Here is a 72089-nt window from a genome sequence, read left to right on the forward strand (position 1 = left end):
TCTGCCAGTGTGAACGTACCCTAAAAACACTACACTAACACATATAATAAAGGGTAAAACACTACATATACACCCCCTTACACTACAAAACGGAGCCTCCAGCTGTTGCAAAACAACAACTCCCAGCATTTCCGGACAGCCACTGACTGTCTAGGCATGCTGGGAGTTTAGCAACAGCTGGAGGCACCCTGTTTGGGAATCACTGGTGTAGAATACCCCTATGTCCACCCCTATGCAATCCCTAATTGTAGTCCTCAAATGGCGCTCTCTCACTTCGGAGCCCTGTTGTATTTCAAGGAAACAGTTTAGGGCCACATATGGGGTATTTCCGTACTCGGGAGAAATTGCACTACAAATTTTGGGGGCTTTTTCTCGTACACCAGCCTGTTAGTATAAAATGTAAAAAAAAATGTTACACTAACATGCTAGTGTTGCCTCATACTTTTTATTTTCACAAGTGTTAAAAGGAAAAAAAGACCCCCAAAATTTGTAAGGCAATTTCTCCTGAGTACGGAAATACCCCATATGTGGGCGTAAAATGCTCTGCGGGCGCATGTCTGGCCCAGGCCTGAGTATTAAATCATATATGTGTATTATAATTGTACTGTGTGTACTGTATTATCCAGGACATGGGTGAGGGGTCATTCAGACGGGGTGTCCCTGTTTGTGTATTGCAGTTTATTGGGGGGCCTGGCTGGTTGTTTATTTGAAGTTAGGAGTTTCTTTGAAGCGGCAGGATGGGAGATAACAGATGACCCTTGGTGGGACCAGAGGGGAGGGGGGGAATGGAGTCCCTCCAAAAAGGAGATAGATATATTTAAAAACAATGCTAGACTAGAAGTTGGTTGTTAAGATCTGCGCCCCAAGCTGACAAGACCATCCTAAGAACAGCTGGAGACCCACTCTCATGGACTGCTGTACTATTACGCTGTAAGAACTTCATTTTTACTTTTCTGAACTTGATTGCTAAACTCATATATTCTTATACCTGTATGTCATTTGTTAATTTTTATGCATAGCACTGTGATACCTTTTATCAGATTAAATGTTCAATTAATCAGCTCTGGTCTTTGATCTCTAAATATATGAGCTTACCTTTCTGAAGGCAGCTCGGATAAAACACGTTTATCTGAGGGTTAATTTGGTGACTTGCTGGGACTAGTAGTGGATAACCCAGAGGTCTGGCGGCTTTAACCCTTGCACCATCACACTCTCTCTAGCGTCTTGGCTGACCGATAGGGTGTGATCGTGACAACTGGTGGCCCGTACGGGGACATATTTAGAGATTTTTAGTGCTTGCTGGATTTTACCTGTAAGGAAATCTTAGCACTAAAAAGAAATTGCATACATATTCTTGTGTGTAAATTCCAAAGACAGAGCTCAGTGCTGGTTTAAAAGACATACAAAAAGAGTGCAAGACAGTTCTGTCCTCCCCATCTCCTGTTTTACCTCCTCTGTCTCATCTCGGAAATATGGAGGCATATCGCAAGCAGTCCAAGCCTGCACTGGAGCTAATGTGCCAAGGAAAGAACATCCCTACTGCAGGAAAGAACAAGTAACAACTTATTGCTGATCTGGTGGAGTATGATGCCCGTGCAGAAGAGCTGAGTGACATGAGACAAAGTCCTATAGCTGGAACTGCCATCCAAGGACTGATATCTCCTGGGGAACACAGCAGCATTACTAACCATCAGGACAGTACTCCACATGAGGCCTTGGACTCTTTTATGCGGACTCACATACAACACCTTGGGAACGTGGATGCCAGTATGAAACTCCAACTGCTTCTCCAGTACCAAACTGCAGAGAGAGAGGCGGCAGAAAGAGAGGCCCAGCGGAGGCATGAACTGGAGGTTCTGAGGCTGAGAGGGGATGCTTCATCCACACGGAGTGATGTGCAGGATCAAGGAGACCACAAACCCTGCTTGGAACATTTCCCCATGTTGAAGAAAGATGGTGATCTGGATGTGTTCCTGAGGGGATTTGAAAAGGTTTGCCGGCAGTTCCATCTACCTAAGGAACAGTGGGGACAATATCTAACCCCAGGGTTGCGAAGGAAAGCTCTGGATGTGTTTGCTTTGCTTCCCTCTGAAAGTGACCAGGACTATGAGGCAATAAAATCTGCCCTGCTAAAAAGTTTTAATCTGACTCCAGAGGCTTATCGGAAAAGATTTAGGACTTTGCAACAAAGCGCCACAGAAAGCTGCACTGAACATGCAGGTCAGCTAAGGACTGCATTCAGGCAATGGACTGGGGGCCTACAAGTCACTACCTATGAGGCCCTGGAGGACTTGATGGTCCTGGATCAGTTTCTCCAAACACGGAGCTTTGAAGCCAGAGTGTGGATATTGGACCGCAAGCCTAAGACAGCAACGGAAGCAGTAGAACTTGGAGATGACTTCGCCAACAACCGGGCACCGACAGCAAAGCGTGGATCTGCACAAGCCGGAGCAAGTTCAAAAGCAACAGGAGCCACATTGGGTAAGGGGGACACCTGCCGATGTTACAGATGCAACAATGTTGGGCACCTGAGTGCCACTTGCCCCAACAAAAAGGATTCTCCACCAGTAGCATGAGGACACACAGCCGTTCTTCTGGTGTCCGGAGCGGTGGAGAAAAGAGCGGATAACCTGCAGAGTGTAACTGTGGGTGACCGGGTGACAGTGGGTTTGCGAGATACGGGAGCCTCTTTACCTTGGTGCGGCCTGAAGTGGTGGATACAGAGGACATCATCCCTGGAAGAACCATGGCTTTAAAAGGAATTGGAGGTGTGCAGCCTGATGTGCCCATGGCCCGTGTGTACCTGGATTGGGGTACAGGCAAAGGTTTGCGGGAGGTGGGGGTCTCTGAGAACATCCCTGTTAATGTTCTACTGGGGAATGATTTGGGTCGGATGCTCTGTCATTATGCTCCAGAGGACACTACCTGCACACCGGAAGGGCTAGGAGAGAGCCCTGTTCATTCTGAGGTACTGTGCAAGACTTTGGGAGACACTGCGAAATGTGGTAACTGGGAGGGGTGCAGGGGATTGATAATTGTTTACCTGTGACTGAACCAGTAATGTTTTCCAAAAGTGGAATGGGGTGTATTGTAAAATGTGGTGACAATGCATTGCCAATGCCAAAACCTAGTGGAGATGGGCTAGGGGGAGGGGTTGGTGTGCCCCATGTGACATTTAAGGATGAGGGATCAGCAGTGAGCTTTATGTCCCAATCCTGTGAGCCTAAGAAGGATGAGGGATCAGCAGTGAGCTTTATGTCCCAATCCTGTGAGCCTAAGAAGGATGAGGGATCTGCAGTGAGCGATATGTCCCAATCCTGTGAGCCTAAGGAGGAGGAGGGAAATGAGCATTTCCGGGGAGCTCTGCTCAGTGACTCTTCCCTTGAAGGGCTGAGACAACGTGCTGAACATACAGGTGTTGACACAGATGGGCATCGGGTATATTGGGAAAATGATATCTTGTACTGGGAGTCCCTTCCAAAGGCATGCTAGGGGCCCAGGAGAGAGGAAGGCAGTACAGGAAAGAGCCGCTGATGTTGGCACACAATTTCTACTGGCCGGGTATGGGTACTGCTGTTGCCAATTATTGTAGATCTTGTCGTGTCTGCCAGAGGGTGGGTAAGTCTGGGGATATTACTCGTGTTCCCCTAGTTCCCCTACCAGTCATATCGGTACCCTTGAAACAAATAAAAACATTTGTAGAATCGGAGGGCAAACCCCGAGGGGACCCCGAGATTTAGTTAGGGGAGAATGGGAAGGGGGGCCACCTTCCCCTGAGACTTCTGTGGTGGAGTATGTTCTGAGATTCAGGGATAGAATGCTGACATTGACTGGGCTGGTACATGACAACCTCACAGCAGCACAGTCCAGGCAGATGTACTGGTACGATCGCGTCAGGGAGAAATAGAGGAGTAATGGAGACAGATCTATCAGCCTGGAAAGGCAAGATCTCCCTGTCCCCATCTAAAGGGGGAGGTGTCAGGCCCAGGCCTGAGTATTAAATCATATATGTGTATTATAATTGTACTGTGTGGACTGTATTACCCAGGACATGGGTGAGGGGTCATTCAGACGGTGTGTCCCTGTTTGTGTATTGCAGTTTATTAGGGGGCCTGGCTGGCTGTTTGTTTGAAGTCAGGAGTTTCTTTGAAGCGGCAGGATGGGAGATAACAGATGCCCCTTGGTGGGACCAGAGGGGAGGGGGGAATGGAGTCCCTCCAAAAAGGAGATAGATATATTTAAAAACAATGCTAGAATAGAAGTTGGTTGTTAAGATCTGTGCCCCAAGCTGACAAGACCATCGTAAGAACAGCTGGAGACCCACTCTCATGGACTACTATACTATTACGCTGTAAGAACTTAATTTTTACTTTTCTGAACTTGATTGCTAAACTCTTATATATATTCTTATACCTGTATGTCATTTGTTAATTTTTATGCATAGCACTGTGATACCTTTTATCAGATTAAATGTTAAATTAATCAGCTCTGGTCTTTGATCTCTAAATATATAAGCTTACCTTTCTGAAGGCAGCTCGGGTGAAACACGTTTATCTGAGGGTTAATTTGGTGACTTGCTGGGACTAGTAGTGGATAACCCAGAGGTCTGGCGGCTTTAACCCTTGCACCATCACACTCTCTAGCGTCTTGGCTGGACCGATAGGGTGTGATCGTAACAGCACACAAAAAGGCTCAGGAGTGAGAGCGCACTATGTACATTTGAGGCGTAAATTGGTGATTTGCACAGGAGTGGCTGATTTTACAGCGGTTCTGACATAAACGCAAAAAAAGGAATAACCACATGTGACCCCATTTTGGAAACTTCACCCCTCACGGAACGTAACAAGGGGTATAGTGAGCCTTAACACCCCACAGGTGTTTAATGAAAATTCTTCAAAGTTGGATGGGAAAAAAAAAATGCTGGTGTTACCCTAAATTTTTCATTTTCACAAGGGAATATAGGAAAAAAAAGCCCCCCAAAATTTGTAACCCCATTTCTTCTGAGTAAGAACATACCCCATATGTGGATGTAAAGCGGAGCAGAAGAGAAGGAGCACCATTGGGATTTTGAAGAGAAAATTTGTCTGGAATTGAAGGCCATGTGTGTTTACAAAGCCCCCATAGTGCCAGAACAATGCCCCCTCCCCACATGTGACCCCATTTTGGAAACTACACCCCTCATGTAATGTAATAAGGGGTACAGTGAGCATTTAGGCCCCACAGGTGTCTGACAGATTTTTGGAACAGTGGTCCGTGAAAATGAAAAATGTAATTTTTCATTTGCACAGCCCACTGTTCCAAAGATCTGTCAAACACCAGTGGGGTGTAAATACTCACTGCACTCCTTATTAAATTCTGTGAGGTGTGTAGTTTCCAAAATGGGGTCACATGTGGGGAGGTCCACTCTTCTGGCACCACGGGAGGCTTTGTAAACGCACATGGCCCCCGACTTCTATTCCAACCAAATTCTGTCTCCAAAAGCTCAATGGCCTCCTCTTCTGAGCATTGTAGTTTGCCCGCAGAGCACTTGACGTCCACACATTAGGTATTTCCATACTCAGAAGAAATGGGGTTACAAATTTTGGGGGTCATTTTCTCCTATTACCCCTTGTAAAAATGTAAAATTTGGGGGAAAACCAGCATTTTAGTGACATTTTTTTTTTCATTTACACATCCAACTTTAACAAAAAGTCATCAAACACCCGTGAGGTGTTAAGGCTCACTGTACCCCTTGTTGCGTTCCTTGAGGGGTGTAGTTTCCAAAATAGCATGCCATGTGTTTTTTTTTTTTTTTTGCTGTTCTGGCAGCATAGGGGCTTCCTAAATGCGACATGCCCTCCAAAAACCATTTCAGCAAAATTCGCTTTTCAAAAGCCAAATGTGAATCCTTCTCTTCTGAGCATTGTAGTGCGCCAGCAGAGCACTTGACGTCCACAAATGGGGTATTTCCATGATCATAAGAGATGGGGTTACAAATTTTGGGGGGCATTTTGTCCTATTAACCCTTGTAAAAATTTTACATTTGATTTTTTTTTTCCACTAAAATGCTGGTTTTTCCTCATTTACACATCCAACTTTAACGAAAAGTCGTCAAACACCTGTGGGGTGTTAAGGCTCACTGGACCCCTTGTTACGTGCCTTTAGGGGTGTAGTTTCCAAAATAGTATGCCATGTTTTTTTTTTTTTTTTTTTTTTTTTTTGCTGTTCTGGCACCATAGGGGTTTCCTAAATGTGACATGCCCCCCAAAAACCATTTCAGAAAAACTCCACTCTCCAAAATCCCACTGTCGCTCCTTCCCTTCTGAGCCCTCTACTGCACCCACCGAACACTTGACATACACATATGAGGTATTTCCTTACGCAAGAGAAATTGGGTTACACATTTTAGATTTAAGATTTAGAATTTTCTCCTTCAATTTGCTGCTATTCCTGTGAAAACCTAAAGGGTTAACAAACCTTTTGAATGTCATTTTGAATACTTTGAGGGGTGCAGTTTTTATAATGGGGTCATTTATGGGGTATTTCTAATATGAAGGCCCTTCCAATCCACTTCAAACCTGAACTGGTCCCTGAAAAATTTTGATTTTGAAATTTTGTGAAAAATATGAAAATTGCTGCTATACTTTGAAGCCCTCTGATGTCTTCCAAAAGTAAAAACTTGTCAACTTTATGATGAAAATATAAAGTAGACATATTGTATATTTGAATCAATATATAATTTATTTGGAATATCCATTTTCCTTATTAGCAGAGAGCTTCACATTTTGGAATTTTTCACCAAGAAATTATGCAAGTATCGACAAAATTTACCACGAACATAAAGTAGAATATGTCACGAAAAAACAATCTCGGAATCAGAATGAAAGGTAAAAGCATCCCAGGGTTATTAATACATGAAGTGACAGTGGTCAGATGTGCAAAAAATGGCCGTGTCCTACACTGAAAATTAGCTGGGTCCTTAAGGGGCTGATAGCACTAAGGGGGGTTAAATTAGAAAATGAGGGAACTAATAGGCCCATTCCATAGAATTGTATTGAGGGGGCATTACTGTGACGTCATGAGCCTCAGCCCCACATCACCAGTCATCCGGACCGGATGTCTGGGGTGCAGCAGTCGAGATCGCGGGGGTCCCCAGCAGCTGGACCCCCCCAATGAGACATCTTATCCCCTATACTTTGGATAGGGGATACGATTTCTAGGGGCGGAGTACTGGTCCTGCAGGACTCCTGCTAATGGGAACTGCGTTCCTGCTGTGGCAAAAGTGCAGGAACTCCGTTCCCATGAGTTCCTGCAGGACTTGAGCCCTGCCCCTTACCCCCCTCCCTTCAGCTTGTAACCCCCTTACCCAGCATTTTCCAACGTGAGTGCCTCCAGCTGTTGCAAACATACAACTACCAACCTGCCCAGAAAGCCTTTGGCTATCCAGGTTTCCTAGGAGTTGTAGTTTTGCAACAGCTGGGGCCCCTGGGATGGGAAACACTGTCCTCCTGTTTTCCAAACAGTGTCTCCAGCTGTTGCAAAACTACAACTCCTAGCTGGGTGTTGTGGTTTTGCAACAGCTGGAGATACACTCTTTGGTAAACACTGAGATAAGGGATAACAAGCTGACATGGTACACAAAAAAAATTAAATACATTTCCTTTTTCCGATTCCTAAACAACAGGGGGCGCAGGCTCCTCTAAGAGAACACTGCAGCAGCTTGATTATCTCTCCTGTACTTGGTGCGATGCAGGAGTTCGCACGCTAGGTGGCGCCTGAGCACAATCTTGTAATAACACTCTTCCTTCAATTTGTACCACATCGCGCTCCGTAGCTGCCAGACCAGCAGAAATGGCGACTTCCCGTGATGTCCACGTAGAAATCTGTCATCAGGAAATAGTGAAATATGATCTGGAGATCAAAGCGCTGATCCAGGTACATTAAGGGGTTTAGTCTCCCGGGTGTCAGCTGTCACTCTGAGCTCTTCATATGATCCTATACAGCAGTGTTTTCCAACCTGTGTGCCTCCAGCTGTTGCCAAACTACAACTCCCAGCATGCCCGGACAGCCTTTGGCTGTCCGGGCATGCTGGGAGTTGTAGTTTGGCAACAGCTGGAGGCACACTGGTTGGAAAACGCTACTGTATAGCCTCCTGGCCATAGGATTCAATCCCTGTAAATGAATGGACGTTGTCATTAGAGTGTATTGTCCCCCAGTGATCTTTACTTACTATAAGTGATCAGGGGTCTGTGCTTTCAGATTGCTGGACATTTTCTCCCGCCATCTCTTAGTTATCTTGGGTGACAACCAAAAACACTGTCATTATGCTTGTCACCCATCTATTCTGGACTCCTGAAAGGCAGATCCCAGTTATATATCTATGGCTGATCGGGTGTGCCCACTGTGGATAAGGTGGATGAAGGAACCGCTAACAACTAGCTACAGGACAGTGTTTCTCAACCGGGGTGCCTCCAGCTGTTGCAAAAACTACAAATGTCAGCCTTTGGCTGTCTGCGCAAATGCTGGGAGTTGTAGTTTTGTAGAAACAGCTGGAGGCATCCCTGGTTGGGAAACAGTGCTCCAGAACATTGGGAGATGTCCGTGTAATGCTTCATATCTCCTGTAGGGATGCTGTGGGGGAAATGAGCAGCTATAGGGAGCCACAGCTGCTCTTACATTGAGGGTCTATTCACACGTACAGTATTCTGTGCAGGTTTTAAAATATGCGCAAAATACTGTACGTGTGAATACACCACGAAGGGGTTCACCTACTCTCACTGCCGCCATTGAGGAGAAAGTCAGGTGGAGATTTAGCAACCACTGAAAGTCTACTTCACACACCAAAAAATGTTTTTTATTTAGTTTTTTTACATGAGCACCGTGTTGATTTCTGCTTCAAAAACCACGTAGATTTACAAACAATGGGGGAGATTTATCAAACTGTGTGAGAGAGAAAAGTGGAGGGATTTTCCCACAGCAGCCAATCACAGCTCAGCTAAGGAGCTCTGGTAAAGTGAAAGCTGAGCTGTGATTGGTTGCTGTGGGGAAATCACTCCACTTTTTCTCTCACACAATTTGATAAATCTCCCCCAATATATTTAATATTAATATAGTTTTTCTCTCCCAAAAGAAGTGATATGTCACTTCTTCTACGTGGTTCTTAAGCTCTTAAAGGAGTACTATGGCGCTTTTATTTATTTCTTTTTATTAACCCTCTGTTCCCGGGCTGCAAAGTGATACATAACAAACTTTAACTCACCTGCCTACGTTCCCCCGTTGCTCCGATATCGGTGTCCCGTTCTCCGGTCCCTGTCTTCTTCCGGTGAGTCATGCTGCTCTCAGTGTATCACCGGCCGCAGCAATGTTTCGCTGTTGCTGGTGACTCACCGACCCACAGGAAGTGGAAGAAGACAGGGACTGGAGAACAGGACACCAATATCGGAGCAATGGGCGAACGTAGGTCGATGAGGTAACGTTTGTTTTGTTTCTGCAGCCCGGAAACGGAGGGATAATAAAAAGAAAAAAATCGCCGTAGTACTCCTTTAATGGAATCAGAGGGAGCTGAAATGAAAACTGCACCAGAAAACCACATGGGGTTACTTTACACTGCACATTCCGTGCGAAATTAACCTCAATTCTGGGCGGGCGCGGATACGCTGACTGAATTCAGCAAAGACATTTCTCACTGAATATCCATAGTGTGCATGGCCCTTACTGTGGGAAACGAGGTGGCAGTACCCTGCCGGTGTCGTCTTATCATTGTGGAGGGACACCCCTGGTCACATGACATAATCACGTACACCAGGACCCTGCAGCCTGCTCACTGTATACAACAGAACATTGCATTGTTACAGGTGAAGGGAATGGGAAAACATTTCAGGATGCGGTGCAGTTCAAAATGGAGGTAAGACCAGGAGGGGAGAAGTGCGAGCGCGTCATAGCTCAGTGAACTGCCTGTAATCTATGGGAACGGAAGTCACGGAAAGCAAAAATATCTGTAGCTTATTTGTCTGCTAAGTGAACATATCCTAACAGTAGTTTCCACGGACGATTTCTCTCTGTAAGAAAAAGGTGTACCTATCTTAGGGTGCATGCACACCACGTTTTTGCAATACAGTTCCTGTATCAGGTTTTTGATAAAAAACAGATTCCTCAAAACCTGACTAAACTGTATGAAAACGTTTTTACAAATTTTAACCCGTATACGGTTTGAAAAGTGATGTCCGGTTGCATCCGATTTTTAAGAAGAAAAAAAAACTTATATGTTTTTAACTTTTCACTCCATTATGAATAAAGTTCCACTTGTTTGATTGAAATTCCAAGAAAAAACTGTGCAAAGTCAAAAACCGTATGGTGAAAACCGTATGGAACCGTACGCACATATAGGTCTGTATGGTTCCCATTGACTCCCATGTTTAATAAAAAAAAAAACGTGTACGTTTCAATAAGGTTTTTCACCCGGACCAAAAACAGTGGTAGGCTAAGGTTTTGGGTACGAGAAAAAAAAACTGACAAAATTGTACAGGATGCAAAACGGACACAACCTGATGCATCTTTTGGCATACGGATTTCAATGGAGAGTCAATGCATATGGTTTTCAATACAGTTCCGTACGGTTTTCAAATTGAAAATGTATACGGGAACTGTATTGCAAAAACGTGGTGTGAACCCGGCCTTACAAAAAGAATGTAGATTAGACACGGGGGTGGGCATCAGGAATCCCGGTAAGACTTTACCTTTTATCTCCAGCATTGTACATTGTGTTATGACAGCGCATCTCTACTTACACTTCAGTTGTAGTTCGATTGAGATTCTGACCCTTCTGATTCTATTGATAGGATATTCGGGAATGTCCAGGTCCGATCAGTACACTGAATGATCTCAATGCACAAGTGAAGGACAAGTTCCGCCTGCTGAGGTTAAGAATTCAGGTAAGATGCCAATGGGTTATAGATTAATATATATATATATATATATATATATATATATATACATATATATATATATATATATATATATATATTTTTTTTTTTAAAATCTAATCGAACCCCAAACTGAGCTGGGGAATAGTAGTATGATTTGTATCTGTCAGGACTGGGACACCCCGGTGATAAGCTGAACCACCCAATCATGATTTACTGTCTGGTTGTTAGGGATACATAAGTGAGGAAGCAGCAGCATTGACGTCAGCCTACTCCTGGAGTGCTGCCCGTGCATAAAGCCTGCCATCCGTATGTTTACATGAACAGTCTCTGCTGCGTATTTTATGCTGCTGATTTTCTTCCTTTTGACTTGAATGGGTAGAAAAATGAGCAGCAGAAAATATGTAGCAGAGACTGTTCATGTGATTGTACCCTAACACAAAGTAGTTAAAGAAGTGCTCTGCCCCTAGACATGTTATCCCCTATCCGAAGGATAGGGGATAAGATGTCTGATCGCTGGGGTTCCACCGCTGAGGACCCCCGCGATCTCCCTGTTGCACGCAGCATTCGTTTAGAGCATTGGGTTCACTGCTCGAGGCTCATGACCTCACGGCCACACCCCCTCAATGCAAGTCTATGGGAGGGGGTGTGACGCCCATCATGCCCCCTCCCATAGACTTGCATTGAGGGGGCTTGACTGTGATGTCACAAGCCTCTGCCCCGCATCGCCAGTCATCCGGCATGGAGCGAAGTTCGCTCCGTGCACCGGATGTCTCGGGTGCCGCAGCTGAGATCACGGGGTCCCCAGACCTCCGCGATCAGACATCTTATCCCCTATCCTTTAAACGGATAGCCTAAATATTCTCCATGTCCCCCAACCCTCTACTTGCTGAATATATAGCGGTATATCCAATATTTTTGATAAACGACTATTTAATTGTATTCTTTAGTTATCTTTAGATTTATTTCTCGGTTTGTATATTTCCTTTCAGGATCTGGAGCAGATGGCAAAGGAACAGGATAAGGAGTCTGACAAGCAAGCATTGTTAAAGGAGATGGACTGTCACAAGAAGCAGATGCTCAGGTGTGTTTGCTTAGGTTTAAGTGGTGGTAAGGAGTATCTGCTTCACTCCAGAGGTTCTTTATAGTCAATTGACTAGTGACTAGCGGTAACAAAATGGGCAATAACTGTGCTGGGTACAGCTGCTACCCCTTTTTGCCAGTCGGACGTACTGCTGTGGCCCTGATGCCGATATTTGGATACAATATGTACAGAATGTAGTGTGGCCTCCACTGCATCTCTGCAGAAGCTGTTCCCCAGCTTTCCCATAATGGTGAATTTCAAAATTACGAGACTGACTTGTAACTCATTAAAGGGATTGTCCAGGAAAATAGAACAAATGCTTTCTTCCAGAAACAACACCACACCTGTCTTTAGACTTTGGGTTTCTATTCCAGCATAGAAAAAAGAACAGGAGAAGGCGCTATCTGGTGCTGTTACCTATATGCAAATAAAAGATGTATGATGGGGATAGGTAAAGGTGCTCACGCTGCATACACAACACTCTTATAGACATAGGTATCTTTATCCAAGAGCTGGGAGCCGCTGTCTTCTAATACCAGGTCTGTGTGGGTTGGTTTTGAACTCTAAGATGCAGAGCTGGGAACTCGGCAGAACTCCTTAAGTCAGGGGTTCTCATCCAGGGGTAAGCCAAGGGTTATGTGGGGGTACGGCAATTTGCTGACAAATACCGGCCATGCATTGGGCAGTATTTGTCAGCACAGAGCGGGGATTGGATGCCGTAGTCGCCGCGGCAGCTCACTATATTGTACTGCATCCGTGGCCACTTTACGTGAGCTGCAGTGGCTGCCAGGCCTGAGGTGTGATGTCCCTGATGTTGCGTGGAGGTGCCGGCACAGAGCAGAAGGACGTCACCCGTCAGTGCGGCCCTCTGACTTCAGCTGAACGGGATAGACACAGGCCTGGTAAGCATGTTAAACTAAGTGTAACACTGCAGTGTGGGAGGGTGTTATTGTATGTATCTCATAATGACAAAAGGGGATTAAGATGGAGAGGGAATAATGGCAGAAGGGGATTAAGATGGGGGGTAATGACCAAAGGGGATTAAGATGGAGGGGGGAATAATGGCAGAAGGGGATTAAGATGGAGGGGGGGGATAATGGCAGAGGGGATCAGAGGGAGGGGGGGAATAATGACACAAGGGGATTAATACGGAGGGGGGGTAATCATTATCTGATTATGGCAAAAGGGGATCAGAGGGAGGGGGGGGGATAATGGCAAAAGGGGATCGGAGGGGGGAATAATGGCACAAGGGGATTAAGATGGAGGAGGGTAATCATTATCTGATTATGGCAAAAGGGGATCAGAGGGAGGGGGGGATAATGGCAAAAGGGGATTAATATGGAGGGGGGGGGGGTAATCATTATCCGATTATGGCAAAAGAGGATCAGAGGTGGGGCGGGGGGGGGGGGGGGAATTAGTGGCACAAGGGGTTTAAGTATCACATTAGATAGGTAAGCACACACCATTATGAAATTAAGTACTTTTGTGACTTATTTTGGCTGCGAGTACCCCGCGTGCGTAAATTCCGAGCGAGGGGTACACGCGGACATACGTTCAACCTTTGGGGGTAAAGTTGCGAAAAAGGTTTAGAACGATTGTCTTAAGGAATCGGCTATGGCAATGCAGCACTCACTAGCAGGTCAATGATCACGTAGGCAGTCATGATTTAAAGGGGTATTCCAGGCAAAACCTTTTTTTATATATATCAACTGACTCCGGAAAGTTAAACAGATTTGTAAATTACTTCTATTAAAAAATCTTAATCCTTCCAATAGTTATTAGCTTATGAAGTTTTCTGTCTAACTGCTCAATGATGATGTCACGTCCCGGGAGCTGTGCATGATGGGAGAATATCCCCATAGCAACTGCACAGCTCCCGGAACGTGAGTCATCAGAGAGCAGTTAGACAGAAAACAACAACTCAACTTCAGAAGCTAATAACTATTGGAAGGATTAAGATTTTTTAATAGAAGTAATTTACAAATCTAATATACAAGGAGAAGGTGAAAAAAGTCGGCAGACTCACCAAGGCTTCTTTTTTCAGGGTTGCTTCTTTATTAAATACTCACATACAAAACTTTGTGCGAAGGGGGGAGAGAGGATCACATGGAGGGGGGTATTCACTGTCTGGCGACAGAATCTGTTTCACTCGGTAGTCGAGCTTCCTCTGGCCATGATTTTTAGGAACACTGTGCTGCTTCTTATACAGGTGGGTAACCAGGTTCAATCACTTAGAACCTCCCATCTGTCTTGACGTCAGACTTCAAGGCATTGGCTTTATATCCAGCCCTATAACGCCTTTACTATGTCAACGTCATAAGAATCCAGCGTATAATAACATAAATAGAGGGAATGGGGAAAAAAAGTGCATTAAAAACTAAATACATTAAAAACAAGGTGCATAATCTATCTTATCATTCAGGCCTATGGGGCCTGTTGCTGATGTACGGATTATCCAGTGAGTTTCTCGCTGCAACAGTAAGCGATCTGTGTCTATCCCTGGTCTGGGTTTAACTCTCTCAATGCCGGAGAAAGTTAATACTTCAGGCTTCCCTTCGTGAACTTCCACCATATGGGATATAAAACGAGGAGCTCCCTTTAGTGTGCGAAGCGAATACATATGTTCCCTTATTCTCGCACAGAGCTGACGGATCGTTTTTCCAATATAGTGGTAGCCACAGGGGCAGAACATAACATAAACCACATATTTTGTTCGACAAGTTATTAGATCTGTGACAGTGTGTGTTATGGATCCCATGCGCATCGTTTTCAACTCAGCATTATATTTACAAAAGTTACATGTTCTACAAGCGTAATTCCCCTTTGGTGTCAATTGTTCTAGCCACTGTGTCTCTTTTTTAAGGGGCATTCTTCTACTTTTTTGCAGTATATCTCCTAACGATTTATTCTTTCTATATGAGATAAGCGGTTTTCGACTAGCTACTTCTTTCAGATCTGGGTCTCCTTCTATTATATGCCAGTTTCGTCTGACTGCCTGTTCTATAACTTGATTAAGTGGTGAATTTTGAAAAGTGAATGCAAAACGTTTATTAGTGGGTACTGATTCTTTTTCTTTTTTGGTGCTCAGAAGGGTTTTTCTCTGGCACTTATCTGCTCGTTTGCGACCTTCTTTTATTAGGGTCCTCGGATAGGACCGTTCCAACAGGCGTTTTTCTAGATCATCTGCCTGTTCCCCATAAATCTCATCCGATTCGTTGTTTCTTCGTAATCTTACAAATTGTCCGTAAGGGACACCCCTCTTCACTGAGTCTGGGTGAGAACTACCATAGTGGAGAAGGGTGTTCCTCGAAATAGGTTTCCTATAGCCTTCGCTGGTGAGCCTCTCTCCCTGAACCCTAAGTTTTAGGTCTAGGAACTCTAATGATGTTCCCCCATATTGCGAGGTGAAGGACATATTTACTGAATTAGTTGTATTTAGATATGTGACAAAATCGTAAAATTGTGCCTCTGAACCTGACCATGCTATAAGGATGTCATCCACATAACGCATGTATAATTTGATACAAGCGATATATGGATTCTTAGAAGAATAGACGATCTGGCTTTCCAAAACGGCCAAAAATATGTTTGCGTACGTGCAGGACACCGGGGTACCCATCGGGGTCCCGGTGTCCTGCCTGTACCACTGATCAGCAAACTTGAACGTGCTGTTCGATAGAAGGAAGGAAAGGGCTTCCTCTATGAACAGAATAAATTCGTTAGATTTGTTCGACCATCTTAAGAAGTCTTTTATAGCTCCTATGCCCGATTCTGACGGAATACGGGTATATAAGCTAACAACATCAATGGAGCATAAGCTCCAACCCGGTTCCCAAGTCATTGTTTGAATATTCTGTAAAAGATGGAGAGTGTCCTTAATGTAAGCTGGTATAGATGGAAGAAGTGGGGATAGTAACCATTCTAGATAGTGGGACAAGTATTCAGTTACAGACCCCACTCCCGAGACTATCGGACGTCCCGGGGGTGGGGTCTGCTCTTTATGTACTTTTGGGAGATGGTACCATGTTGCTGGTTTAGGTGACTCAGGTACTAATCGTTCTGCATTCTTTTTTGATAGCATCCCTTGCTCTACAAATTTGTGTAAAAGTGTAGTAAGACCTTTTAAAATTTTTGGTGTTGGGTCTGTTTTAAGGGGGGTGTAAGTAGACCTATCACTTAATTGCCTTTCGGCTTCTAGTGTATACATGGTCTTATACATTAATAAATTAAGGGAGCTCCTCGTTTTATATCCCATATGGTGGAAGTTCACGAAGGGAAGCCTGAAGTATTAACTTTCTCCGGCATTGAGAGAGTTAAACCCAGACCAGGGATAGACACAGATCGCTTACTGTTGCAGCGAGAAACTCACTGGATAATCCGTACATCAGCAACAGGCCCCATAGGCCTGAATGATAAGATAGATTATGCACCTTGTTTTTAATGTATTTAGTTTTTAATGCACTTTTTTTCCCCATTCCCTCTATTTATGTTATTATACGCTGGATTCTTATGACGTTGACATAGTAAAGGCGTTATAGGGCTGGATATAAAGCCAATGCCTTGAAGTCTGACGTCAAGACAGATGGGAGGTTCTAAGTGATTGAACCTGGTTACCCACCTGTATAAGAAGCAGCACAGTGTTCCTAAAAATCATGGCCAGAGGAAGCTCGACTACCGAGTGAAACAGATTCTGTCGCCAGACAGTGAATACCCCCCTCCATGTGATCCTCTCTCCCCCCTTCGCACAAAGTTTTGTATGTGAGTATTTAATAAAGAAGCAACCCTGAAAAAAGAAGCCTTGGTGAGTCTGCCGACTTTTTTCACCTTCTCCTTGTATATTGTATTTGACTCGTCTCACAAGTCAGAGCACTACCTTAGCTTCGGGGACTACTCCTATCCATCCTAGATCCAGGTCCTTTTCGGTGGTCAGCAGCAGTGCCGGACATTGATATCTCTGTTTTTCTGCCTAATTTACAAATCTGTTTAACTTTCCGGAGCCAGTTGATATATATATATAAAAAAAAAGTTTTGGCCTGGAATACCCCTTTAAAGAACAATTTTTTTTATCGTTATGGACGTCACGTTTCTAGAGGAAAATCCTCTCTTCATCAGGTCCTAATTACATTTACACTGTGCAAACACATATATCCAGGCAAATGTTGCACTGTATATATAAATATGCCTTTGTAAGAGTGTCTGCACTGTGTAATTGCCATAGCCGATGGAACTGAACTGCAATGCCACATGCAAACTGTTGATAAGAGTGGCACTGTTTCAGGAAGAAAGCAAATATGCTTCTCTAATCCTGGCTAACTGATACAAAAATCCCATTTCTACCAAAAAATTTTAAATCCCCACACCAAAACAAATGAAAATACGTATATAGGACAAAAAAATCTTGCATTGATGGGGCGCGGCCTGACCTCATGAGGGGGTGTGGCCGATCCCCGCAGCATGCGCACAGCGTTCGAACTAAATGCTCCAAACACAGCCGGAACACCTGCCAGTGGAGTACCCCTTTAAGGAAGACAATCCATTAAATATTATGCACATACATATGTAATATATGTATAAAATGTATAGACAAAAGACAAAGGGGGGCATTTATCGACCCTGAGGTTGGTACACTGTTTGTCTACACAGTTTTACAGATTTAAAACTGGTGTATGTGCGACAAATTTATCAACAAGTCACACGAACTTAAACCACAGGTGAAAAATCCCTTTAGTACACCACTTTGGGTAATGTGGTGTGAGGAGAGTCTGCTGAGCATTCCAAGGGAGCTGTAGAGAAGAGTTTATGCTACTAATCAGTGGTATCATTATATTATACTCCAAACTATAATGGCAAAGCTTTTTCCTCAAAGTAATAGTTCAGGACATCCCTCTACCCCAAGTGCTGCAGATGCTATGTTACTTTCCCCTATCTCAAAAGTACTCCTTTAAAGGGGTACTGAAAATTACTTATATTTAACAATCTTAATCCTTCCAGTACTTATCAGCTGCTGTATACTACAGAGGAAGTTATTTTCTTTTTGAATTTCTTTTCTGTCTGACCACAGTGTTCTCTGCTGACACCTCTGTCCATATCAAGAACTGTCCAGAACAGCAGCAAATCCCAATAGTAAGCCTATCCTTCTCTGGACAGTTCCTGACATAGACAGAGGTGTCAACAGAGAGCACTGTGGTCAGACAGAAAGGAAATTCAAAAAGAAAAGAACTTCCTGTGGAGCATATAGCAGCTGATAAGTACTGGAAGGATTAAGATTTTTTAATAGAAGTATTTTACAAATCTGTTTAAATTTCTGGCACCAGTTGATACCCCTTTAAGCTGCACCAGCTGCATTAACAAAATGATGTGTTAGGGCAGGGTCACACGTAGCATAAATGCAGCGTATTTGACTCTGCATATTTCAATGCTAGCAAAGTCTATTGGTCTTTATGGGACTTCCATAGACTTTTCTAGCATGGAAGTATGCAGCGTCAAATATGCAGCATATATGCTACGTGTGACCCTATCCTAAGGGTACGTTCCCACCTGGCGTATACGCAGCGTATTTCACACTGCGCAAAATTTACAGCAGCAGCGAGAAATATGCTACGTATTCATTGCTCACTATACACACAGGGCTTTCCGACGGCAGCCCTATGTGTGTAGTGCGTTTTGGAGGCGGAGCCGCGCGTCACAGTCACTGCGGCACGCGGCCTTGCCTCCAAAACTCACTACACACATAGGGCTGCCGCCGGAAAGCCATGTGTGTATAGTGAGCAATGAATACGTAGCATATTTCCCGCTGCTGCAGTAAATTTTGAGCAGCGTGAAATACGCTGTATATACACCAGGTGGGAACGCACCCTTAATGTATATTTGGGCAAAGTGTGTGTTACAACATGTTACCCGGAATCTTAAATATTGAGAAGAGAATGGTAATAGGTTCCTCATTTAAAGGGAATGTGTCACCTTTTTTAATTTAAATTGTAATATAACATAAATTAAGATAATTTGTGAATTACATATATGTGTAAAGTATTTTTAATTGTATACATTTATCAAGTTTGAACTGCCATTACTTAGAGCATCTGTGATGACGTCACTTAACGAAACCTTCACAGATGCTCTACGGCAGTCCCTGGACATATGAAAGTCCAGACGCAGCGCGTCTGATAGGAAAACATTACAGACTAAAATCCTGTGTTCTGCGCATGTCTGTCATGCGCAGAACACAGCAGGTGTCTGACACAAAAGGGAGCAGCGCTTCCGGAACTCCTGGCACTCTCCCTCGGCTGCTCCTGTGGTCACTGGGTTGTCACCTCCCTGCGGCTTCCAGCTGTCAGCCACGGGTATGGACAGCCCGGGGACTACCATCCCACCATGTCTTTCTTCCCTCCTTCACACCTCCTGTAGCTTACACTTTTGCTGTTCAGATTCCTCCTGCGTCTCTGTGTATTCTGCAGCACAGGCAATAGGAATTCAGCCGGCTGCCCATGTAATGAGCGGCTCGCAGCGTGACATCATCAGCGGGGGCCCACTGTCGTTACACTGGCAGACTGCTGGATCACTTATTGCCTGTCCTGCAGAATACACAGGGACGCAGGGGGGATCTGGACAGTGAAAGTGTAAGCTCTGGGAGGTGAGAGAGGTGTGAAGGGGGGGGGGGGGGAGGTGGCTGCAGTGTTTCTAACTGCAAAAATTACAACTTTCAGAATGCCTAGGCAGCAAAAGGCTGTCTGGGCATGCTGGGAGTTGTAGTTTTGCAACATCCTGGTTGGGAAACACTGCTTCCCCCCTCCATACCAATGTTTCCCAACCAGAATGTTGCAAAACTACGACTCCCAGCATGCCTAGACAGTGATGTTCCAAAACTACAAATCCCAGCATGCTCAGACAGCCTTTAGCTGTCTGGGCATGCTGGAATTTGTAGTTTTGCAACATCCTGGTTGCAAAGCACTGGTATGAAGGTGCAACACTGCATGAAGCAGTGTTTTCCAACCAGGAAGTTGCAAAACTACAACTCCCAGCAAGCCCAGACATTTTTTAGCTGTCTGGGCATGCTGAGACTTGTAGTTTTGCAACATCCTGGCTTGGAAACACTTCTTTACACAGTGTCACCCCTCTATGCCAGTGTTTCCCAAACCAAGTGTCTCCAGATGTTGCAAAACTACAACTCCCAGCATGTCAAGACAGCTAAATGCTGTCTGGGCATGCTGGTATTTGTAGTTTTGCAACATTCTGGTTGGGAAACACTGCTTTACACAGTGGAGCCCCTCCATGCCAGTGTTTCCCAACCAGGGTGCCTCTGGATGTTCCAAAACTACAACTCCCAGCATGCCCAGACAGCTTTAGTTGTCTGGAAGTTGTAGTTTAGAAACAGGGTGCCTCCAGTTGTTGCTAAACTATGACTCTCATGTTTGGAAACCCTGCTTTATGGGCGTTTTCCCCAGGGGAGAACCCCATATATGTACGAACCAATTTTTTTGTGTTTTTTTTTTTTTTTTCTTCTCATTTCAGATCCGTGTATGCAGAGGACTACTTCTGATTCGGTGGACTACGACGATGACCGGCGCTTTTTTTTTTTGTTTACTATTAATAAAATGTTTAACGAGGGCTTGTGGGGGAGTGTTTTTTGGAATAAAAGTTTTTAAAACGTGTTGTGTTCATTTTTTATTTACTTTACAGGGTTAGTAGTGGACGCTGTCTGATAGATGGAATCCATTACTAAGCTGGGGCTTAGTGTTAGCCCCAAAAACACCTAGCGCTAACCCCCAATATTATCCCGGTACCCACCGCCACAGGGGTGCCGGGAAGAGCCGATACCAACAGGCCCAGAATATCAAAAATTGTGGTGTTTAGCCTGGGGAGGGCCAGTAACAATGGTCCACACCCACCCTGGTAATGTCAGGCTGTTGCTGCTTGGTTGGTATCGTGCTGAGAATGAAAATATGGGGAACCACACACTTTTTTAAAAAAAATTATATTTAATTATTGATGCAAAAACCGTGTGGGATTACCCATATTTTCATTCTCAGCCAGATACCAACCAAACAGCAACAGCCTGATGTTACCAGGGTGGGCGAGGATGATTGTTACTGGCCCTCCCCAGCCTAAATAACACCAGCCTGTTACCACCTCCGGGCTTGTTGGTACTGGCTCTTCCCGCCACCCCTGTGGCAGTGGGTGCCGGGGGAATAATTGGGGGTTAGCGCTAGCTGTTTTTGGGGCTAACGCTAAGCCTCGGCTTAGTAATGGACTCCGTCTATAAGACGGCTTCCACTACTAACCCTGTAAAGTAAATAAATCAACACGTTTTGAAAATTTTTATTTAAAAAACGCTCTCCCACAGGCCCTCGTTAACCATTTTATTAGTAAAAAAAAAACAACAAAAAACTGGTCATTGTCATAATCCATCGAATCAGAAGTAGTCTTCTGCATACACGGATCTGAAATGAGAAGGGGAAAAAAACACAATAAATTGGTTAGTGCATTTAGGGAGAAAAAAAGTGGTAAAAATATGTACTATACTATATATATATATATATATATATATATATATATATATATATATATATTTAGCTCAAAGCAAATCAAAAAATATTGCAGTATCTTGTAATACCTTTTTTATTGGACTAACAGAATTTTGTAGAGACAAGCTTTCGGGATTCCTCCCTTTATCAAGTCCAAAGCAAATCTAAGTTCACAAGCAGAAGACGTAGGTTACATCTCACAAATATGCAGGGGTTAAGACAAAAGTTTTGGAGAATTCACACTAAGATGGGCCATAAATTGTCCTGCTATAGGAACATAGACTATAGGATGAGAAAAAGGGGGGGAGCAGGGGAGAGACTGTAATTAAGCAGGGCAAAGTGAGATGCAAAAGAGAAGATAGTACAGCACAGGTTATAAGAGAATACAGTACAGCACAGGTTATAAGAGAATACAGTACAGCACAGGTTATAAGAGAATACAGTACAGCACAGGTTATAAGAGAATACAGTACAGCACAGGTTATAAGAGAATACAGTACAGCACAGGTTATAAGAGAATACAGTACAGCACAGGTTATGAGAGAATACAGTACAGCACAGGTTATGAGAGAATACAGTACAGCACAGGTTATGAGAGAATACAGTACAGCACAGGTTATGAGAGAATACAGTACAGCACAGGTTATGAGAGAATACAGTACAGCACAGGTTATGAGAGAATACAGTACAGCACAGGTTATGAGAGAATACAGTACAGCACAGGTTATGAGAGAATACAGTACAGCACAGGTTATGAGAGAATACAGTACAGCACAGGTTATGAGAGAATACAGTACACCACGGGTTATGAGAGAATACAGTACAGCACGGGTTATGAGAGAATACAGTACAGCACGGGTTATGAGAGAATACAGTACAGCACGGGTTATGAGAGAATGCAGTACAGCACGGGTTATGAGAGAATGCAGTACAGCACGGGTTATGAGAGAATGCAGTACAGCACGGGTTATGAGAGAATGCAGTACAGCACGGGTTATGAGAGAATGCAGTACAGCACGGGTTATGAGAGAATGCAGTACAGCACGGGTTATGAGAGAATGCAGTACCGCACGGGTTATGAGAGAATGCAGTACAGCACGGGTTATGAGAGAATGCAGTACAGCACGGGTTATGAGAGAATGCAGTACAGCACGGGTTATGAGAGAATGCAGTACAGCACGGGTTATGAGAGAATGCAGTACAGCACGGGTTATGAGAGAATGCAGTACAGCACGGGTTATGAGAGAATGCAGTACAGCACGGGTTATGAGAGAATGCAGTACAGCACGGGTTATGAGAGAATGCAGTACAGCACGGGTTATGAGAGAATGCAGTACAGCACGGGTTATGAGAGAATGCAGTACAGCACGGGTTATGAGAGAATGCAGTACAGCACGGGTTATGAGAGAATGCAGTACAGCACGGGTTATGAGAGAATGCAGTACAGCACGGGTTATGAGAGAATGCAGTACAGCACGGGTTATGAGAGAATGCAGTACAGCACGGGTTATGAGAGAATGCAGTACAGCACGGGTTATGAGAGAATGCAGTACAGCACGGGTTATGAGAGAATGCAGTACAGCACGGGTTATGAGAGAATGCAGTACAGCACGGGTTATGAGAGAATGCAGTACAGCACGGGTTATGAGAGAATGCAGTACAGCACGGGTTATGAGAGAATGCAGTACAGCACGGGTTATGAGAGAATGCAGTACAGCACGGGTTATGAGAGAATGCAGTACAGCACGGGTTATGAGAGAATGCAGTACAGCACGGGTTATGAGAGAATGCAGTACAGCACGGGTTATGAGAGAATGCAGTACAGCACGGGTTATGAGAGAATGCAGTACAGCACGGGTTATGAGAGAATGCAGTACAGCACGGGTTATGAGAGAATGCAGTACAGCACGGGTTATGAGAGAATGCAGTACAGCACGGGTTATGAGAGAATGCAGTACAGCACGGGTTATGAGAGAATGCAGTACAGCACGGGTTATGAGAGAATGCAGTACAGCACGGGTTATGAGAGAATGCAGTACAGCACGGGTTATGAGAGAATGCAGTACAGCACGGGTTATGAGAGAATGCAGTACAGCACGGGTTATGAGAGAATGCAGTACAGCACGGGTTATGAGAGAATGCAGTACAGCACGGGTTATGAGAGAATGCAGTACAGCACGGGTTATGAGAGAATGCAGTACAGCACGGGTTATGAGAAATTTTGATAATGAGATAAAAAGCTCAAATCCACATTGAGTCCTCTGCTTTTGGAATCAAAAAACAGTATCATTTTAGCTTCAAATGTCTTTCTCTCTTGTGTGATTTTGAAATTCCCTCTCAGTATCCTGATTGTAAGGTCATGTATGGAGCGGCCTGTTTGGGTAAAATGATGTCCAGCTGGGGTGCAGTAGTCCTTTTCTTTATGGCGGTTTATAGAATGTCTGTGTAAATTCATCCTTTTGTTGAGTTTCCGTCCGGTTTAATTAATGTAGCAACCCATGTCACACAGTGGTCCCAGTGCTGACGTGCAGGGGATAGGCATGGCGGCGGCTGGGCATTGCAAACCTTGCGCCACGCCTATCCAACTGTGCAGCTTCCATCAAAACAATTTTTTAATAAAGGAAGGCAGACATAAGGTAAAAACACTGCCTAATACACAATCTTCACACAGTGCAAAGGCTGTGTGTAGGTTATATGGCCCAGATTTGATGACAGATGCGCTTTAATGCTGCCTCTTTAAATCATGTAACTGCAGCAGCTTCTGCGGGGCCAGAGTTCCGCTGCCGCCCGATTCCCTCCCCATCCCCGGCTTTCATATTTACCTGTCCTGGAGGGCGCTCCTGCTGGCTCCGGTACCGGCGCCATCCTGTGCTGTCGCTGTGCGCTAACGAGTGACATACTCAACGTGACCTCATTGCGCAGTGCACAGCGACAGCGCAGGATGCTACCGGAGCCTGCACGAGTGCGCCCCAGGACAGGTAAATATCAAAGCCGGGGATGGGGAGGGAATCGGATGGCGGCGGGACTCTGGCCGCAGAAGCTCCTGCAGTTTCCGCAGCAGTTTTTGCGGGGCCAGAGTTTATCGAGGTTTACGCGCACCCTCATTTTAACAAGGATATTTGGGTAAAACACTTTCTTTAGCAAAATTTCCTTGATAAAATGAAGGTGATTGTTATAGGCTGGTGCGTGGTAAACCCCGATAAATACGGTAAATCCTCAATAGACACGATAAGGGAGACCCACTACACCCCATGGACGCTTCAGTCTCTGAAGGAATTATAATGTAATAATGATATATTTTAGTGATGTATATGCTAAGTATACACTACTAACAAACTGCTCACTATGGGGGGTATTTATCAACGGATTTATAGTTTTTTTCCCGTAACTTTGGTGCAATTCTTTGGCACAGTGTCTTTTTTAAACTTGCTCAAAATCACACAGTCCTGTGTGTGATTTTTGCTTTGGTAAGTAATTCATTGATCTTTGGCGCAATTTTGCGCCTTTAGGTTTTTTTGGGGCGCAATTCACCGCCAAGAAATTTTGTACATGGAAAACACACATAGCAATGTCAGAAAATGTAAAGGCGTCAAAATACATGAAAAATATTTTTTTGTGAAAGCAGCGACACCCCCGGGCTTTGCATTACTATCCTGCGACATGGTTGTCTCTGACCTTGACCCTCCATTGAGCCAGCATTGGACATGGCCACACAGGTTCCGGAAAGGTAAGCACTAAAGTAACCAAAAAAAAAACACTCAATTTAAAAATAAAATCCATTTCACATGGTGGCTATAAACCCCACAAAAGAAAATAAACCAAAGTTGCTTGCTGATATACTGCAGGAGGGACTCCGAAATGGCTGCTCTACAGGGTAAAATACGCGTCCTCTGTGGTGGTAAGTTCTGTGTAAAAGGCGCCTACTAGCTGATTTCGGCGTTTGTGCCAAAATTACTAACAGCGTGCGCCAAATGATAAATTTGGTGCGTGTCCGCAAAAACCAAAGTGAAAAAAAAGGGTAAAAAGAAACTGTCAACAGGCAAAATTGATAAATACTTATTAATCCTTATACAACTTCTTCATTGTAGCAATCAGACTGTGTGGAGGAAAGCTAATCTGTCGTGTAAGCTGGCGATCGATAATACTGAAAAGGATGAACTTCTTGATGGAGGGGATACTACAAGGCAGAGGTAGGTATGCTCCATTCATTCCTGTTACAAAAGAAAATAACCATTTATTTGCCAGAGGTATACTCTGCATTGTTCTGTACTCTGATGGTAGAAAGGGAAATGTTATGAATGTAATGTTTATCACTAGTGATTGAGAAGTATGAGCTATAAGGGGGAGTTCAGATGTTTCAAAATTATCACCGATTATTTGGTGCGGATTCTATAATTTGTGACAAATGAAAGTGCAAAACATGTAAATGGTCTTTTAAATCCCTTTCACACATACGGGGGCCGTGTCCGTGTCAGCTCTCTCGGTGCCTAAGACAGCATGAACTCTGTATACAGGCATGACTATATGTACTAGGACTTCGATATGTACTAGGGGTACTCCGCCCCTAGACATCTTATCCCCTACCCAAAGGATAAGATGTCTGATTGTGGGGGTCCTGCCGCTGGGAACCCCTGCAATCTCCCTGCTGGACCCGGTGTTCGTTTAGAGCATTGGGTGCAGCGCCAGAGGCTCGTGACTTCACAGTCACGATTCTGACGTCACGACCACGCCCCCTGAATGCAAGTCTATGGGAGGGGGCGTGATGGCCGTCACGCCCCCTCCCATAGACTTGCATTGAGGGGGCGTGGCCTTGACGTCACGAGCGGGGCATGGCCGTGAGGTTTCTGAATTGCAATTAAACATTTGGAACCCAAAATTGTCTGACCATTGAATGATTTCATGCTAATAACTCTTTTGAGATTTCTTTTTTTTTCCTTTTCAATGATTTATATATTTATTCCTTTTTCTGTTTTAGAAATAAAAAAACATATATATATATTTTTTCCGTTTATCAACAGAAAAGTAACAAAAGAAAACCTGGCACAGTCCACAAATAGCATCACGGAGAGTCTGATGAGCGTCAGCCGGATGATGTCCCAGCAGGTGCAGCAGAGTGAAGTAGCCATGCATACACTAGGTATGATCCTGTAGCTTGGAGGAGGCCTACTAGAAGAAATTTCAAATATTGTTAGCTTTACTATATTAAAGGGGTACTCAACTGGCCAGTGTACCGGCTGCGTTCAGAACATTTAGTCCAGAACACTTTGCGCGCTGCAGGGGTCGGCCATGCCCCCCCCCGTGACATCAGATCACACCTCCTCCCATAGACTTGCATTGAGGGGGCGTGGCTTAATGTCACGAGGGACGTGGTCGACCCCTGCAGCTCTTGCACAGCATTAGGAACTAATTGTTCCAAACGCAGCTGGAACACTGGCCAGTGGAGTACCTCTTTAAGGCTTGGTTCACACAGCATTAAAGGGGTATTCCAGGGCAAAAATTTTTTTTTTACATCAACTGGCTCTAGAAAGTTAAACAGATTTGTAAATTTCTTCTATTAAAAAATCTTAATCCTTTCAATAATTATCAGCTGCTGAAGTTGAGCTGTTTTCTGTCTGGCAACAGTGCTCACTGCTGACATCTCTGCTTGTCTCAGGAACTGCACAGAGTAGAAGAGGTTTGCTATGGGGATTTGCTTCTAAACGGGGCGGTTCCAGAGACACGTGTCATCGAAGAGCACTTAGACAGAAATGAACAACTCAACTTCAGCAGCTCATAAGTACTGAAAGGATTAAGATTTTTTAATAGAAGTCATTTACAAATCTGTTTAACTTTCTGGAGCCAGTTGATTTATAAAAAAAAAAAAAGTTTTTTCCTGGATAACCCCTTTAATTCTGTACATATCGGCAATGCATCAGGGTTGCCAGCGTATACTATGGAGCACAGCAGCAATTGGATCAGAATCTGGTAGTAGTGAAGCCTCACACTTTAGACCCTTGACTGCAAATGTTGATGATATATTAGCATATAATTACTGTACATTAATATGTAAAAAGACTATATTTTAATGGACACAGTTCTACAAAACTAATGCTATCTATAGCAAGCAGGATATTTTAGAAGATCAGATTGTGAAATGAGAGATCTGATGCCTGCTATGTACAGTAGCTTCATGTTTCTTTAGCTGTAGCTGACCGTTTATATATACAGTCATGGCCGTAAATGTTGGTCCCTCTGAAATTTTTCAGGAAAATGACGTATTTCTCACACAAAAGGTTTGCAGTAACACATGTTTTGCTATACACATGTTTATTCCCTTTGTGTGTATTGGAACTAAACCAAAAAAGGGAGGGGAAAAAGCAAATTGGACATAATGTCACACCAAACTCCAAAAATGGGCTGGACAAAATTATTGGCACCCTTTCAAAATTGTGGAAAAATAAGATTGTTTCAATAATGTGATGCTCCTTTAAACTCACCTGGGGCAAGTAACAGGTGTGGGCAATATAAAAATCAGACCTGAAAGCAGATAAAAAGAAGAGAAGTTCACTTAGTCTTTGCATTGTGTGTCTGTGTGTGCCACACTAAGCATTGACAACAGAAAGAGGAGAAGAGAACTGTCTGAGGACTTGAGAACCAAAATTGTGGAAAAATATCAACAATCTCAAGGTTACAAGTCCAGAGATCTAGATTTGCCTTTGTCCACAGTGTGCAACATTATCAAGAAGTTTGCAACCCATGGCACTGTAGCTAATCTCCCTTGGCATGGATGGAAGAGAAAAATTGATGAAAGGTGTCAATGCAGGATAGTCCGTATGATGGATAAGCAGCCCCAAACAAGTTCCAAAGATATTCCAGCTGTCCTGCAGGCTCAGATAGCATCAATGTCAGCGCGAACTATCTGTCAACATTTAAATGAAATGAAACGCTATGGCAGGAGACCCAGAAGGACCGCACTGCTGACACAGAGACATAAAAAAGCAAGACTACATTTTGCCAAAATGAACTTGAGTAAGCCAAAATCCTGAGACCAAGATAGAGCTTTTTGGTAATGCCTACAAAAGAACACAGTACCTACAGTGAAATATGGTGGAGGTTCATTGATGTTTTGGGGTTGTTTTGCTTTCTCTGGTACTGGGTGCCTTGAATGTGTACAAGGCATCGTGAAATCTGAGTATTACCAACGGATTTTGGGTCACACTATACAGCCCACTGTCAGAAAGCTGGGTTTGCGTCCGAGATCTTGGGTCCTGCAGCAGGACAATGACCCCAAACATATGTCAAAAAGCACCCGGAAATGAATGGCAACAAAGCGCTGGAGAGTTCTGAAGTGGCCAGCAATGAGTCCAGATCTAAATCCCATTGAACACCTGTGGAGAGATCTTAAAATTGCTCTTGGGAAAAGGCGCCCTTTCAGTAAGAGAGACCTGGAGCAGTTTGCAAAGGAAGAGTGGTCCAACATTCCGGCAGAGAGGTGTATGAAGCTTATTGATGGTTATAGGAAGCGACTGATTTCAGTAATTTTTTCCAAAGAGCGTGCAACTAAATTTTAAGTTAAGGGTGCCAATAATTTTGTCCAGCCCCTTTTTGGAGTTTGGTGTGACATTATGTCCAATTTGCTTTTTTTCTTCCCTTTTTTTGTTTAGTTCCAATACACACAAAGGGAATAAACATGTGTATAGCAAAACACGTTACTGCAATCCTATTTGTGAAATCTAATCCACAAAAAAGAAAGAGCAGAGCTTCCTCTAAGGACAGTATGTCTTTAGAGGAAGCACAATATGAGTGATGCACAATATGACAGGTGCACATGTGTAGATGTGTGCTCACCTGATGTGGTTGTGTGCCAGACACAACCACCATGCAGCGTAGTGATCAGATTTTACAGCGGAGCTGTCTCCTGGGAATCAGGCCATTCCCCTGGTTGATTGGGGTCATCAAATGAAGATAGAAGAAAAGGTCCGGGTTGTTGCAGGCGCGTACCGCAGAGATAGGATCGGCATCAAGTATTGAATATAAAATATCTTTAATGATTGCCCAATTTTTCAAACGCGTTTCGAGGCGTGCGCCTCTTTGTCAGTGAACATAGGCTTCCTCTTTCTCCTCAGGCCGCTTTGTCCCTTCACAATCACATACAGCTCTACAGCTGTAGAGCTGTATGTGATTGTGAAGGGACAAAGCGGCCTGAGGAGAAAGAGGAAGCCTATGTTCATTGACAGAGGCGCACGCCTCGAAACGCGTTTGAAAAATTGGGCAATCATTAAAGATATTTTATATTCAATACCTTATGCTGATCCTATCCTTTTTTGTGAGAAATACTTTATTTTCTTGAAAAATTTCAGGGGTTCCAACATTTACAGCCATGACTGTATATGTATGTATATATTAAAATGTTTTAGTTATAGGGGTACTCCACTGGCCGGCGTTCGGAAGTAAATGTTCCGAACGCTGTTTTCGCACTGTGGTGGTCAACCACGCCCCCCTCGTAACATTATGATCACCCCCCCTCAATGCAAGTCAATGGGGAGGGGGGTGACAGCTGTCACGCCCCCTCCCATAGACTTGCATTGGGGGGGCGTGACCTTATTGTCACGAGGGGCGTGGCTGACCACCACAGTGCAAAAACAGCATTCGGAACATGTACTTCCGAATGTTGGCCAGTGGAGTACTCCTTTTAATGCCCTTACATCTTGCAATGTTGTGTTGAAATGTATACATCCCTTTTTGTATCTATTTAGCCACCTCATCCAGGACCATTCAAGAAGCCAATGAAGAGTTCAAATCCATGTCTGGAACCATTCAGCTCGGGCGAAAACTCATAACCAAGTATAATCGGCGTGAACTGACAGACAAGCTGCTCATATTCCTCGCACTTGCCTTGTTCTTAGCAACTGTACTTTATATCCTAAAGAAAAGGCTTTTCCCTTTCTAGCAGCCGCTATGGGATTTCTTATTTCCAGGACCTTATTTGGATGTTGCTAGTATAAGTCTGGATACTTGTTCAGAGGATGAACAGAAGAAGCCATAAAACAGTGCGTTCACCTCTGCCCCAGCTCATTCATGTCTACTTTAAAGATACCTGCTGCACAAACGGAGTCATCACAGGTTTTTGCTTCTTTGTTTTTTTTTCAAAAATAATATTGTCTAAAATTATTTTGACATTCGATAAAACATTGACTTGTTTTAGGGACATTTATTATTTTAGGTAGGTTTTGTTTTGTCTGATGTTTCCCCATGTTTTAAAACTTCTTACGTTTGTCAATGTCTTAAAGGGGTACTTTACTGGAAAATATAATTTTTTTAAATCAACTGTTGCCAGAAAGTTAAACAGATTTGTAAATGACTTCTATGAAAAAATCTCAATCCTTCCATTACTTATCAGCTGTTCCAGGGGAAGTTATTTTTGAATGTTCTTTCTGTCTGACCACAGTGCTCTCTGCTGACACCTCTGTCCATTTTAGGAACTGTCCAGAGTGGGAGAAAATCCCCATAGCAAACCTATCCTGATCCGGACAGTTCCTGACATGGACAGAGGTGTCAGCAGAGAGCACTGTGGTCAGACTGAAAGGAACTTCAAAAAGAAAAAACCTTCCTCTGTATTATACAGCAGCTGATAAGTACTGAAAGGCTTAAGATTTTTAATTAGAAGTAATTTACAAATCTGTTTAACTTTCTGGCACCAGTTGATTTAAAAAAAAAATATATATATATGTTTTCCAGAGGAGTACCCATTTAAAGGGGCACTAAACCTAGAAATGGATAAGATTTGGATAAGATTTCCTGGTGTGTACTTTTTTTTGCAAACTCCTGCTATAGAAAACTGACAGAAAAGATATAGATTCTGTGAGCCTTGTTTACTTATACAGACACTGATAGAGCTGATGTATAGCGTGCTAAGTTGTATGTTTCCTGCAGGAGGGAAGAAGGGTAAAAAAGGATCTATCTAATACATTTACTTTTCTATTAGTTCATTTTGGTTCTGTATGCAAGAGAACACTGTCAATACGCATGAAGATGTTTTACAACACTAAAACAACACAGCTAAAAACACAACTGACATAAATGTGAAAGACGCATAAGAGTGTCATTTTGCTTACAGTAGTATGAATTATGTTAAACAATCTGAAACCATTCAACAAACTTTGTGTAAATGAATAGTTCAAGTCAACTTTTTTAGTGAAAAATTTCTCTTTATTAGTCCCCCCCCCCCCCCCCCCCTCTTGTCAGTCAAGATGGATCATCTCATTGAAGAATCAGGTTTCATGCTGTCCATGTAAGTCCATAATTGAGGGATAGAGAGTAAAGCTGCTGAAAGCTCTAGTAACTGTTATGTTACACTGCTCAGTACTGCTCTATAATGTACTCCATGCTGCTGCTGTATCTGAGTGTGTGCTATTGAGACATAGGGAAGCATGATCCCCTTTTCTGTGTGTGTGTGCAGGGTATGGGAGCCATTATAGAGGCTAGGATTCTCCCACAAGCTCGGGGTCATTTTAAATTAGATATGAAGCCGGCAGATGAGAAAAATTGTGATTTTAATTTAATTTTAGTGATAATCTGTTGCCTAACAATAGTGCAGTAGTTTGTTAACCACTATTTGTTTCTAAAACACAATGGGGAAATTTACACAAATTAGCGACTTTTTGCCATGTTCACACAACCAACCCCAGTTTAACCCCTTAAGGACTCAGCCCATTTTGGCCTTAAGGACTCAGACAATTACATTTTTACGTTTTCATTTTTTCCTCCTCGCCTTCTAAAAATCATAACTCTTTTCTATTTTCATCCACAGACTAGTATGAGGGCTTGTTTTTTGCGCGACCAGTTGTCCTTTGTAATGACATCACTCATTATATCATAAAATGTATGGCGCAACCAAAAACACTATTTTTGTGGGGAAATTTAAACGAAAAACGCAATTTTGCTAATTTTGGAAGGTTTTGTTTTCACGCCGTACAATTTATGGTAAAAATGACATGTGTTCTTTATTCTGAGGGTCAATACGATTAAAATGATACCCATTATTACATACTTTTCTATTATTGTTGTGCTTAAAAAAAATCACAAACTTTTTAACCAAATTAGTACGTTTATAATCCCTTTATTTTGATGACCTCTAACTTTTTTATTTTTCCTTATAAGCGGCGGTATGGGGGCTCATTTTTTGCACCATGATCTGCACTTTTTTTGATACCACATTTGCATATAAAAAACTTAAAAAAAAATTTATAATTTTTTTTTTAATAAAATGTATTAAAAAAGTAGGAATTTAGAACTTTTTTTTTTCGTTCACGCCGTTCACCGTACAGGATCATTAACATTTTATTTTAATAGTTCGGACATTTACGCACGCGGCGATACCAAATATGTCTATAAAATAAATTTTTACGCTTTTTGGGGGTAAAATAGGAAAAAACGGACGTTTTACTTTTTTATTGGGGGAGGGGATTTTTCACTTTTTTTTTACTTTTAAATTTTTTTACACTTGAATAGTCCCCATAGGGGACTATTCATAGCAATACCATGATTGCTAATACTGATCTGTTCTATGTATAGGACATAGAACAGATCAGTATTATCGGTCATCTCCTGCTCTGGTCTGCTCGATCACAGACCAGAGCAGGAGACGCCGGGAGCCGGACGGAGGAAGGAGAGGGGACCTCCGTGCGGCGTTCTGAATGATCGGATCCCCGCAGCAGCGCTGCGGGCGATCCGATCATTCATTCAAATCGCGCACTGCCGCAGATGCCGGGATCTGTATTGATCCCGGCACCTGAGGGGTTAATGGCGGACGCCCGCGAGATCGCGGGCGTCGGCCATTGCCGGCGGGTCCCTGGCTGCGATCAGCAGCCGGGATCAGCCGCACATGACACGGGCATCGCTCCGATGCCCGCGGTTATGCACAGGACGTAAATGTACGTCCTGGTGCGTTAAGTACCACCTCACCAGGACGTACATTTACGTCCCGCGTCCTTAAGGGGTTAAAAGTAGGCGGGGCATAGTGGCAGGAAGCAGGGCCTCCCGCAGCCTCACACATTTATTATACTTGCTGCCAGGCATTGGCATAAAGTGTAGCAAAATCTACACCAGCTCATACATGGCATATATTTCAGTTTGTGGCTTGAGGAAAGCCAATGATGCTTCTCAGCACATAGCTGCCTGCTGTGTCAGGTTGTGTAGTCTGCTGCTTTGTGGTTTAGATGTTGTTCCTCCTAGATGCTTCAATGTTAGGCGTCTTTCACACTGCCGTTTTTTTTGGAGCTTGATGGCCCTCATTTTGACGGGGTGCAACAGGCAACAGTGGCTCCTGATTGGGTCTGTCGGGCGCTGCTGTTTTTCAGCGGGAGTAGCAGGAGAAAAAGATGGCGCAAGCTGTATTTTTTCTCCTGCTTTTTTACCCGATGGCTGTCACACTACCATGTGCCAACAATAGTGTGAAAGAGGCCTTACAGTAATTGCACTTAGCACTGACAAATCTAGCAAAAAGTGTGCAAACTGACTTGTGGGTACAGTGGCATGCTATGATAGTGTCACTGAGCTGTGCAGTACTGCCCATACTTCAGTGTATGACTGTAAGGCTAAGTTTCCACTTGTTTTATTATAATTTTTTTGCCACAGCTTTTTCCTGTGTTTTGGCAGTTTTTCTGGCGTTTTTTTCTGGTGTGTGGAAACAGCCAATTTTGTCTATAGATAGCTGTATATACTGTATAAAAACACGAGGTCCACTTACCTCCCTCCCTGTCGGGTCTGTGTAGCTCCTAGTGATGACATCATTAGGGGGTGGAGCTACATACGGGAGCCAGGCTGGTAAGGGTGTGAGGCTCTGTTCACATTGTATGTTTTGTATAATGTGAACAGACCCTTCTGCCAGTGTCTTCCCAGACAGGGAAGCTCCAGCTGTTGCTAAACTACAACTTCCAGCATGCCGATGCTGGGAGTTGTAGTTTTACAACAATTGGAGGCTCTCTGTTTGGGAAGACATTGCACTATGGGCGCTCTCCCCAGCGGAGAGCGCCAAAAATGTCCTAACCCATTTTTTGTGTTATTTTTCCTTCTTGTTTCAAATTTGTGTATGCAGAGGATTACAGTGGATTTGGTGGACTACTGTGGATGAACTGGAATGTCTTCTTTTAATAAAATGGCTAACAAGGGCTGTGGGGGAGTGTTTTTTAAAATAAAATAATTTTTCCACTGTCGTGTTTTTTTAACCCCTTAACGAGCCCGTGTCATACCGGCCGGCCCCCAGCTGATTCTTCTAGCTAAGGGCCGGAGTTAATAGCCGACATGCCGTGGCCAGCTATTAACCCTTTATATGGCCGCTGACAGTGGCATCTAAAGGTACCTTTAACTGCTCCCTGGTGGTCCAATGGGGTGGATCGTTCCCCCGCAGCGCGATGGCGGAGGGCGATCCACTGCTGAGGTAGCCGGAGGGCTTACCTCCATCCTGTGCTGGCTGTGGCTCTGACAATGATAAAGCCTGGCAGGACCAGGCTTTATCAATCGAACGCAGAGCACACGGATCAATGTGGTTCCATGGAACCACATTCATCTGTATGAGGAATCTAATGATTCCTTCTAAAAGTCCCCTAAGGGGACTAAAAGTGTAAAAAAAAAAAAAAAAAAAATTAATAAAAAAAAAAGTTTAAAAACACACACATAAACCCCTTCCTTATTAAAAGTTCAAATCACCCCTCTTTTCCCAAATTCCATATAATAAATATAAACATGTGGTATCACTGCATGCGTAAATGTCTGAACTATAAAAAATATAAGGTTAATTAACCCGCATGGTCAAGGGCGTACACATAAAAAAAAATTCAAAGTCCAAAATTGCATATTTTTGGTCACTTTGTATACCCTAATAAAAAGTATAAAAAGTGATCAAAAAGTCAGATCAAAACAATCATGGTACTGATTTAAAAAAATTCAGATCGCGGTGCAAAAAATGGGGCCTCCCACCACCCTGTAAACCGAAAAATATAGTTGTAGGGGTCAGAAGAGGACAATTTTAAACATGCAAATTTTGGTGCATGTAGTTGTACTTTTTTAAGTAGTAAAATAAAGAAAACCTTTATAAATTAGGTATCATTGTAACCGTATGGACCTACAGAATAAACATATGGTGTAATTTTTACTGAAAAGTGCACTGCGTAGAAATGGAAGCCCACAAAAATGTTTTTCCCAATTTTGCCCCACAAATATTTTTTTTCTGTGTTCACCGTAAATTTTGTTTGAATCAAATGATTGATGTCATTACAAGGTACAATTGGTGGTGCAAAAAATATCTGTAGGTGCAAAATTGAAAGCGTTAGAAGGTGATGAGGAAAAAATGAAAGTGCAAAAATGGAAAAACCCATGGTCCTTAAGGGGTCAATTGAATTTTCCGGCTTACAAGTGGAAGCTGTCTTATTGACGGAATCCATTACTAAGCCGGGGCTTAGCATTAGGACCAAAAAGAGCTAGCGCTAACCCCCAAATATTATCCTGGTACCCACCGCCACAGGGGTACTGGGAAGAGTCGGCACCAACAGACCTGGAGTGTCAAAAATGGCGCTCCTGGGCCTAGGTGGTAACAAACTGGCCTTATTTAGGCTAAGGAGTCCCAGTAACAATGGTCCTCGCCCACCCTAGTAATGTCAGGCTGTTGCTGCTTGGTTGGTATCTGGCTGAGAATTAAAATATGGGGAACCCTATGCATTTTTAAAAATGTATTTATGAAAAAAAAACGCATAGGGTTCTCGGTAATTTTATTCTCAGCCAGATACCAACCAAGCAGCAATAGCCTGAAGTTACCAGGGTTGGCAAGGACCATTGTTACTGGCCCTCCCCAGCCTAAATAATGCCAGCCTGTTACCGCTTAGGCCCAGGAGCTCCATATTTGATGCTCCGGGCCTGTCGGTACCGGCTCTTTCCGGAACCCCTATGGCGGTTGGTACCGTGGTAATAATTGGGGCTTAGCGCTAGCTGTTTTTGGTGTTAATAAGACGGCTTCCACTACTAAGCCTGAAAATTCAATAAAAAAAAATGACACACTGGAAAAATTATTTTATTTTAAAAATCACTCCCCACAGCCCTCGTTAACCATTTTATTAAAAGAAAAAAATCCAGTTAATCCGCAGTAGTCCACCGAATCCGCCGTAATCCTCAGCATACACGGATCTGAAGCAAGAAGAAAAAAGAAACCCAAAAAATGAGATAGGACATTTTTGGCACACAATGTCTTCCCAAACAGAGCCTCCAATTGTTGCAAAACTACAACTCTTAGCAGGCTGTCTGGGCATGCTGGGAGTTGTAGTTTAGCAACAGCCGGAGTCTCCCTGTCTGGGAGGGTCTGTTCACATTATACAAAACGTACAATGTGAACAGAGCCTCACACCCTTACCAGCCTGGCTCCTGTTTGTAGCTCCATCCCTAAAGATGTCATCACTAGGGGATGGAGCTACACTGACCCAGCGGTGAAAGGAGTGAGGGAGGTAAGTGAACCTCATCTTCTGTATACAGTATATACAGCTATCTATAGATAGCTGTATATAGTGTATAATGCCCAAAGGGTTAATCTACACTGTCCAGCACTCTTTCCTTGCTGGGCTGGTCCATAGCGATCAGCTCAGCGAGGGCTTAAAGTGGTAGTCTGATGGAAAACTTTTTTTTTTTTAATCGACTGGTGCCAGAAAGTTAAACAGATTTGTACATTACTTCTATTAAAAAAAACTTTACCCTTCTAATACTTATTAGCAGCTGTATGCTAGAGAGGAAATTCTTTAAATTTTTAATTTCTTGTTTGTCTTGTCCACAGAGCTCTCTGCTGACACTTGATGCCCGTATCAGGAACTGTCCAGAGCAGGAGAAAATCCCCTTAGCAAACCTATGCTGCTCTGGACAGTTCCTGACACGGGCAGAGGTGTCAGCAGAGAGCACTGTGGACAAGACAAAAAAAGAAATTAAAAAAGAAAATTTCCTCTGTAGCATACAGCTGTTAATAAGTATTGGAAGGGTAAAGATTTTTTAATAGAAGTAATTTACAAATCTGTTTAACTTTCTGGCACCAGTTCATTAAAAAAAAAAAAAGTTATTCACCGGAGTACCCCTTTAAGTGAGCCAGTAATGTGTATACTGTATACACATTGCAGGCTCACTGTAAATTCTTGCTGGGCAGTAGATATACAAGGTATATCTACTACTCAGCATCAATGTTCTCCCGACTCTGTAGCCGCGAGCACAGCTGAAGTCCTGATCTGTGCAGGGACATTTTCCAGCACAGCATGCTGCGCTGGAAAATGCTGTATGGCTGCAGAGGGAAGTAGGGATGCTATGCATCACTCCTCTCCGAGGATGCTGTAACTATGGCGTTTTTGCTTAAAACCACCAGTCTCAGCATTGCTGCGATTTAAAAAAACTGCCAGATCACAGCAAAACGCTGGGGTCAGGGGAAAAAACACCAAACCCAAAAACGCAAAGTGGCTTTGGTGTTTTGCTTTTCCCCAGTGAATCCCATCTGGCCACAGCATTTTTCCCACGGAGAAACGCCATGCGGCCGTTTTGGCGTGTTTTGGGGGCAAAACGCCCCCAAAAAAATCAAGTGGAGACTTAGCCTAACATTTACCCCCTGATGGTACCAAGATTGCTCTGTATGTCAATCAAAGAAGGGTGGGGATGTGAGAGCAGATGAGGTGTGCCAGGCTGTGGCACTTAAATAGCTTGACCCTGCCTCCTTGGCACTTGGCTGATAAATAAGATTTTAGAAGTTTGACAACTGCCATCAGCTCCAGGGAAAAGTCAAGTTACTTTTATACCATGAGAGCTATCCAACAGTGTCTGCAGCTCTTGGCAGTAAATGCAGCCGACAGATTCTCTTTATCGACCCAACCAATATTGGTGAACAGTTGATCTAATATTAGGACATCTTGAAGTCACTGGGAGGAATATTCAAAATCTTGTGTTATTGGGGCACTTTATTTTGTTCCTCAAAAAATGTTCACTGTGCCTCATTTTCAGAAGTGTGTTTGGGCTTTTGAAATTTCGGGGCAAACAGAACAAAAAGCAAATCATTTAACATCAGGAATACTTGGTATTATCTGCGACACTTTGAGCTCCAGAAAGTGGGGCTAAACCTCTGAAAATAGGGTGCGAATAGCACAAAAATTGTAACCTCGTTCCTTTTAAAAAATTGCTTACGGCGCTAAATCAGTTGCTAATTATGTGTATGTGGCGCTAATAGCGTGTGCCACATTTTAAGCAAATGTGGCGCAGCTAAAGCAAAAAAAGTTGTGCTAAATTCTTATATATTCCCCCCCCCCACTATGTTTTTTCTTTCCTTCCAGATCTTTTTGCCAAAAACCGAATGAAAGATGGAAAGAGAATATCTAATATTGTTATATACCATTGGGGTTTATGCTCTTCCAGACAAAGACATATTGTAAGTAATGTATTTGTTTGGTAGAGAATACTTGTCTCCTTTATTCCTCTCTTTTTCTTTTTACTTACAATTTATTCATGATCTGTAAAAGCTGTGACTTATACTATTCAAGCATCAATCCAATGGAAGGACATGGGGTTAGACTTCCTGTGACCGATAGGGCCAATTACTCTCTCTTAGAATTCTTGGTGTCATGATTCTTAAGAAAATGTTTGGTGCGTAACATTTGCCAGTCATACTGGCTATTGTACAGAATAAATTCTATTTATTGTGTATGTCTTCCGTTTTAAATCATTATGCCTGTAACTGTAGGGGATCTGGTTGTCATAGTAAAAACACATATTAAAGAGTAAACATTAAAATTACAGCAGCTCACAGCTAGCAAAATATATGTGTAATATAACACATTTTACATTGCAATACTGTGATAGAGAAAAATAGAGGTTCTTACCTTGCCATTTGGCCAAAAAGTATGTACCATCCCACTACGATAAGATGACCTCATTTGGGATGGACCCTACACTATAGATATGCCTCTCTCTAGGCTAGCACTAAGCCTACAGTTTCTTGGCATGTAAGATCCAGGGATTCCCTACTTAAAATCACCTAGTGGAATGGGTGGAAGACACGACCAAGATGGAGCCAGCAACTCCCTCCACATATGTAACATAAAAAGCAAAAATTGGTCAGCACATTCTACACAACTAGGGTCTATCCCAAATGATGTCACCCAGACAGACATAGAGGATCGTATAATCTGCCAGCAAGTACAAGCAGCTCTCTCAGATTTCTTGTCCACCATCCAGGTGACGCCTTTATTACCAGACACTTAGCAGAAGTAAATTTGCTCTGATGGTGCTCATTACATGTCCAGCTATTGAGAGCCAGCCACTATTGCCTTCATTTGCAGAGGTGAACGAGAATCACGAAAACCTGGACTTCTACAGACTGGAACCATATCCTCTTTAGCTATGACTCCATGTTCCGTATTGGATCTGATTAGGATCAGGTTAAAGTATGGAGGCCTTTTGGTGTGCGCTCCAATCCTGCCTTTTCAATGGAGCAACACTGCCCCTACTGCTGGTGTGATTATCTGGGGAGCCATAACATACAACAGCCAATTGCCCCTACTAGTGGTACAAGGAAGACTAAGGCTGGGTTCCCATTACGCTTTCCCCCATTTCAATGAGCCGACCGCAGTGAAACTTTCGGTCTGGTCGGCTCCTTTTTGCCCCGCATGCGCTATACCCCCGCACCTAAAACCGTGGTCGACCACAGTTTATGGTCCGGTTGTAAAAGCGCATACGGGGCAAAAATGAGCCGACCGAACGTTTCACTGCGGTCGGCTCATTGAAATTAATTACATACGGGAGCGCATAGAAAGGCATACGAGAGCACAAGTCTTTAGCTCTCCCCTGCCGTATGCGCTCCCGTATGGGGGAAAACGTAATGGGAACCCAGCCCAACAGTGGTATGTGCAGGACATACTGTGTTCACATATGTTGCTTTTCGTGGCAAGACTTCTACCTGCCATTTTTCAGCAGGAGAATTCAGGCCCCCACACAGCAAGGGTTTCCCCTGAATGTCTAGGCCAGACTGTAACATTTCCTTGCCCTGCCCAGTCACCAAATTTATCGTCAATCAAGCATCTATGCCAAGACGGCTCTGGCAACCTAGTGTGCGCGATCTACAGGCTCAACATCAGTGGGCCAATGTAGTGCAGGTTGAGCTTTGTGAAGTGGTCGTATATCCGTATATTGGGGTAAATTAATCAAAACCTGTCCAGAGAAAAAGTTGCTGATTTGCCCATAGCAACCAATCAGAACGCTTCTTTCATTTTTCAGAGGCATTTTCAAAAATAAAAGAAGCGATCTGATTGGTTGCTTTGGGCAACTCAGCAACTTTTCCCCTGGACAGGTTTTGATAAATCTTCTGTATCATCATCTTAAACCAGCCATATGTCATTCTCCCTATACAGGTGACGTTTCAGAGGTTTACAAAGTAGTATAACAAAGTCCAATCAGGGGCTCTCAGACATACCAGGGCCAGTTTCATAGGAAGCCAGTTAACCAGTCAGTTAATGGGAACCTTAGAAGCTTCAGGATGATGCCATGTCTGATAGCAACTGTGTATGCCTGTTGACCTTATCACCTATACTGGAGCCATATTAGCTGTGAACTGTGCATCCTTCATGGCATGGACAGATCCCAGCGCAACAATAGTGGTAGAAGGAGCTTTAAAATATTATTGTGTAGCCCAGAAGCCTCTGCTCTGGACCCAATGCTGACCAGCTCCAGCTACATGTGCTTTGGCCAAGGGGGCACCAGTGGTGTGGATGGTGGGAGGTCACCAGAAACATGACCAGGCCTAACTTTTAACAACTGGTTTACAAGTTGTTTGTACTATACTTGTACTATTTTACATTTCTCTACTCCCAGACACGGTCAATTGGAAAAAGTTGTTGAATTGTGGGGAAAAAAAAGATATAAAAAAAAATGTATTTATTAAAAAAAATCTGACTTATTTATTTTGTGACAGAAAAGAATACATATTGTAGTAACTTTTGAAGAAAAAAACAAACCCAAACTGCATGCCAAAAAGTAGCAATTCTTTTAGTGCAGCGGTGACACAGTTTTATGTGAGAAAGAGTAATAAACACTCACTGACCATACACAAATATTTTCCCAACTTGGACTCTTTACCGAATACCTTTGATGTAAGTGCTTGTATTTTATCAGATATTAAGGTGTATGAAAGAGTGATTGAATGAAGGAGATAGACACAGAGCCCACAATGGGCCTGGCATTGCTCCAGCAACCATACAAACAAGGACATGAAAGACAGACAGTCCCCATACTGCTCACTGATACAGCACTACAGTGAGGAATATTAATATACTAAAAGCTTCCACAATATCAAAGACTTAGATTATATGTGTCTTGTTTGATTCTGTCATCACTTCATGTTTCTTTCCTACAAATGGCCAAAGTGACCCTGAATTTTACTGCCAGTGGCATTCTGGCACTTACCCCTGCTGCAGGCTTTTGGTCCATGCACGTGTTGTTCCTCCAGGCTGCCTCCATACTTCTTTCTCTGCTATAGTCTTAAAGGGGTACTCTGGCGCTTAGACATCTTATCCCCTATCCAAAGGATAGGGGATAAGATGCCTGATCGTGGGGGTCCTGCCACTGGGGACACCCGTGATCTTGCACGCCGCACCCCGTTTATAATCAGTCCCCGGAGCGTGTTCGCTCCGGGGACTGATTATAAACGGGGTGCGGCATGCAAGATCACGGCACGACCCCCATGATCAGGCATCTTATCCCCTATCCTTTGGATAGGGGATAAGATGTCTAAGCGCCGGAGTACCCCGTTTAATCTTGTCTCACACAGTCTAAGAGTTCTTCAGGCACTTTTTTGCAAACTCCAGGTGGGCTTTTATGTGTCTTTTACTGAGCAAAGGTTTTCTTCTAGGCACTGTGCTGTATAAAGTCCAGGTTGTGAAGTGCTACAGTGACGTTTGACCCCCTGGAAGTTTCTTCCATCTGCACACAGGCTCTTTGGATCTCAGCCAGAGAGACCATTGGGTTCTTGGTCATTTCTCTTAAAGTGTACTTGTCGTCAACAAAAACGTTTTATATAATGTAGATAATACCATTTTATGTATACTTGTAATATATGTTGGTTAAAAATTGTGTATATTTTTGGGTGAAAAATGCTGTCCCTGCAGCTATTGTCTGTGGGTCTCTATGAAGAGTCCAAAAACAGGAAGTGAGGGCAGGACAAGCAGGGATCTGTGCAGGCTCCTGGCTTGTCAATCATCCTGATGTATGAGCCAGGAGTATGTTATAGAGCCTCAGTGCACACTATCCTGCTTTTTCACTAGCCCTGCTTGTCCACCTTCACTTCCTGTATTTGGACTCCTCATAGAGACATACATGCAATAGCCGCAGGGACAAAATATACACATTTTTAACCAATGTATATTAAAAATATACATATAATGGTATTATCTTCACTATATAAAAAGTTTTTGTTGACGACAGGTACACTTTAACAATCTCTTTTTCTCCTGTTCCTCAGTTTGGTGATGGGGCCAGCTCTAGGAAGAGTCATAGTTGTTCCAAACATCTATGTAAGAATTTAAGAGATCACTTTGCTCTTGGGAAATTTCAGTGCAGCAGAAATTCTTTTGCACCCTATTCCAGATCTGTGCCTCCACACAATCCTGTCTCTGAGCTCTACAGGCAGTTCTTTCCATCTCATGGCTTAGTTTTTGCTCTGATATGTATTGTCAGCTGTAATGCCTTCTCCAGATCTGTGCCTCCACACAATCCTGTCTCTGAGCTATAGAGGCAGTTCTTTCCACCTCATGGTTTGATCTTTGCTCTGATATACATTGTTAGCTATGAGATCTTATATAGACAGGGTTGTGTCTTTTCATATCTTGTCCAGTCACCAGAATTTTCCACAGGTGACTTCAGTCAAGGTGAAGAAAAATCTCAGAGATCATCAAGAGAAATGGGAGGCCTCAGAGCTTAAAGGGGTACTCTGCCCCAGACATCTTATCCCGTACGCAAAGGATAGGAGATAAGATGTCTGATTATGGGGGGTCCTGCCACTACCCCCCAGCATTCGTTTATAGGCTTGTGACCTCATGGCCGTGCCCGTTTGTGATGTCACAGCCACGCCCCCTAAATGCAAGTCTGTGGGAGGGGGTCTGAAGGCCGTTACGGCCCTTTCCATAGACTAGCATTGCTCCGCCCCGCATCGCCAATTATCTGGCACAAAGCGAAGGTTGCTCCATGCACAGCATGTCTGGGGTGCCGCAGCCGAGATCGAGGGGGTCCCCGGCGGTGGGACCCCCCCGATCAGACATCTTACCCCCTATGCTAAGGGATAAGATGTCTAGGGGCGGAGTACCCCTTTAAGTTCAAATGTCACAGCAAAGAATCTCATTACTTTAGTTTTTCCTTTTTAATACATTTCTGAAGACAAAGGGGAGGTTCTCAAAAACTACTGTAACTTCTATTCCAGCGATATTATTCACACCTGGTTTTTTTTTCTCCCCACATTTTCAAAGGTCTTTTGTGCTGCTTTCAAATATAAAATTTGTGAAAATTCACTTCTGCGCCTCTTTTGTTTTTTTTCACACCCCAAATTTTTTTGTTGTTGCAGCCATATTGGATTTTTTTGCACCAAAATCGGCAATTTTGGCGCCAAAATTGCTGATTTTTGCACCAAATTATACATCTCAGAAAATTCTGGCAGAAACATCTCACAAAATATTCCATGGTTACTAGTGTCCAGACAAGCGATAACTGTATAAATAAAACATTTCTGAGCTTAAATGTGAGTGCAGGTGCAGTGACCAAGAAAAAAAATATATAATATATATTTTTTAAATAACATTTTTCAATAATAATTTTTTTTTTTTTTTTTATAATTACTTAAATAACACCTTTTCCCAAAAAACTAAGAAAAAAAAAAACTACAACCATTTCTGTGATTTCTACACTATCAAAAAACTGGTGTGAAATTTTGGATGTACACTGGACTCTCACGGCTTTGAAAATATGTAAAACAGACTTTTACAAAACTGACGTGAACTGTGTAAACCGTGGCCCAAAGCTCTTTGAAAATGTGGTCAATATTTTTGATTTTTTTTTCTGCAGCTCCCCCAAAATTTTGGGAATTTGTACATTCTCACCATGGGGTATTGAGTAAAGATTGGAGGAGGGGCTATATTTTTATTTTAGAACAAATGGTCGCGGTACGGTGGGGGCAGGGCATTATCGGCTTATCGGCAAGGTAATTGCCGATACCGATAATGCCCAGAAACGTGATTATCGGCCATACCGATAATCGGTCGATCCCTAATTGCCACCCAAAGTAAGATGGCCAAAACTTTCCGGACATGTTTGTTCCCATAGTAAATAGAGTGGAAACCTTCAAGTCTGAAACAATATTCCACATTCATAAAAACCCAGCACTCAAATCATGGCCAATGGCCCAGATTTATCAAACTGTGTGAGAGAAAAAGTGGATAGATTTCCCCACAGCAGCCAATCACAGCTCAGCTTTCACTTTACCTCAGCTCATTAGCTGAGCTGTGATTGGTTGTTGTGGAAAGATCCCTCTATTTGTTCTCTCAGACATTTTGATAAATCTGGACCAATGTGTCTGGGGTAACAGCTGAAAAGTGGCCAAACCCTTTAAGCAAAATAAAACAGATAAGTATTTACAGTGCATATCTAACATGGGGTACAATCATTATTTCAACATATCCGAACACACTGACAGCTTTCTTATGGTAATAGAAAATCCCTTTAACCTAGCTTTGGTGTTATATGGAAAGTAAACGTGAAATGTCCTGATGGCGATATTGGAATAGATATTCTTCCAGCTGCTTGTATTATGTATGCATTCCCAGTCTATGGATTTTGGAAAGTTCTTTCAACAGGTCACTCACATTTCATTGAACTGCTTCCTGTGGCAGACATCTATGAGAATGCTGTATTCCTCTGGTGACTTTGATGGTAGGAGAACAGCTGCAGGTTCCAGCTTTTTGGGATTCGCGGCAAAGGATTAATTGCAATTAGCTCTTCATTTAGAGACTCAGGACCACATGAAAATGTCTCACAGTACGTCATTCTAAATCACAGGAGCCGTGGGACGGATAAGGCAAAACACTGACAAAATAGTCTGGCAGTCTGAAGACAAAGCGTTCTCTAGGGACTGATCCATCACACATATGATATGGTATATTGTGTGCTACAGACGGACAAGTAATCTTCACAGGAACCCCGGAAAGATCTCTCATTCCCAGTCTGCTGTTTCTAAATAGAGATCGCTGATGGTAATAATAGAAAAGAAATGCTTGGCTACCGGCGGCAAACTACTGCCGTATGAAGCTGATGAAGTGAAGTCACAATGATCTTCCTGTTTGGAATAGGAATATTTTATAGGATAATCTATGATTTTCTGGGTTACTTCTTACATGACCTGAAATGTACAGCAATTTTATTTCATCGTCCAATAACTGGTGCCAATATTGTAATTGGTCTCAGTTACTGGAAAATGTATCCGACATGCTTCAAACTTTCTTTCCCAGATATTCATGGCTTTGCTATACAGCCATCGGAGGAGTAAGAGTTAGGAATTTCCCATGCAAATTTTGTTTTGTAAAATGCCTTTTTTGTCATTATAAATGTTGTAATATTTTTTTTTAAAGAATATAAATATTTCCTGCATAGTTAATTCCAATGAGATCAGTATTTCAAGGGCCCATGCAGATCCAGCCGGAGACAACAAGGGTTGTATTTGCTATTAGGCACCCGTGGGCCGATGTCTAGGGCAGCAGTGTTGAGGGGGCAGCACTTCAGTGAGTAAAAAAAAAAGGGAAGCTGCTGCCACATGGGTCAGAATAAATGTACCTGAAAATGTGCAGCCACAACTACTTATTGGCCCTGATTTACTATTGTAAACCCAACATTTTTTGTCGGGTTGTGCGCCAGATTTTGCGACAGAATTTGCGCGTGAAATAAAAAAAAAACACCTGTCTAAATCTGCGTTTTACAGGGAAACCCGAAAAAGGGGCATGGCTGTCTGGAAAGGGGTGTGGCTACCAAAAAGAGGCATGTCCCTGACATTTTCACAAAAACCCATCAAGGTTTCCACATAAAATGTGGTGGATTGGAGCTGAGGAAAACCCTACAGATCAGAGCATGTGTAAAAAAAAAAGCAAAATGTAGGGAAAAGTGGAAAATGTAGGGAAACCTTAGTAAATACCTTGGGAAAATAAATTGTAGGGAATTAAAACCCACAAAGAAAACTACACAACAGTCTTAGTACATCAGGGCTATTGTGTTGTTTTTTAGTGATTAAAGGGGTTCTCCACTGCCTTAACCTACTTTTGGCAGTTAGTTAGCTCTGTGGCTATATGTTATTATGGCTTTTTTTCATGTTGTTAATGGTTCTGTATGTGGTGTTTTACTTACCTTTTTTCCATACCCGGAAGCTGGTTTCTTCATTTGCTTCCTGTCTAGCCTCGACCACTTTTTTTCTTATCTTCCGCCGCCATCTTGCCACCGTGACGTCACCATGGAGGGTGGTGTGTTGGAGGCCGGCCTGCCCCTCGCTCAATACGTGCCCGCCTCCCGCGCGACGGAATGCTCTGTCGTCATCAGCACGCACCCTCCTTACTTTCAGCTTCTTTTAAGCTGAATGCGATAGTTTCGCAACCGCTGGAGGCACCCTGGTTGGGAAACACTGCCATAGCAAACCTTCAGGAGCTGTCCAGCGCTCCGGGACTCACCTCTGGCCAGGTTAGGGTTAACAATCCTCCAGCGTGTCAGGCCCGATGCTGACATCACTATGGCACATGCGCAGATGATCCTCCGGAGCGAGGACCAACTGCGCATACGCCCATCACGGCATCAGATTCGCCGAAAGCAGCCCAATCCGCAATCAGCTTAGAAGAAGCTGAAAGTAAGGCGGGTGCACGCTGATGATGACAGAGGATTCCGTCGCGCGGGAGGCGGGCACGTATGGAGCGAGGGGCAGGCCGGCCTCCAACACACCACCCTCCATGGTGACGTCACGGTGGCAAGATGGCGGCGGAAGAAAAGAAAAAAGTGGTCCAGGCTAGGCAGGAAGCAAATGAAGAAACCAGCTTCCGGGTATGGAAAAAAGGTAAGTAAAAAGTAAAACACCACATACAGAACCGTTAGCAACATGAAAAAAAGCCATAATAACATATAGCCACAGAGCTAACTAACTGCCAAAAGTAGGTTAAGGCAGTGGAGAACCCCTTTAATTTCACCATTTTCTGTGTAAAGATATAAGATCTATTGTAAGTTTGCAACAAAACCTACATGAAAAAATAGTGATGTATTTATAATCACCATTATGGGATATAAATGCAGTTAATTCACAACCTGGTCATTCTTATTGGTGGATTTTTCCTTGTGCGCAATGATAAAAGCAAGAGAAAAACCGGGTGTGCAGGCAATGGAAAAACCAAGGAAAATGGCAATTAGACTCCATGATTAGGGATTAAAAGATACAGGAAACAGAGGGTATGAATGCTGTCACAGCTTAAAAACGCAACATTTTTTAACCCCTTAAAAACTGTACCCTTTTCCTCTTTTTCATTTTATTTTTCCAGAGAGAAAGAGCCAGAGCCATAAATCTAAATGTATTATCCACAGAGCCATTAGGAAAAGGGGGGGGGGGTTATTTTTTGTAGGACCAATTGTACTTTGTGATGATTCCTTTCATTTTTCCATAAAATATACTACAAAACTAAAAAAAAAAAATACTTGTGGGATGAAATTGAAAAGAAACTGCAATTTTTCTAATCTTGAGGGCTATTGAAGCTATTTATATAGCTTCTGTTTTATTTTACTACCGGTAATAAATCAGACCTTAAAAGTAATGCTCAAAATCATCCACTTTTGACCCCTATAACCTTTTTATTTTTTCGTATATTAGTCTGTAAGAGGGCCCATTTTTTGCGCTTTGACCTGTTGTTTTAATTGGTACCCTGGAGCAGATGTTTACATTTTTAATTGGAAAAATAGAAAAAGGGGGCTGATTAGAATTTTAATTAATAAATCACATACTTTTTGCATTAAGGAGTATTATAATAAAAACATATTATCACCCCCCACCCCTTTCACTAGATGGGGTGATTAATGGGAAATCCATGGCTCAGACCTTTCCCTAGACCCCTTGAACACAGCAAGGAGGAGCGGCAGTCGAGCATGTGTGTTGGCACTTTTAAACTTCATGGCAATGACGGAAACAGCTGAGTGGGGGGGGGGGGGGGGGTTAAAAGAGATCTGCATTGATTTTACTGCATGCTGAAGAAAATCCAAATCCACAACATATGCAGTGTTCCACTGAGACATTGCAACTGCGGATCCGCAACTTCAAATGATATAAATAGTATAAGGGTGTAGCAGGAGTGTATGTGAATACACCCTTATACTATTTAATCCAGTTTTCTCTGTTTTCATATTAAAACAGTTTTGTAGCAGCTATGGCTTGGGGCATAAGTAAATATACAAGCATACGGACACATAGCTAGGAATCTTCCAGAGGGACAGGAAGTTGAAAGTAACGTAGTAGAGAGTGTGACGGAGAGAGGAGTGCTCCAGCCTGTGCTCCAGGAGTGCTCCAGCCTGTGCTCCAGGAGTGCTCCAGCCTGTGCTCCAGGAGTGCTCCAGCCTGTGCTCCAGGAGTGCTCCAGCCTGTGCTCCAGGAGTGCTCCAGACTTTGTTAGTAGTGCTTAGAACGAATATTCGTAATGCAATTTTTTTCCGCGAATATCGGCATTCTATATTTAGAATATAGTGCAATATATTCGTAATGATGAATATTCATTTTTTTTAGTTTATTTTTCACATGCAAATTTTGCATGCAAATTTTTTCATGAAAAAAAGTGAACGAACCTAGCGCATATGCGAATTTCATGAACATAGGACAAATAAATCAATATATTCATGAAATATCGTGAATTTGAATAAGGCCCCTGCCACTCATCACTATTTGTTAGGAGTCCAGAACAGCTTGGAGCATGCTTAGATTGCAGTCAAAGGCACTACTACTTTAACCCCTTTACGACTTAGCCTGTTTTGACCTTAACCCCTTAAGGACTAAGCCCATTTTTACGTTTTCGTTTTTTCCTCCGCGCCTTCTAAAAATCATAACTCTTTTATATTTTCATCGCCAGACTAGTATGAGGGCTTGTTTTTTGCATGACCAGTTGTCCTTTGTAATGACATCACTCATTATATCATAAAATGTATGGCGCAACCAAAAAACACTATTTTTGTGGGGAAATTAAAAAGAAAAACGCAATTTTGCTAATTTTGGAAGGTTTCGTTTTCGTGATCACTTCTGTTGCGATGACAACAGAGGCCAGTATCAGCCCTCCGGTTGCCATGGCAACCAGCGGCCCTCCCTAACCTTTAATATGCTGCGGTCACAGTGACCGCAGCGTCTACAGGGTAAACTCAATGCCCGCGGGTGGCCTCCTCCGATGGGGCCCCCCTCACCACCGATCGCCTCACACAGTGAAGTGACGGAGGAGAGGGGGAGACCCCAGCCAGACCCCTGCTATTGGTCCGTTTGTACTGACAGACCAATAGCAGCGATCGCCGTCCGGGGACTGCTGCAATTGGTCCCTGGCTGGCTTCAGGGGGGCTCGGCTGTGCAGCACAGCTGAGCTCAATAAACTGTCACAGCGCCTGGTGGCGCTGTGACAGTTTATTTCCATCAGGTACATGTGCTTGATGATGCAGGAAGTCATCCCTAATCATCCCTTTGCATAAAGGGGTTAACATGGTCCCTCATCTGACAGCAGAAAATGGAGGAAAGAAATGAGAAAATCAGCCTTTGGAGATAAGTTACAAAAGGAACACATAGTAAGAAACTATGACCTTCTGTAGGCTTCCAGCCAGATCTAGTACCTGCACCCCACTGTTAAGAACTGCAGCTCCAGCAGGACAAGGGGACAACTTGCCACCTCTGAGCTTAGCCATAACCTGCTCTAGGGAGAAAGACTTAAAGACCTAGAGACATCAGAAAGGACTAGAGTAAAGAGACTAAGCACTAGGTTCCCCAGCATACACCTTTTTGGGTTGCTCTGCTTTAGCCATGAGCCTGCCTGTTGAGTTAAGAAGTGTACCTACCTTGTGGAAAAATCTGTTGATACCAGTCAAGAATTTCGATTTTGTTCATGTAACTAGTGTGTTGGGCCTCATCCTTGCACCTGACCATCACAGGCACCCCAAAATGCCACTGGCCCAGAAGTCTGCTAGAACTTTCAACACTTCTATCATGTACGAAATGAAATCTGTAAGGGGCCTCTTACACAGAGCAATTAATAGCCAGAAAGGAAGATTATTGCCTCACGTTGGGCCACACAAATCATCCAGCAATTGTTTGCCCTGCACTGGCATAACTGAGCTATGTAAATGTTCAATTGATGCCTCCAAAGGATGCCTAACAGTGGACAGTATTATGCAGTTTTATCAGAAGTTAATATAGTCCATGAGAGCAGCCTATGCTGTTGGCACAGTGTCAACATGGACCCAAGGTGCAATGAGATGCAGCACTTGTAGCTATTTGAGGACAAGATGGATGGATGTTTGTGACCAGGTCATGCTGCTTATGGGCCATATACTATTGTTAGGTGGGATAGGTCTTCACACGGAGACCCCTGCTGCAGTACAGGCATGACACATAGCATCTGCATATGCATGAACCCAGTCTGCTGTGGGTAAAATTGACCTATCAATAGCGCAAGGTTTTCTATGTATAAATTGTGGCTTTTTCACATTTGACAGATGTGTTTCAGCTGCTGCTCACATCCCTTACTTTACTGTTCATTAGGATGACTTCTTCTACATCATCATCCTTACACCGGTGGACACATTGTTATATATATATAGGGCTGCACAGGAAATTGGGCAGCTAAGCCCGACAATCTTCAGATTAAATTGCCCAGTAATGGAAGAACCATTTGGTCAAATGAAGATGTATGGAAATGTGTGAGCAGCATTATAAATCAGATTTCATAGACATGAGAAATCTGTCCTATGCTACGACTTGCGTCTTTACTGTTCATTAAATGAGGAAGGTGCTGGGTCAGAGGATATGGCCAGCAGTTTAGAAGATGGGAATAGGCTGCTTGTCAGAGAAGATCATTCCGAGGCCTTTCATCAGTGTTATCTGCTCTTCAGCCAGCCCCCCTCATAACAGAACACTGCAAAGGGTTGCCTGGTGCTGGGAGTGAGATTATTGTCCTGTATACAGAACTTGGTCTGAGCAATATTGTATCATTTTCTTTGTAATAAAGTACTGTAAAGCCGTAGATTCCCAAAAAGCTTTAAAGTTTTTGAAGTTTGAACGCTATGTATTTTTACTTTATACTATAAAACAATTCGATCGCCAGAGGCAGATCTTCAGCTGGTCATAAACATAGCATAAGCATCATCTGAACCTAGAGATTCTGGTTAGTTTTTAACTTACCTGATCCATTGTTCCCCAGAGGTGAGCAAATGCAGGATGGGCCTAGTAGCATCTTCTTTTCTGGTTCTCACCAATATAAAAAAGGACATTTACTGTATTGAAGGCAAATGTTCATGTTTATGGTGTATAAAGTAGCTGTGATCTAAATGAGCATAACTCTGATAGCAAATGCTTTTTTGGTGTATAGGTATGCCATCTCATGTATATGCAGTGGATATCCTCAAGGTGTGAGGAAAGAAGAAAATTACTGTTACATGCAAGCGCTTCTCCACGTCAGTTCTTGTGTTGGTAATAAACAGATAAACTAAATGGTTGCAAAAAAGAGGCTTTATTGGCCCAAAATAAAACAAAACAAAAGCAGAACAAAGTATCAAGGTAGTATCAGACAACACGTTTTGAGGGGCGGGACCCCCTCTTCATCAGGTCTTGTGGTCTGGTGTGTCCAATGGGCTGCTTATATATGCGCGGAAAGACCGCGAAAATTCAAACATGTTTGTAAAAGAACATAAATTTCCTTGTGTAATGTACTAAGCCCATAGGGCTGTATTTGTGCGAGGGGTGTAAGTATATCATGCCCCCCTGCACCTGTAGATGGGGCTTATAGGGATTAAGTCAGGGGCGTGAGTATATAACTCCCCCTTCTCTGTCCAGTTGGGGCATACGTGATGTTTGCAGAACCTGTCAGTGGCCTCTCCAGTCCCAGCGGGGAACATATCAGGTGGGATCTGTCTGTGTAACGGTGGTCTTCCCTGACCGTATTAAACTTGGGGGAAAGGTTCCGTTGTGTACTGAAGCAGAGCAGTTTGGTTTTGAACCTGCAGAGCCGGTCTCCAGAATTCAGATATGCAGCCAGTTGCTGCAGTGTTACTGGCAGGGACACCTCTGACTGCAAGGCACTCAGATTATAGTTGGCTGCTTCAGTGCCAGATGTTGGGCACGCATCACCCGTGGGGTCACAGAGTCAGTATTTTCATTGCTGTGTACAGGGGGGAGTGGAGATGTTTTGAGGGCTGTGGGGTTAGCCTGGTGGGACATAGGCGTGCGGCTGTCAGGAGGAGTAGGTTAGTTACAGCAGCCAGTTAACATGATGGCTCACAGTAAGGGACCCTTAGCTAGTTCAAGTCATGGTTCAGGTCATGCAATAACGGGAGCCGGTTGATTGCTCCCGCACTGACTCCCATTTTGCCTGTGGGCCAGACAGCACAGACCAGTGGGTGAAGAGCTCCCCAGCTGTGCTTGACTTCAGCATTGTCACACTGGTTTATACTTGTTCATGTGACACTACGGTCAATGTCAGTATAGCTTTTGCCACACAGTTTCTGCTGCTGGGTAGAGTGTATGCCTGTAGTTACTAATCAGTAACCCTTTAATTACAAATACTTCCGTGTGTAAGAGTGTATATAAAAAAAAAAAGTGTGGGTATATATATATATATATATATATATATATATAAAAAGAGATAGTCGCAGCACTCCAAATAAGCCGAAACGTTGCTCCTGTTTTTGTATGGAATAAAGCCACCTTATATTTTTTCACTTATTTGGAGTGCTGCGACTCTTTTTTTCTACCTGGATTTTGGGTCCATGACTGGTTGGCTGCACCTGGTTATTTTTGCATTTTTTTGCCTGTTTGTGCTGCTCTTCTGCTTTTTTTTATTTATATATATATCTATGTGTGTGTATGTTGTGTGTACTACGGTTCATTACTGCTTTGCACAGTAGCTTGGAGAGCATTTATGTCGAGCATACGTGCCTTGCGTTTATACTGTTTTTGTGCACACATTCTAAAAAAAAAAAAAAGAGTTCATGCAGTACATACGCTTATTATGCTGTTTATTTACTGGTAGCAGTTACATTGTCCATACGCTCATTGCATTCATGCTGTACATACGCTCACACCTGCTGATAGCATTTATATTGTTTCATGTTCATCGCATTTATATCATACCTTCGCTCACAGTTTTAATGGCAGGTATTTTAGCAGTTATGATGTTCACTCGTAGCGGTTACTATACATAAGCCCGTAGCAGTTTTTATATTCATGTACTTGTAGCATTGCAACTGTTCATACATAGCATTTCACTATACATAGGTAGGTTTATTCTTTTTATACCCTATAGTATTTATACTGTTCACACTCTCATTGCATTCACACAGTACATACGCTCTTAGAGTTGTACTGTTTATTTACCTGTAGCCTTTATATTATTCATATGCTCATTGCATTCATGATGTACATACGCACATAACTTTATTCTGTTTTTACGCTTATAGTATTTATACTGTTCATACGCTCAGTGCATTCATGCAGTACATACACTTATAGGCCCTCATTTATTATTGCAAACCCTACATGTTGTGCCGGGCTGTGCGCCAGATTCTGACGCATTGCGCCAGAAATTCTGTCTGCACCAGAATTGAAAAATCCCAGACTAACTCTCCATTTTGCTATGAAAACCTGAAAAAGGAGCGTGGCTGTCTGGAAAAGGGGCGTGGTCACCAAAAAGGGACGTGTTTCCAACATTTTCACAAAAACCCAACATATTTACTAAGGTTTCCACAGAAAATGTGGTGGATTTCAGCTGAAGCAAACCAGACAGATCAGAGCATGTGTAAAAAAAAAGCAAAGTGTAGGGAAAGTGGAAAATGTAGGGAAACCTTAGTAAATACGGTGAAAAATAAATTGTAGGAAATTAAAACCCACAAAGAAACCTACACTCCACTCTTTGTAAATAAGGGTCATAGTGTACTGCTTATTTGCTCATAGGTTTTTTTTATTGTTCATATGCTCATTGCATTCATGCTGTACATACGCTCATAGCTTTATACTGTTCATACGTTTATAGTATTTATACTGTTCATACGCTCATTGCATTCATGCAGTACATACGCTCATAGTGGTGTGCTGTTTATTTGCTCGTATGTTTTTTATTGTTTATATGCTCACTGCATTCATGCTGTACATACGCTCATAGCATTATACTGTTCATACATTTACAGTATTTATACTGTTCATACGCTCATTGCATTCATGCAGTATATACGCTCATAGTGGTGTTTATTTGCTTGTAGTATTTATATTGTTCATAAGCTCAGTGTATTCTTGCCGTACATACACTAATAGCTTTATACTGTTTATCTGCTATAGCATTTACATTGTGCATACGTTCATCGCATTCATTTCATACATACGCTTGTAGTTTTACTGGCAGGCGTTTTAGCAGTTACGATGTTCACTCGCTAGTAGCGGTCACTATTCATAAGCCCATAACAGTTTATGTTCACACGCTTGTAGCGTCGCTAATGTTTATACATAGCATTTCACTATACATATGTAGGTTTATATGCTTATACTATTTATACTGTTCATACACTCATTGCATTCATGCAGTACATGCGTTCATAGTGTGCGGTTTATTTGCTTATAGGTTTTATTTTCCATGCTCATTGCATTCATGCTATACATACGCTTATAACTTTATACTGTTTATCTGCTGATAGCATTTATATTATTCATATGTTCATCGCATTCATATTATACATACGCTCGTTGTTTTACTGTCAGGCATTTTAGCAGTTACGATATTCACTGGCTCGTAGCGGTTACTATACATAAGCCCATAACAATTTATGTTCAAACGCTTGTAGCATCGCTAATGTTCATATGTATTTTTTCACTATACACATGTAGGTTCTATACTATTCACATGTAGTATTCACTGTACATAGCTTTTATGCTGTACATACACTCATATCGTGAATTTATAAATTTCTTTACATTCTTGTTGATGTATACGGCCATAGTTTGTTGTTCTATGCATTCGTTCATAGTTATCTTCATGCGTAGCCTCCACAGTAGGCATGATTATTACGTGCATAAGTTCCTAGTGTCAGACGGCCGCTGCATCTCTTGCTGTGCATACATTTATAATACACGATTACAGCATTCATATTGGGCTTACGTTTATAGCAGCTCTACCGAGCACATATTTCTTATGCCTGCCACATCTGCAGGGGGATGCACCACATAGGTTATGGTTACGGACATGTCTTCAGAGCAATAACATCTCGATTAGAGAGTATTATTTTTGTGTATACTGTTTGCTGGTTTATTCTGTACATATGGTTAGCATGTTTCATGCTGTGCATACGGTTGATTTTATTCTGTGCTTACGGTTAGCATGTGTATTCCGTGCATACGGTTAGAGTGTTTTATTCTGTGCTAAGGTGAGTGTATTTTATTCGGTGTATACAATTAGCATGTGGTATTAGCATGTTTACTCAGTACATACGTCTTAGCCTACAGTTAGGGTATTTTATCCTGTGCTTACCATTAGCGGTTTTCGTTATGTGCATACGGTTAGCGTGTTTTTTTAAATGTGAGCACATTTTATTCTGTGTGTACAGTTAGCGGGTTTATTCTGTGTACATGGTTAGTGGATTTATTCTGAGTATTTGGTTAGGGTGTTTTTAGTCTTCGTATACGCTTAGCAGGTTTTATCATGTTTGTCATGTGTTACGGTTAGTATGTTTTATTCTGTGTATACGGTTAATGGGTTTAGCATGTTTTATCACATGTTACGGGAAGTATGTTTTATTCTGCACATACGGTTACAGTTAGTATGTTGTTCTGTACATATGGTTTAGCATGTTTATTCTGTGCATGCGGTTAGTATGTTTATTATGTGCACATGGTTAGCTCGATGGTTCTCAAAGACCTGTCATGTCTACAAGCACGATGGTTTCACAAAGACCTGTTACGTCTACAGGAACAATGGTTTCACAAAGACCTGTCATGTCTACAGGCATGATGGTTTCACAAAGACCTGTCCTGTCTACAGGAATGATGGTTTCACAAAGATCTGTCACGTCTACAGGCACAATGGTTTCACAAAAACCTGTTATGTTTACAGCACAAAGGGTTCACAAAGACTTGTCATGTCTACAGGCATGATGGTTTCACAAAGACCTGTCACGTCTACAGGCACGATGGTTTCACAAAGACTGGTCATGTCTACACGCATGATGGTTTCACAAAAATGAGTCACATCTACAGGCATGATGGTTTTACAAAGACCGGTATACATCTACAGGAATGATGGTTTCACAAAGACCTGTTACGTCTACAGGCACGATGGTTTCACAAAGACCTGTCACGTCTACAGGTACGTGATGATGCAATGCATCATCACTCCCGAGACCAGTTGGGTCAGATTGTTGGCAGTTTGGGTATGTCTGACTATACAGTCAGGTAAGGTGCTGTCGTGAGCCTTGTTTTGGTTGACAGGCGATATGACCCCACACGGTCTATAATGTAGATAGGTTCTTGCTTGTCATTTACCTGACAATTTATTTTTGCCTCTTAATAGCAGGGAATTGGTGCTTATGAGACACGCCATAGAGCTATCCCTTCAGTGCCCCTTTGAAGTGATTTCACAAGTAAGTATGTTAATAGGTATAGTTCAGTTAGTACGGACATTACTACCACAGCTTCACAGGTACGGGTACCGTCTCTAGTACTCACTAGTTGGTAGATGCTACTCTTTCTGGTACACAAGGTATAGTCTACTTAGGGTATGTGAAGCTTGATGCTGGGTGCATGCTGTATTATTTTATGAATTGTTATTCATCCTATTATGGTTGCTTTTTGCACTCTATAGGAGTGCCCTCGTACATGGTTTATGGTACATCTCTGACCAATATACTAAGTTAAGGTTTTCAGTCACTAGTACATGTCTGGAGCCCTGAGCACAAGTATTAAGCCCATAGGGCTGTATTTGTGCGAGGGGCATAAGTATTTCATGCCCCCTGCACATCTAGGTGGGGGTTAAAGGGATTAAATGATGGGCGTGAGTATATAACTCCCCCTCCTCCGTCCAGGTGGGGCGTACGTGACGGTTTCGGAACCCTCTCAACCCTCCCTTATTTTATTCTTTTATTAAAGGGTATGCCCTCTATAGGAGTGCCCTTGTACACAGTTTATGGCACAGCTCTGACCGCTATGCTAAGTTAAGGTTTTCGTACAGGTACGTGTGCAATGTTTTTAGTCACTAGTACATGTCTGAAGCCCCGAGCACAAATAGACATTGTGGTATGAAATGTGTTTAATATAACGGTATAGGTATCTGAGTGATTAATACTGTGCACGTGGTCCTGTACTGCCCGGACTTCAGACAACCACAATGGCTGTGATTGACATCACATTGTGGAGGGTGTGTGAGTGATGCTGCGCTACAGCCAGATGGCCGGCTGCGATCAGGATGGGAGACACTGCTGGTTAAATAGAGACGGCAGGTCCTGATATTTATTATAGGAGGTAGGTGTAGTACAAAGGCGTCTGGTGGTGGAACTGAGAGGTGTGAGCCTGGTTCTTGTTTTGAATACAATGTCAGCTTATCACGGGAAGGCAGGAGAGGGCCTTAAATGTTGGCACCACTGAAATTTTTTAAGAAAATGAAGTATTTCTCACAGCAAAATCCAAAAATGGTCTGGACAAAATTATTGGCACGCTTAACTTAATATTTGGTTGCACATCTTTTGGAAAAAATAACTGAAATCAGTCGCTTCCTATAACCATCAATGAGCTTCTTACATCTCTCAGCTGGAATGTTGGACCACCCTTCCTTTTCAAACTGCTCCAGATCTCCCTTATTGGAAGGGTGCCTTTTCCCAACAGCAATTTTAAGATCTCTCCACAGGTGTTCAATGGGATTTAGATCTGGACTCATTACTGCCCACTTCAGAACTCTCCGGCGCTTTGTTGGCATCCATTTTTGGGTGCTTTTTCACATATGTTTGGGGTAATTGTCCTGCTGGAAGACCCAAGATCTCGGACACAAACCCAGCTTTCTGACACTGGGCTGTACAGTGCAACCCAAAATCTGTTAGTAATCCTCAGATTTCATGATGCTTGGCACACATTCAAGGCACTCAGTGCCAGAGGCAGCAAAACAACCCCAAAACATCATTGAACCTCAACCATATTTCAGTGTAGGTACTGTGTTCTTTTCTTTGTAGGCCTCATTCCGTTTTCGGTAAATAGTAGAATGATGTGCTTTAACAAAAAGCTCTATCTTGGTCTCATCTGACCACCAGACGTTTTCCCAGAAGGATTTTTGGCTTACTCAAGTTAATTTTGGCAAAATGTAGTCTTGCTTTTTTATGTCTCTGTGTCAGCAGTGGGGTCCTCCTGGGTCTCCTGCCATAGGGTTTCATGTCATTTAAATGTCGACGGATAGTTTGAGCTGCCACTGATGCTCCGTGAGCCTGCAGGACAGCTTGAATATCTTTGGAACTTTTTTGGGGCTGTTTATCAACCATCCGGACTATCCTCCATTGACACCTTTCATCAGTTTTTCTCTTCCGTCCGTGCCCAGGGAGATTAGCTACAGTGCCATGGGTTGCAAACTTTTTGATAATGCTGCGCACTGTGGACAAAGGCAAATATAGATCTCTGGAGATGGACTTGTAACCTTGAGATTGTAGATATTTTCCCACAATTTTGGTCCTCAAGTCCTCAGACAGTTCACTTCTCCTCTTTCTGTTGTCCATGCTTAGTGTGGCACACACAGACACACAATTGAAGGAAATCCTGTGGGAAGATGACATGATCCTACTTACCATGGACATTACAGCCCTATACACAAACATCCAACATGAACTTGAAATTGAATTTACGCCTTCCTTTCTACAACAAGACAAAGATATTCCTGAACAACAGATCAGTTGACTATCAATTCCTTCATCATCAATTGACTAAGAATTATCCTTGAAAATAATTTTTTCACCTCCGATGGAATAACATACAAACAGATTTGTGGGACCGCCATGGCCCCTTGCATAGCCCCTGCATATGCCAACCTATTCATGGGCAAGTTTGAAGACCAGTACATCAGAAGTCACACCATGTTCCAGAATCATGCCCTGTTGTATAGAAGGTATATTGATGATCTTTTCATTCTTTGGTGCGGTACAGTCGAAGAGATAAACCAATTTGTTGCAGACGTTAACAAGAATGATATCTCCCTCACACCCAACTTCTCCGCTGAAAAAATCAAATTTCTCAACCACGAGATTACACACTACAGCAAAACCAGTATTACATTCAACTACTTCAAAAAATTAGATTCTAACAGTTACATTTCATATGAGAGCGGCCACTATAGGAAAAGGAAGCAAAGCGTACCTTTTGGACAGTTTAAGCGGGTACGAAAAAACTGTACAGACAATACCACTTTTCACCAACAGGCTAAAATCCTTAAAGAACATTTCCTAGCAAACAGATACCCCAAGACACTCATCAAAGGAGCCTACCAGAAAACAATTCACCTAACACAGGATGAATGTATACACAAATTCCACAACCACAGAAACTGAAAACAAATACAGAATTAATTTAATCAGCAGCTACTCAGCCGGACATAAAGAAATCCGCAGAACACTGGCAAAATATTGGCATATCCACCAAGCCGACCCCTCCCTCAGGGAAAGCTTACCCACCAATCCTGGAATAACATTCCGCAGGGCACCAACCCTGAGAGGACTAATGGCACCAAGCAAACTGATGTGGCAAAAACAAATGTCTTTGCTGCATATCAATCACCCATGGCTCCACAACAGTAACCAGTATCACTTCAAGGGAAACCTTACCCATGAAAGAAGTCCTCACCTGTCAGTCTGACTATGTCATCTATGTCATCTAATGTAAATGCAGAAAATCTGAAAATAATATGTGAGGAGAACACTCCAACCCCTTCACCTGACATTGACAAACATTGCTCACACATAAGGAAAAAATTCCTACTACACAGCCTTTCCCGACACTGCTGCCAATACCACCCAGGTGACCCTCAACCCAAAAAATTCACCCCCATTGAACGTACAAACCATCAGTGACAAACAGATTTGAGCTGCTCACAAGAAAAGAAATGTTCTGGATATACAGCATGCAATCTCTGAAACCACACGGTCTCAATGAAATCACCAAACTGGTGTACTAATACAACCAAATTTAGACTACACCTGTCTCCCTTTATCCCATTTACCCCATATATCAATACACCATACCACAGTTAGGAACAAAATAGTACACCAACAGCAGTTAGCATTACAATTCCAATAGTGTCTATACCATTTGCATTACTACCTCTAACTACCACTTCGTTACAATACATACACCTCTGACATACCTTTGCACCATCATCGGTTCATAACATCAACATTTATATATAGGGGGTACCCCCTCCCCCTATTTCATATTCCACTGCAAGAGGCATCCCCTTTCAGTCCGGTCCCTTTATTATCCAGTAATATCCTGTAATATGCTGACACTCAGGACATCTCCTGCCTTCCCATGATACTCTGACTCTGTATTCAAAACAAGAATCAGGCTCACACCGCTCAGTTCCACTGCCAGACACTGTTGTCCTACACCTATGCCCTATAATAAATACCAGGTCCCGCTGTTTCTATTAAACCAGCAGCTTCTCCCATCCTGATTGCAGCCATCTGGCTGTAGCACTGATCCCCTGAGCGCAGCATAACTCACACACACTCCACAATGTGATGTCAATCACAGCCATGGGAGTCCCATAGCAGCCACCTGAAGTCCGGGCAGTAAAGGACCATGCGCACAGTATTAATCACTGAGATACCTACACCGGTATATTAAACATCTCATACCACAATGTATATTTGTTTTCAGCACACTAGTAAGCTGTGATTACAATGAAATTTATGTTCTTTTACAAACGTTTGAATTTTTGCAGTCTTTCCGCGCATATATAAGCAGCCCATTGGACACACCAGACCACATGACCTGATGAAGTGGAGGTCCCGCCCCTCAAAACGCATTGTCTGATACTACCTTGATACCTTGTTCTGCTTTTGCTTTGTTTTATTTTGGGCCAATAAAGCCTCTTTTTTGCAACTATATCTGAGTTTATCTCAGTTTATTACCAACACAAGAATGGACGTGGAGAAGCGTCTGTATGTAACAGTCATTTTCTTCTTTCCTCACACCTTGAGCCACTGCATTCATCTGGGGCCACTACAGAAGACCACGGCAGACTGATGGGCAGCACTCCACTTTGATTAGTCACAAGCAGGTGACGATAGGCGGTTTACAGTGTTGTGCTCGCAGTATAACACTATAAGGTTAGCACACCTCTTTCTTTCTCCCATATTGTACCTATCAGCGATAACCGCACATAGCTGTGCATTTTTTTATTTATTTTTGTCTTTTTACTTTTTTTTACTTTCTGCGTCTCATGTATATGCTCAGGTTTGGGAACCTAGCTTAGATAGTCTCTATTTAGTGTGATGTCCCAGTACAGGACATGGTCCTGTACTACCCTTAGGCCCTGTCAGGTTGAGACCCTCAGTGACCTGGGGTCTCCCCTGCAGGGTCTTTCCCTGTTCTTCCATAATGTTGTATATATCACTTTAATGCCTAGACAGTATCCTTATGTATAGGTAGTACAAAGGTCCTGTGGGAGGTCTCAAGGACCTGTGTAAGTCTGTCACATGTTATGTTATGCAGTCACATGATTTGTTGTCACATGTTCTCCCAGAGAGCACCAACTTAACCTATGATCTGCAGCTTGACCAATGGGCTTTTGTCCAGCCCCCCACTATGTAAAGGGGCGGCCATTACAATTCACTCTCTTCCTTTACTGAGAACCACCCAGTACTGAGATCTCCGTGCAAGTGATCAGCATCTTGAAGACCCCAAAAGCTGCAGTCATTCCAGTAAGTCTCAAGTCTATGTCTGCTGTCACTGAAACTAGTCAAGTCCTGCATATTGTCAAGTCCAATCTCGAGTCAAGTTAATTACAAGTACTGTATATTGGTCCAGCAAGCTGCAAGGTCCTTCTGGGTCCTGGCCACCTCTCTGGTAAATCTGGCCATAGCTGTGAAGATAATTCCATTTGTCTTATACTCAGTAAAGCCTCCATTTGACCATAACTGGTTGTGGACTCTCATTTCACTACTAGCAACTGGGATTGCGGAGAAACCGGGTGTGTGGTGTTCCCGAACCCTAAAACCACACTGGCATCAGGAACACTAGGGGTTAACAACATCTTGCCCCCATGGTTAATACCATCTGATCCCACCACTCACAACCGCTACATCCGTGGTCCCGCCATACACCCGTGGGTCACCACCTTAGTAAGTTTTGTAAGAAATCAGCTGATCTCCCCTGACATCACTGTAGTCATTCCTATTTGGGGTATTAAAATGCACGTCATTGCCAGTAAGAGTAGGATAAAAGGCTGGCTGACATACTTTGAGGGGAGCAACAAGAACATTTAACCCGTCCAATCTTTGTTTCTTCCATTCACATACTTCAGGGTATGGTTTGCTGGTCACCATAGACATGAGAATGTCTGCAGATGCCATCCAAAACCATGACGAAAAGTGGGAAAGAAAACTTTATATGCCTCCTCCCTTAACATCCAGTCTCTGTTTGACTTAAAAGAAACAACCCAGACATGCAAAAACTGCACTACAACTGTACTATGTAAACTTAGCCAAACATTGTGTGCCACCAATAGGTATCAATATTGCGGTGGCCCAGTACATCTGTTACACCGATGTACCCTTGCTGCCCTGGCAGGCAGACTCCATGTCAGTGACCTCTGGGCCCCCCTGTACTTGTGTCTTATGTATTCCCCTAAGTGCCTATGTTATATGGTGTAATGTACATATATTGTTATATGCCTTTAAATAATGTTGCTATGTATTGTAACCAAGGAAGGTACCAGTGACATGTGATCTATGGGACCCCTCCTGAGTCTTCCCCACATAAGCCCTGAGTGGAACTTCCTCAGTCTCTTTGAGTCTTTGCTGAGCTACAGTGAAGTCAAGTCTGGAGAGAGTGTCCTAAAGAGGCCTAACGTCTACCACGCAGCCATGGATCTACAAGTCCACTACCCCACCAGGTCCAAGTCAAAACCTGGTAAGCTACAAACGGGGTAAAGTCTGTCATAGTCAGTCTCAGTCAAGTCAGTCCAAGTCAATCTGTCTCAAGTCAGCATGGCCCTGTATCAAATTGTCCAAGTCCATCATAAGTCCCAGCAAGCCCTGTGGTCTCTGAAGTCATTGGTCACCTCCTTGGGCCTAGCAAAGCTGTATAGACTGTTACATCTGTCTGACTCAGTAAAGCTGCCATTGTTCTGTAACTTGGTATCGGAGTCATTATTTGCCCCCGTGCCTGGCCCAGGATCAGAGGGTATACCTTCGGGTAGAGGAAAAACTACACCCTGGTGTCACGAACACAAGGGGTTCATGCCATCTGCCCCTAGGGTAATTCCATCTGTCCTCATCACACCCTCACCACAATACCTTTGTGTTTCTCCAGTAGACAGATCTCAGTTTATCATGAATATGGAAAGGCCTGGCCTAGTCATAAGTAGGCACAAATATATCTTATCAAAAGACTAGATAAATCACATTACACACACACTCACATCATTAAAGGAGTAATCCGCCCCTAGACATCTTATCCCCTTTCCAAAGGATAGGGGAAAAGATGTCTGATCGATGGGTTCCCGCCGCTGGGACCCGGCGTTCGTTTAGAGTGTCAGGTTCAGCCCAGGAGTCTTGTGATGTCACGGCAATGCCTCCTCAATGCAAGTCTCCCATAGACTTGCATTGAGGGGGCATGGCAGTGACATCACAAGCAGAGTGTGACCGCGACATCACGAGCCACCGCCTCACATCGCCAGTCATCCGGCACGAAGCGAAGTTTGCACCGTGCACCGGATGTCTCGGGTGCCTCAGCCGAGATTGCTTTGGATAGGGGATAAGATGTCTATGGGCGGAGTACCCCTTTAAGTTGTATTTTATCTTATTTTTCTCTAAAAAAAAATCAGCAGGAAGGGCGGAAGGTATAAGGCCTCCCATTAAATATCTCAATCCTTCTGAAAACACTTCTGGCATTGGCTCAAAAAACTGACTGTAAATCTGCGACAAAAATTATATGTACGAACCCACACCTCATGTTTCTTTATAATTGTTATTCCATGTTGGAATATTGCTCGATCAGGTACAATTGCTACATATTATGGCTTAACCCCTTAAGGACTCAGGGCTTTTCTGTTTTTGCACTTTCATTTTTTCCTCTTCACCTTTTAAAAATCATAACTCTTTAAATTTTATACCTACAGAACCATATGTGGCTTATTTTTTGCACCACCAATTCTACTTTGTAATGACATCAGTCATTTTACCCAAAAATCTACGGCAAAACCCCCCCAAAAAAATTTAAATTATTGTGCGACAAAATTTAAGAAAAAACACAATTTTGAAACTTTTGGGGGCTTCTATTTATTCTGTAGGTCCATACAATTAAAATGATACCCTACTTATATAGGTTTGATTTTGTAGTACTTCTGAAAAAAATCATAACTACATGGAGGAAAATTTATACGTTGACCCCTATAACTTTTTTCTTTTTCTGTGTACGGGGCGGTATGAGGGCTCATTTTTTGTGCCGTTATCTGAAATTTTTATCTGTACCATTTTTGTTTTGATCTGACTTTTTGATCGCTTTTATTAATTTTTTTATGGTATAAAAAATGCGCTAATTTGGACTTTGGAATTTTTTTGTGTGTAAGCCTTTGACTGTGCAGTTTAATTAACAATATATTTTTTATAGTTTGGACATTTACACACGTGGCGATACCCCATATGTTTATTTTTAAATAAACAGTTTTTTTATTTATTTTTTTTAAATGGGAAAAGGGGGTGATTCAAACTTTTATTAGGGGAGGGGTTAAATTATATTTATTAAGTTTTTCCCCCACTATTTTTTGCAATGTTATAGCCCCCATAGGGGACTATAACATTGCACACACTGATCTCTTACACTGATCACTGCTATGCCATAGCATAGCATTGATCAGTGTTATCGCAGCTTGACTGCTCCTGCCTGGATCTCAGGCATGGAGCAGTGATTCGGTGATCGGACAAAGAGGAGGTGTCCATACAGCTGATCGGGACAACGCAGTTTCACCGTGGTGGTCCCAATCAGCCAGACTGAGCTGCCTGGAAGCATATTTTTTTATTTTAGATGGAGCAATTAGAGATGAGCGAACTTTTGAAAAATTTGATTCTGTCGAATTTTTCGCCAAATTTTTCCAAAAAATTTGTTTTGATCCGAATTTATTCACAGCAAATCTACATTAGAAATGGCTATTTCTGGCCTACGGAGAGCCTCAATAGGGGTGCAGAACACTTTCCTGTGTTCTAACACGCATATGGAGTGTGCTGGGGTAGTGAAATAATATTGTTATTCAGAATGACATGCAGATTACCGGCATCGCATTTAGAATCACTGCCGCAGAGCTGCACAATGACAGAGCCTGGAGGTGGCATCAATATGAGGAGACCATATAGTAGCTGAATGACACAGCGTGGAGGTGTTGGCAGCATGAGGAAACCCATATAGTGGCTGAATAACAGAGCGTGGAGGTGTTGGCAGCATGAGGAGACCATTTAGTGGCTGAATGACACAGCGTGAAGGTGATGGCAGCATGAGGAGACCATATAGTGGCTGAATGACACATTGTGGATGTGTTGGCAGCATGAGTAGACCATATAGTGGCTGAATGACACAGTGTGGAGGTTTTGGCAGCATGAGGAGATAATATAGTGGCTGAATTACACAGCATGGAGGTGTTGGCAGCATGAGGAGACCATATAGTGTCTGAATGACACAGCGTGGAGGTGTTGGCAGCATGAGGAGACCATATAGTGGCTGAATGACACAGCTTGGATGAGGCAGAAGCATGAGGAGACCATATAGTGGCTGAATGCCACAGCGTGGAGGTGGTGGCAGCATGAGGAGACCATATAGTGGCTGAATGGCACAGCCAGGAGTTGGCAGCAGCATAAGTAGACACCAGGCCTTCACAGTCCCTAAGATTATAAAATTAATTCTGAAATTTAAAGGAAAACTGTCACATATTTTCTCCCGCACTATCCACAGGTATGGGTGGATAGTGCGGGAGACGCTGATTAAAACGAGCCCTACCTTGGTCTGATCCGCGCCGCCGTTCGGCCGCAATTGTAGTTTTAATCTCTGTGTATATCTTGCTGTAACTGGCAAAGGCGGTGCTTCTGCGGGCTAACGGACAGTGACGTCAGCGCCGCTCATGAATATTCATCCCTCCCTCTGGTTAGGAGCAGCGAAGAGAGGGAGAACAGGAGGGATGAATATTCATGAGCGGCGCTGACGTCAGTGTCCGTTAGCCCGCAGAAGCAATGCCTTTGCCAGTTTCAGCAGGATATACACAGAGATTAAAACTACAATTGCGGCCAAACGGCGGCGCGAATCAGACCAAGGTAGGGTTCGTTTTAATCAGTGTCTCCCGCACTATCCACCAATACCTGTGGATAGTGCGGGAGAAAATATGTGACAGTTTTCCTTTAAACTGAAGATTTTGGGTAGCTAGTGCAACCATAAGAACATTTTTATTCCCAGACCCAGTCCCAGCAGCATAAGTAAACCATATATTGCCTGAATGACACAGCCTGGAGTTGTCTGAAGCATGAGGAGACCATATGGTGTCTGAATGGCACAGCCAGGATTTGGCAGCAGCATGAGTAGACACTAGGCCTTCACAATCCCTAAGATTATAAGATGAATTCTGAAATTTAAACCAAAGATTTTGGGAAGCTAGTACTACAGTAACAAAATTTGTATTCCCAGACCCAGGCCCAGCAGCATCAGTAAACCATATATTGCCTGAATGACACAGCCTGGAGTTGGCTGAAGCATGATGAGACCATATAGTGTCTGAATGGCACAGTCTGGAGTTGGCAGCAGCATGAGTAGACACCAGAGCTTCACAATCCCTAAGAAAAAAAAGACGAATTTTGAAATTTAAACCGAAGATTTTGGGTAGCTAATGCTATCATAACAACATTTTCAATCCCAGATCCAGTCCCAGCAGCATCAGTAAACCATATATTTCCTGAATGACACAGTCTGGAGTTGGCTGAAGCACAAGGAGACCATATATTGTCTGAATGGCACAGCCAGGAGTTGGCAGCAGCATGAGTAGACACTAGGCCTTCACAATCCCTAAGAAAAAAAAGATGAAGTTTGAAATTTAAACCAAAGATTTGGGGTAGCTAGTGCTACCATAACAAAATGTTATTCCCAGACCAAGGCCCAGCAGCATCAGTAAACCATATATTGCCTGAATGGCACAGCCAGGAGTTGGCAGCAGCATGAGTAGACACTAGGCCTTCACAATCCCCAAGAAAAAAAGACGAAGTTTGAAATTTAAACCGAAGATTTTGGGTAGCTAGTGCTACCATAACAAAAAAATTTGTTCCCAGACCCAGGCCCAGCAGCATCAGTAAATCATATATTGCCTGAATGACAGCCTGGAGTTGGCTGAAGCATGATGAGACCATATAGTGTCTGAATGGCACAGTCTGGAGTTGGCAGCAGCATGAGTAGACACCAGCGCTTCACAATCCCTAAGGAAAAAAAAGAGGAAGTTTGAAATTTAAACCGAAGATTTTGGGTAGCTAATGCTATCATAACAACATTTTTATTCCCAGACCCAGTCCCAGCAGCATCAGTAAACCCTATATTGCCTGAATGGCACAGTCTGGAGTCGGCAGCAGCATGAGTAGACTCCAGGACTTCACAATCACTAAGAAAAAAAGACGAAGTTTGAAATTTAAACCAAAGATTTTGGGTAGCTAGTGCTACCATGACAACATTTTTATTCCCAGACCCAGTCCCAGCAGCATCAGTAAACCATATATTGCCTGAATGACACAGCCTGGAGTTGGCTGAAGCACAAGGAGACCATATAGTGTCTGAATGGCACAGCCAGGAGTTGGCGGCAGCATGAGTAGACACTAGGCCTTCACAATACCTAAGAAGAAAAGACGAAGTTTGAAATTTAAACCAAAGATTTAGGGTAGCTAGTGCTACCATAACAAAATGTTTACAAAGTAAAGCAACAATTGTATCCAGCTCAATTTCTGTTGCTGCGCTCGGACTGGACCGTGGAAAGTCCGTGTAACATACAAAAGGAAGAAAATGTCTAGCGCCAATCTCGTGAAAAGGAACTTCTTTATTGTGTTGCCATGGGAAACGACAAGGACTCAAAACCAGTTACGCGTTTCGGCCCGCAGGGCCTCAATCATAGATGTGTTACAAAAGTTAAAATCAGTTTATATATGCTGCGGGGAAGGGGCGTGGACGGACCGCATCCAGCCCACACCACTAACCCACCTGCATACTTACCGTATTTATCGGCGTATAACACGCACTTTTTAGGCTAAAATTTTTTGCCTAAAGTCTGTGTGCGTGTTATACGCCGATACACCCCCAGGAAAGGCAGGGGGAGAGAGGCCGTCGCTGCCCGCTTCTCTCCCCCTGCCTTTCCTAGGGTCTAGAGCGCTGCTGTCGGCCCTTCTCTCCCCCTAGCTATCGGCGCCGCTGCCCGTTCTGTCCCCCTGACCCCGGTGGCATAATTACCTGAGTCGGGTCCGCGCTGCTCCAGGCCTCCGGCGTGCGTCCCCGGCGTCGTTGCTATGCGCTGAACGGCGCGGCGCATGACGTCAGTGCGCCGCGCCGTGCATAGCAACGACGCAGGGGATGCACGCCAGAGGCCTGGAGCAGCGCGGACCCGACTCAGGTAATTATGCCACCGGGGATGGGGGGAGGCAACGGGGCAGCGGCACCGGCAATGGGTGCCGCTGCCCCTTCTCTCCCCCTGGCTGTCGGCGCCGGCAATGGGGCGCCGGCACCGATAGTCAGGGGGACAGAACGGGCAGCGGCGCCGGTAACCAGGGGGAGAGAAGGGCCGGCAGCAGCGCTCTAGACCCCAGGAAAGGCAGGGGGAGAGAAGCGGGCAGCGACGGCCTCTCTCCCCCTGCCTTTCCTGGGGATGTATCGGGGTATACACGCGCACACACGCACCCTCATTTTACCATGGAAATTTGGGTAAAAAACTTTTTTTACCCAAATATCCTTGGTAAAATGAGGGTGCGTGTTATAGGCCGGTGCGTGGTATACCCCGATAAACACGGTAATTACAAGTGTTAAAACCAATACATGCTCAGGATACACATTTCCAATGAACATAACAAAATAATAATTCCCCAACAATAAAAAGGAAAGATAGGAGGAGGGGGGAGGGGAAGAAGAGTACTTGGTTGTAACATTGGATACTTTCATTGATTTCTCAGTGGATGAAGAAATATCATATTTAGAATAACATAAGTAAAGCATATACCTGAGAAATAAATGAAGGCAGCCAAGATGTAAGAACCGGAAGACTGGTAGCTGTTTGTATACTACTAATTCTACATTTGAATCTAGACATAAGCAAAAAATCTCAGACATGATTAACCAGTATCAAAGTAATATTAATAATGCAGAATAGTGTCCAGCCTCTTATTCAGACCAGACGGTATTCTGGTATCTAACGTAAGTATCCAGAATATTTCTCGATCCAATATTTTCTGTCTTAGATCACCACCCCTAAGTGGCTTCTCAACTCTCTCAATACCTTGTAAAATAAGACTTGAGGTATTACCTCCATGTACTTCGGCGCAGTGTTTGGTTACCATGGATACGTGTCGTGCCTGAAAGTGAGCTACATCTGATAGGTGCTTTCGCACTCAAATTTTCAATGGATTCACAGTACAGCCCACATATTGGATGTTACAGGCACGACACGTGAACAGGTAAATAACACCAGCAGTCTTGCAGATTATGTATTGTTTGATGTTAAACTTTTTTTTATTACTAGAGGAAGTGAAAGATGTAGAGATAAACATGAAGGTGCAGCAGATGCATTTTTTAGAGCCACACTTATAGGTTCCTGGACAATTCAGCCAGGTAGATTTTTGTTTTGGAGAGTCCACAAATAAGCTAGGGGACAGTTTCTGACCCAAAGTGGATGCTCTTCTCGAGACATATTTATAGCCAGACTTAAGGGCTTCCCGAAAATCAGGATCGGTATAAATAAAAGGCATATATTTGCTGATAATTTGTTTAACTGCCCCAAAGTCTGTGCTGTATGTTATTCCCAGGCCCAGCAGCATCAGTAAACCATATATTGCCTGAATGGCACAGCCAGAAGTTGGCAGCAGCATGAGTAGATACTAGGCCTTCACAATCCCTAAGAGAAAAAGACAACGTTTGAAATTTAAACCGAAGATTTTGGGTAGCTAGTGCTACCATAAAAAAAGTTTTTATTCCCAGTCCCAGGCCCAGCAGCATCAGTAAACCATATATTGCCTGACTGGCACAGCCTAGAGTTGGCAGCAGCATGAGGAGACCATTAAAATTTATGATTTTGAAATTTAAATTTAAGATTTTGAAATTTAAATTAAGGATTTTGAAATTGAAATATCACTACTCTGCCTGACATACTTATTGCGTATATGAGGGGAGTTCAATACGCTTCACTTCCCTTAAAACAGTATTTGTCTAGAACAGCAGCAGGTGTGTACTATTGGTTGTTCTTTCACAATATATAGACCCTTGACAGATTAACAGGTACAAAATAATAAACTACTTAGATGTAGGTATGTGGCATGCACTAATGAGGGCAGAAAAATGTGCTACAGTACACTGTAAATTGTCAGAATACCACATGACATTCAAAAGAATAAAATGATACATACGTTCTCTGAAGAAAAGGATCCTTCATTAGATGACAATATGAGTATTGTGTGTTTCAGTGACATTAGCTCATCGGGGGAACAGGAAAACATGATACAACTTAATTCTGCAACTGAAGTACCACAACAAAGAATGAGCGACTTAAAGCCTACTGGAACTGAGGAACTTAAAAATGGTAAATCTACCACCTGGGATAGTCAGTCAATTCCAATAGCCGGTGGTCAGTATCCACAGTTCCCTGTTTCTGCTAGTCCTTGGCAATATTCCTTTTACTACTGGTCTGGTACCAACATGGCAATAATGCTGGGAGAGTAACTCAAGGATAGCCACATATTTCCTACAATACACAGTCAATATATGGAAACCATATAGTGGCTGACTGACTGAGCCTGGAGGTGGCTAAAGCATGAGGAGACCATATAGGGGGACATTTACTAATCTAGTCTATTCTGAGTATGCTTATA

The 72089-nt window shown here is 43.1% G+C and overlaps 1 protein-coding gene across 1 annotated transcript; it reads left to right on the forward strand.

The window, feature by feature from the left end:
• Positions 1-7791: 7791 nt before the first annotated feature.
• On the forward strand, positions 7792-36077 carry BNIP1 (BCL2 interacting protein 1). Its single transcript, XM_056574848.1, has 6 exons — positions 7792-7914; positions 10818-10910; positions 11894-11985; positions 25595-25696; positions 26525-26643; positions 30242-36077. Exons 1-6 carry the CDS (start codon positions 7831-7833, stop codon positions 30433-30435), a joined length of 684 nt encoding a protein of 227 aa, XP_056430823.1. The 5' UTR covers positions 7792-7830; the 3' UTR covers positions 30436-36077.
• Positions 36078-72089: the final 36012 nt, after the last annotated feature.

This window comes from Hyla sarda, chromosome 4, assembly GCF_029499605.1.
Source record: "Hyla sarda isolate aHylSar1 chromosome 4, aHylSar1.hap1, whole genome shotgun sequence".
Classification (NCBI taxonomy): domain Eukaryota; kingdom Metazoa; phylum Chordata; class Amphibia; order Anura; family Hylidae; genus Hyla; species Hyla sarda.

Bases quoted from the DNA above. Each gene is read 5' to 3' on its own strand.
- BNIP1 (XM_056574848.1), top strand. From the start codon at position 7,831: ATGGCGACTTCCCGTGATGTCCACGTAGAAATCTGTCATCAGGAAATA. The intron at 7,915-10,817 runs GTACATTAAGGG...TTCTATTGATAG, and splicing joins AGATCAAAGCGCTGATCCAG to GATATTCGGGAATGTCCAGG. The intron at 26,644-30,241 runs GTATGATCCTGT...GTATCTATTTAG, and splicing joins AGTAGCCATGCATACACTAG to CCACCTCATCCAGGACCATT.